The 66,238-nt window shown below is 43.2% G+C and overlaps 1 long non-coding RNA gene across 1 annotated transcript; it reads right to left on the bottom strand.

Annotated features, from left to right (window-relative positions):
* Positions 1–10,703: 10,703 nt before the first annotated feature.
* On the bottom strand, positions 10,704–27,417 carry LOC139706796 (uncharacterized). The gene is made up of 2 exons (XR_011708441.1): positions 27,313–27,417; positions 10,704–10,994 (listed from the first exon to the last, which is right to left on the bottom strand). It is a non-coding gene; the product is annotated as an uncharacterized lncRNA (long non-coding RNA).
* Positions 27,418–66,238: the final 38,821 nt, after the last annotated feature.

Genomic DNA, 66,238 nt, shown 5'->3' with positions numbered 1-66,238 from the left:
GTTGCTTAGTGCCTCGCTAAATTGCTGAGGCTAGCTTTGAACTCATGATCCTCCTGTCTCAGCCTCCTGAGCCGCTGGGATGATAGGCTCCCGCCACTGTGCCTGGCTCACACAGTAATAATTGATTGCTTCAGGGATTGGTCAGACAATCTCAACTGGACCACTGAACACTTATCTTTATAAGTGTTATATGGAAAGGATGTCTTTTGCCAGGCATGGTGGTACACAACCATAATCCCAGCAATTTGGGAGACTGAGACAAGAGGATCATAAGTTTGAGGCTGGCCCCAGCTATTTTAGTGAGGTTCTTAGCAACTTAATGAGACCTTGTCTCAACATAAAACATAAAAAGTGCTGGGGAGGTGGCTCAGTGGTTAAGTGCCTCCGGGTTCAGTCCCTAGTATCAAAAATAAGTAAATAAATTAAATAAAAGCAAAGTACAGAGGGAAAGAAAGCAAAGGACAGGAGCAAGGGTAGGGTAGGGAAAGTGCATGAACATTGTTTGAAACTCTGGGCCTAGATATGCTAAAAGCCAGCATAATAGCAACACCTCACAATTGTCTGAATTAATATCTCCACTTTTTCCTTGTGCTGGTTTTAGTTGGTTCTCTGTTATCTAAAACTGACTATACAGGTGAAAGGAAAGGTAGACAGCCAATTAATTTATTTAATTTTTTGTTGTTGCTAGGGATTGAACTCAGGGCCTTTTTCTTGCCCAGCTATACTCCCAACCCCTGATTTACATTATTTCTTTCGTTTTTTTTTCCTGGTATTGGGAAAAATCCTCTACCATTGAGCTATATCTCCAGCCCTGCTAATTTACTTGTTTTTTGTTTTTTATAGTGCTGGGGATTGAACACTGGGCGCTCTCTACCACTGAGCTACAAACCCAGCCCTTTATATATATATATATATATATTTTTTTTTTTTTTTTTTGAGACAGGTTCTCACTAAATTGCCCAGGCTGGCCTCCTACCTTGCTGTCCTCCTTCCTCAGCCTCCCAAGTCACTGAGATTACATGTGACCCCAAGACTGATCCTAATTTACTTTTTTAAAACAAAAGAACAGAAATGTATTTGTTGGGTAATAGACTTAGCTTTTCCATAATGGGAAACCTACCTGGAATATGCTACCTTCAAGGACTCCAGATTGAAGAAGGTCAATTCATTTCTTTCTCTTTCTCTCTTCCTCTTTTTCTATTTATCAGTCTATTTAAGATCAATGTATCAACTACCTGGAGACAGTTTAGGGAAGTTTATCTAGAAGGTGGGGAAGCTATGATATATTCCCAGCTAGAGAACTACCTAGCTGGAGCGGTTTAGACAGGTGTGGGCATGGGTGAGATATGAAGATTTGAACAGTCAAGATGAATTACAGGTAAATTAATTTTACCCAGATTAAAGGTTAACTAATTAAAGAGCTTACCTGAAATTAGGAGATTGTGTTCCTCCTAGAAATGGAAGGCCCGAGTCTCGCTTTTGTAAGAAGGGACTGTCACCTTTGGTGACCCAAACTCCAGGCTCCCAGGCTGAGGCCCGGCTCAGGGAAAAATTCAGGGTCAAAAGGGCAGAAGAGTGAGGAGAAAGAAAAAGTTAGCCTGCAGGATGGGAACCCATGCTGAGCTTCTTTGTCCTAACCAGCAAGTAGGATTTGAAGATACAAGGGGAGGGAGGGAGGTGTTCAGTGGTGGGGCAATGGGACCTCCCAAGTCAAGCTATTCCAGAGGCCAAGAACAAAAAGGCTCCCAAACCAGGTAAATACTCAAATCATACACTTTATTAAATCATGGTGTTAAGTAGTAGCTAGCAATGAGCAGCAAAATGCATGGTAAGGTCACAAGTGTTCTTTAAATTAATTTAGGGTCCTTCATTTTCTTAAAATATGTATTTTTTAGTTGTAGTTGGTCACAATACCTTTATTTTATTTATTTAACTTTTTAAAAAAAACCCCACTTTTATTTATTTATTTATATGTGGTGCTGAGGATCAAAACCAGGGCCTCACACGTTCTAGGCGTGCACTCTACCACTGAGCCATAATCCCAGCCCTTTAGGGGATAGTTCTTTTTGTTTGTTTGTTTGTTTTAGGTGGACGCAATATCATTATTTGTTTTTATGTGGTGCTGAGGATCAAACCCAGTGCCTCGCGCATGCCAGGCCAGCGCGCTACCACTTGAGCCACATCCCCAGCCTAGAGGATAGTTCTTTAAACTATCTTAAGAGTGGATGAGAAGGGCTGGGGATGTGGCTCAAGCGGTAGTGCGCTCGTCTGGCATGAGTGCGGCTCGGGTCCGATCCTCAGCACCACATACAAACAAAGATGTTGTGTCGCCGAAAACTAAAAAATAAATATTAAAAAAAAAAAGAGTGGATGAGAAATCAAATGGTGGCAGTTAATCTGCAGAAAATAAACAAAACAAAAGCAAGGGAGTCAGTTGGAAATCACATCAAGGGAAAAGGATTAATGGGACTAACTCTTGACAGGGCCCACTGAGGTTGATGTGAAGTTAGAAACTATGGGTATTGAGAAATCAGTCTCTACCTCAGAGCAAAGCCTGTCCAAGGAAGGGGGCCCTGACCCTTGTCCTTGGAAAGACCCACAGAGCACTCCTAGGCACATACCCAACCTGCTGAGTTGTTTGTCTGCAAATAATAGGAGAGATCTGCATTGCCAGGTGTCCCTGACTCAGTTAGGCTAGGTGAGGACCCATAGCAACCCCCTAGTACCCACCAATCAGCATGAGACAACTGCTCAGCTGGCTAACTAGTGAGTAATGGGAAAATACCTGGGGTGCCAGATGACCCCCTAGTAGTTTATGGTGGTTGATAACATGTTGGGAAACCATGTAGTTCAGCAATACTCCCCTCGTGGCTTAAACCAATCAGTTCAAACGAATCCCCTTGTACTAACCAATCACCCCTACCCAACTTGTTCCTGCCAGGGAATGTGCTAATCATGTTTTATGATTTTCCCGTGGTGTGTGATGATTTGCTAAGAGATGCTATGATGTATGTGAAGTCCCTGCCTTCCCCAAAGAGTGTATAAAACTGCTGCAAACCCTGGGCTCGGGGCCTCTCAGAGTCACCAGTTGCTATGTGTGCGGAGGACTGAGCTAGCCTGTTTGCTGCTTACATAGATCTTGGTCTCTGGTGGTCTTTTGGGAGTCCCGAATTCGAGCAGAACAGTATAGGCATCTCTATCTGTCTGGGAAGGAAGATTCCATTAGTAGCACAGGGAACTAAGATCACTTCTGACCAGTTCTAGACCCCCATGTCCACATTAACATGGGATTGACTTGTGGATGAAGCCTCCTAAATAGGATGGCCAAGACAGTTCTGGAGAGGACCAGCTAAGGTCAAAAACTCCACCGACCAATGTGAAGGAGGAGTTGAACACCTGATTGGTGAAGGTTGCTGAAGGAGGACCCCAGTTTTCAAGTCAACCATAAAACAGTAAAGTATTTGGAGACAGCATTGTCTCCTTTGTTATTCTTTGCCCAGAGACAGCCCACTCTCTCTTGAAAGAGCTCTCTGTTTAAGCTTTGCTTTCTTTTTATTTTACTTTTACCTCTAATAAAGTTCTCATGCATGACTTTTAGTAAGTCTGACTCTAAAGTTTCTTTCATTGGAACACAAGAACGGAGGTTTGGAGTGTCAGTTCCCTGTGACAGCTTTTCTGTGACTATGTGAAACAAAGAGGAAATAGCCAGTCATGAGGTCTGAAATCCCAAAGGCTTGGGAGACTGAGGCAGGAGGATCACAAGTTCAAGGCCAGCCTGGACAACTAATTGAGACCTGTCTCAAAATGAAAAATAAAAATTGCAGAGAAGGTTGGGGATGTAGCTCACTGGTAAAGCACTCCTGGATTCAATCCCTGGGAAATTTACATACAAGAGATTCTGTTGTTTAACATACTTAGGTTAGAATGAACAGAATGAGGCATCTCAGTATCTGAATCCTGGGGGGTCACAGTTGCTCATATATCTCTATCTGGCTCTGGGCTGCATTGGTATTTCCTGATGATGTTGCAATTACAAGGACCATTGTTAAGTTTTTTTGTTTTTTTTTTTTTAATATTTATTGTCTTTTTTAGTTTTTGGTGGACACAACATTTTTATTTGTATGTGGTGCGAGGATCGAACCCAGCATTGCGCGCATGCCAGGTGAGCACACTACCACTTGAGCCACATCCCTAGCCCCCATTGTTGAGTTTTGAGCAAAGGTAGCCACACATGGACATTTCCCTGGATCAAAGACACATTGACTCCTCCAAAATGCACAAACCAGTACACTTGGCCACCACAGCTGCTCACTAGTTAGCCAGCTGAGCAGTTGTCAGTTTTATTTGTATATTTTGAATAGACAATGGAGCCTGAATGGTTGTCACTACTGAAGTCACAGTGGTACATGCCAGTAAGCCAGGTGACTCTGGAGGCTGAGGCAGGAGGATCCCAAGTTTGAAGCCAACCTCAGCAACTTAGTAAGACCCTGTCTCAAAATAAAAAATAAAAAAGGGCTATGTGGGGTTGTACCTCAAGGGGAAAGTGCCCTGTGTTCAATTTCCAGGACAAAGAAGAAGGAGGAGGAGGAGGAAGAGAGGGAGGAGAAAGACCAGCTCAAACCAGGATTCTCTCCATTCCTTGCAAACCTGTAACTTTCCTAAAAGCTACTAATTTGGGGGTTGGGAGAAATATAATAACACACACAAAAAAGAAAATTGGGAGTGGGGGTACTGGGGATTGAGTTCAGGGGCACTCAACGACTGAGCCACTCCCCAGTTCTATTTTGTATTGTATTTAGAGACAGGGTCTCACTGAGTTATTTAACACCTTGCTTTTGCTGAGGCTGGCGATTCTCCTGCCTCAGCCTCCCAAGCCGCTGGGATTACAGGTGTGTGCCATGGCACCCAGCTGAAAAAAAAAGCTAAGTTGGGCATGGTGGCAATACACTTGTGATCCCAACAACTTGGTAGGCTGAGGCAGGAGGATTGCATTTCAAAGCCAGCTTAAGCAATTCAGGGAGGCCCTAAGCAATTTAGAGCGGCCCTTTATCAAAATAAAAACCCAAAAGGGCTAGGTGTGGTGGAACATTCCTATAATCCCAGTGGCTCCAGAGACCGACCAAGGCAGGAGGATCGCAAGTTCAAAGCCAGCCTCAGCAACTTAGCAAGGCCCTAAGCAACTCACTGAGACAGTGTCTCTATAAATTATTTTTTAGAAAGGATTGGAGATATGGCTCAATGGCTAAAGGATCCCTGGGTTCAATCCCTGTTCCAAAAATATAAATAAAATAAAAATGTAAAAGCTGGCTATTTTCATTACTCCTTGTTTCTCTGAAACTCAACTAGTGAAATGAATAAGATTTAAGCAAAAATAGGAGGAGGTGCAAGAGGGGCTGGTAATATATTCAGGAGCTGGTGGGGAAGGGGAGCTGCCCTGGAGGAGGGGTAGATCTGCTGGCAGGCTTCTCTGACTGCGGCATGGGAGGCTGTGGAAGAGGTAAGACCCAAGGGCTCCATCCCAGTGGAGGTGTGGGAGCTGAGTGGGGATGGAGAGTGTGTGTGGGTGCTCTGACTTGGAAGTCAAAGTAGACCCTGGGGGAACACTTTTATTTTGAACCTCTCAGCTTCCTCCTTGGAGAGGTACAGGAATTGATTGCTGTGGGAAGCAGTGCTGCTCCTCCCCCGCCCCCAGGCTCCCCTAGTTCCTCTGCTACCTCTTCTGTCACTGAACACTCATTGTCTGTTCTCTCTGGGTCTCCCCCACCAGACCGTGAGTGTCCCGGGAACAGGCACTGCATCTGATTCACCTCCTTCTGCCTCACAATGCAGCCCAGCGTGGGGCTTGACACTTGGAAGTTTCTCAAAGAGTTGCTTGTTGAATGAACGAACAAGTGAATGCTTTCTCCAAACTGCCCTGAACTCTCCATGGGATTTACAAAGCAGGAAAGGCCTGCCTACAGCTCTTGGCTCTTTACACCCCTTACTAAGACATTTGTCTGCCTCCAGAATTCAAGGAGGCTGTGAGCTCCTAAGGTTTGGTTTATATGTTATATACATTTTCCTGGTGGCAGGAGTATATAACTCTTTTTGCAGTGCTGGGGATTGAATCCACGGGTGCTTTATCACTGAGTTACATCCTCAACCTCATCCCTCCCCACTTATTTTTAATTTTGAGACTTGGTCTCCCTAAGTTTCCCAGGCTGGCCTCATACTTGGGATTCTTCTGCCTCAGCCTCCTGAGTTTCTGGGATTACAGGCCTGCACCACCATGCTTGGCAGGAGTCTATTTATCTGTCCCCATCCCCCCAACAGAATGAGAATCATCAATTAAGAGAAGAGCTTCAGAACAGAAATTATATAAATTTTCTCGGTATTGATTTCCTTGAACCAAACTGGCTTTCTTCCCACTACTGCTGTTTTCTTCCTGTTTGTAAATCTGTCAGGTGTGCTGTTTTGTAACTTCAGAACATTCAGCTCACCTGTGTAAATGGTAACAAGACACTATGACCTTTGAATTCACCCCAAACCTCCCTTCAGTGTCACAGTCAAGGTGCCCTTACTGATTTCTTCCAGGATGCTGGCTCCTCCACCATTTTGCAGGTGGGAAGAGAGTGTGGAGTGGGTGTGGGGCTCCTTGGAAGCAGCGGAGGCAGAACCAGCAAGAGAGCACTGAGATATCCTGCTACCTAATCCAATTCTCCTTCTTGCACATTCAGCAGTCTCTCCCCCTCCCTCTGCATAACAATGGAAGGAAAGAGAAAGTGGGAAATAATAAGGTCCTGTAATTGAGTTAAAAGGGGGTAATTACCAGGACCAGGGAGAAGAGGGAAAGCAGCTGTGAGAAAGGAGCATTTAAGAAAGCACCCGGATAAAGAGTTGGAAGATCAGTAACAAATATTTTTTTGCTTGTAGCAGGGAAGCAAAAAAATTGAAGAGCTCAGTGCTGAATTGCACGGGCACTGGGGAACCTGAGATTGGCAGCAAGGATCATTCTGGGTCTGGGTCAGGGTCAGGAAGAGAGGAGAGAAAATCCCAAACCATCACGGGATTGTGCAGCAAAAACTGTGGCCTGATATTGAGTATTGGTGCTGCAAGGGAGAGATGAGTCAGTCCCTGAGCATCCAGGTTTAGGATAAAAGAGCCACGGGGAAGGCACTCAGCAAACACCTTTCTCGTGAGAAGGTTTGCTAGAGGCTCCAGTGTGAGATCCCAGCCTGACCCAGGAGTCCCTGGCCCTGACGGAAGTCTGCTTTAAATGCCTCTTTCCTCAGACAGGAGTGCCCACCTTTGGTTTGCATTCATAGATCTTCTAAAGTCAAGTTTGCCACATAGTAAAAGCCACAGGACTAAGTGCCAGATTATGACTATGAACACCGCAACTTGCTTCAGGAGGCAGGGAGTGGAGCTGGGGAACTCAAAAATATTTTTAATTATGGATATAGCTGTAAACACAGAATATGTCTTGGTGCCTCATGGGAAACTATAAGGAATAGTAGCTATCTGGTCAACCTGGGTCTGTTCCTTAAAGGAAGGTAGCCTCCAGCACCCCATCCTGGTATTCTTGGCTGTTGAAAGGATGGCAGTGATACCGCCAGTGACAAGTTCTGCTTCCTCACATGTTGAATTTTGAACGTTAGAGAAGCGCACAGAGGCAAGCATATAAAGCAGGGTTTATTTAAAAAGGGGTAACATAGACTTCTCCCAGGAGGGAGAAGGGGCCATAGCTGGCATCTTGGTATCCCAAGAAGTGTTCTGCCCTTTTTATATGTCCTAAGCTTTTTTTTTTGTTTTGTTCTCCTGCCCTCTTCTCCTTATCTTCCTCCTTCCTGCATAGGTGACTAGGCCCAGGAATGCTGGGTGGGATGGCCAAAAGGTGGGAAACAGGTGGGCTGAAGGGGGAAGGGCAGGATGGTGCAGCCCGGGACACCTTAATTGACAACCTTATAGCTCCCTGTAGGGAGGGGCAATTCCTGAGACAGGTTACCTTAGCAACTGGTTGGAGCAGGGGCAGGTTCTTGATAAGGGTGGAGGAAGATCTCCAAAGGTATTAACATTTCAGTCCCTCAGGGAACAGTCTCCAAATTCCCTGGACTCACTCAAAATTGGCCTGACTTGATCTGACCTGACTCGATTTACCTATCTATACTGACTGCCTGTCTAACTCTGGCTTCAGCAGGATCATGTTATATCACTTGCCCTAAATGTCTTGGAAACATGAAAAATGACCCAAAGAAGGTGATGGCCACTACAGAAACTTAGTTCATGGTGGCTGAACAACAATTTTTATAGTAAAAGCTCCTGCTAGGTGATCCCCCCTCAACCCCAAGTACCAGGTATTGAACCCAGAGACTGGTATATGCTAGGCAAGCACTCTACCACTGAACCACATTCCCAAACACTATTTTGCTTTTGAGACAGGATCTCTTGAAGTTGTGCAGGTTGGCCTTGAATTTGTAATCCTTCTACCTCCATCTCCCAAGTCTCTGGGATTATAAGCATGTAACCACCAGCCTGGTAAATAAATATACATGTTTGGTAGTGGTGGTGGTAGGGGCAGTGGAAATAGGAATAGAGAAACCCTGCTGTACACAGTGCCATGTAGATTCAGAGATTGAAGGCCACTCAGAGAAAAGATCCACAGACAGCTGGCCCAGCAGGACAGGTTGGACAGCATTCCGGGTAACACTCTGTTGGTACTAAGAACCAGCAGGCGGCCTGGGCTGAGGTGAGAGCAGTGGCCCAGTTACCCTGGAGTCTCCTTCATCTGAGGTTCTGGGTGTCAGCTGTGGTACCTTGACTCAGCTCACATCATTCACAGTCTTGGAGGCAGCAGGAAACAGGCTGCCCTTGTAGGTCTGAGTTGTAGCAGTTCACCTGCATCTGCTACACATCCTATGTGTCAGATGGCTGCACCAGCTTCCAGAAGTTGGTGTTCAGGATTTTGCTGTGTGGTATGAAGCCAATCTGGCCATGTGGGGAAGATGCCATGAGCATAGCCCAACATAGGAAAGAGGATAACCCTTGTAGAACTGCTGCATCTCCCTGAGGAGGTCTAAGGTACACAGAATGCCATGCTCCTCGAGGGCTGTCTTCATGAGCTAGTAAAAGCCATCCGTGAAGAGGCTCACTGTGGCACCTATGATGTCTGAGGAGTGGGATGGTAACATGGAAAACATCCTGGTTCTGTTTCATAAACTCAAAACCATTGCCCAGTATAGTGTCAGCTTTGAGGCACAATAGCCAATGGCTAGGCCTAGCAAGTTTCTCTGGAACTTGGATCACATCCTAGTTACTCTCATGCTGGACCACGGACTCCACATGGGGTGCTTTACCATCTCATGCAGGATGCCTCCACCCTCAAAGGATCAGCACCTTTTAGGGATTGGGGTGGCCACAGACAGGCAGGTTAGTATCATTTTCTGGTGGAGAACCAGTCCCTCTCCATGCAGTGGATGACCATCATTCAACACCAGCAGGTCACAGTACATCTTGACTGTGGCAGACAAGAATACCCTAGGATCTCAAGCACTGATGATGGAGCAACAGCTCTGCTTGCATTGACAAGGCCTGGCCTGGCCTCAGTACCCCTGGGTGAACTAGCCCTCATGTATGGCAGCTGGGCAGGTAATCGCTGAGCTAAGAGACTTGGGGGGCCGGCAGCGGCCAGTGCATCTCACATAACTGCTGCACAAGGGAAACTGCCGGTACTGTCCATTACATGGTTTTGTGTTTGCTTTCTCTAAATTGTAGTATAACATATAGAACATAAAATTTGCCATTTTAGCCACTTTTAAAGGCACAATTTAGGGACTGGAGAAATAGCTTAGTGGCAGAGTGCTAACCTAGCAAACAGGCCCTGTGTTGATATCCAGCCCCCCAAACACAGAAAGATACAATTCAAAACCATTATTCATATCCACATTGTTTTACAACCACAGCCACTATCTGTTTCCAGAACTCTCCTCTGATTCTAAACAGAAACTCTTTTTCTTTGAGCTAAATTGGCCAGGTTGGTCATCTTTTTGATGTCCTCCTGCCTCTCTCTCTCTTACTTTCTCTCTCTTTCTCTTTCTCACCCTCTCTCCCAAGGATTGAACCAGGGGTGCTTAACCACTGAGCCACATCCCCAGCCCTTTTTAATGTTTTATTTTGAGACTGGATCTCACTAAGTTGCTTAGGGTCTTGCTAAATTGCTGAGGCTGGCTTTGAACTTGCGATCCTCCTGCCTCTGCCTCCCAGTTGGCTGGGATTATAGGTGCATGCCACAATGCCTGGCCCAGTTAGTACTTTTCTTGTTTAAATAACTTCTTTTGCCTAGAAGATAGGCTTTGTGCTGGCAGGTTGGAGCCATGTCCTCATGCCTACTCCAGAGGTCATTTGCCTGAGCTTCATCATAGGGTTGGGGTGAGGGGTGTGTGTGTGTGTGTGTGTGTGTGTGTGTGTAAGCAGCACTGCTACTTTTCTTCTATGCGTGCATACTTACTTTACCAAAGTAGAGATTAGATCACACAAACTCAAAATTTAATGCTTAAAACTTTATCTCCTCTCCTCTGGGTGCAGAGAAAGTAATCCCAACGACTTAGGAGGCTGAGGCAGGAGGATCATAATTTCAAGACCAGTCTCAGCAACTTGGCAAAGCCCAAAGCAACTTAGCAAGACCCTGTCTCAAAATAAAAAAAAAAAAAATTAAAAAGTGCTAAGAATGTAGCTCAATAGTAAAACAACCCTGGGTTTTAATCCTCAGTACCAAGAGAAAAAAAAAGAAAGAAAGAAAAAAGAAAAAAACTTTCCTGGCTCATCATTCTGTGAGTCATCAATTTGGATTGGGCTCAACTGGGCATTTCTTTTCTTTTGCTGTTATCAACTGGAGTCATTCATGAGTAGTCTTCTGGTGACTCAGCTGAGGCTGGTAGGATCATACAGCCTCATTCATATGCTTGACAGTTGACGCTGGCTGCAGGCTTGGTGGTTATCTCCAGCATGATAGCAGACAGCTAGGTATCAAAAGCAGCAAGAGAAAGGGGTCAAGACTCACTGCGTAAATATTTTTCAAGCTGCCACTGCATCATCTTTTCTAATGTCCCATTATCCAAAGTAAGTCCCATGGCTGAGCCCAGAGCCAGTGTGGGAAAAGACGTCACAAAGTCCAGAAACAGGTGTGCCACATTGAAGCCTTTGCTGCATCCGTAGACCTATTTCGTGTTTTATTTTCTGCTTAATCGTGTATTTATTTTACAAATTGATAGAGTCACATTTATAATTAGATTTTGATAATTACATTCATAATTACATTTTCAATGACTATGCAATAATCAAAGAACAATGGGAAAAAATCATTATTACTCTATTTTTTTGCATTATTTTAATTTTTGCTATTACAATTAATTTATTAAAGTCATTTTTTCTGAGTATCTACTATGTGTAAGGAGTTATTCGAGGACACTAGGAACATCTTCCACATAGATCCTGGGAAATCCATACAAACACATGATTATGAAATATGTGCTACAGATCAAGAAGGAAAGGGGGGTTAGATGTGGGGAGTGGTGGGCTAGGCTTACTATTTTAAGGCTGTGTATTTTGTTTTTGTTTCTGTGGCACTGGCGTTGAACAGTCCTTTTTATTTTTATTTTTTCAAACAGTGTCTTATGAAGTTGCTCAGCCTGGCCTTGAGGTTGTGCTCCTCCTGCCTCAGCCTCCCATGTAGTTGGGATTATAGGTAAGAGCCCCTCTACCCAGTCAAGACAGTATTTTTTTTTTTAATTATGATTTCTTTTTAAAAAAAATTGTTAGTTGTTGATGGACCTTTATTTTTATGTGGTGCTGAGGATTTAATCTAGTGCCTCATACATTGCTAGGCAAGTACTCTACCACTGTGCTACAACCCCTGCCCAAGGCAGCAATTTTTTGGTTGGGGGGTGGGTACCGGGGATTGAACTCAGGGGCACTCAACCCCTGAGCCACATCCCCAGCCCTATTTTGTATTTTCTTTAGAGACAGGGTCTCACTGAGTTACTCAGCGCCTCGCTAAATTGCTGAGGCTAGCTTTGAACTCCCAGCCCTCCTGCCTCAGCCTCTGGAGCTGGGTTTACAGGCATGCGCCACTGAGCCCGGCTCCAAGACAGCATTTTATATAGCCACTTAACCACGTCTGTCTTTCTCACATTTTAGCTTTTGAGCTATGATTTCCATTTCATTGTTCTCCCATGTGTCTGGAATCAGGGAGGGGCAGATGGTCAGAGGGAAGCATTAATGAAAACGAAGGCCATTTTCACTAAATTGGTTTAAGAGCCGATGCCAAATGTGTATGAGAGAGAGAAGGAGCAAGGGGAATGAAGGGCTCCCCAGGGAGGAGCATCCCAGCCCTCCATTGTCTTTCCCACTGGCTGCCACCATCGCTTATGATTTTTAGAATTTGCACTACTTACTCCACTGCCTCCCTGAGCTCTCCACTTGGATATGTCCCTTTGGGGTCTCAAGTCTAACGCATCCATGTCTGAACTTCCTGTTTTCCCTCTAAGACTCTGTTCTTCCAGTCCTTCCACCAAAATCCCTGGAAGTCATGCTCTATCTTTTGTTTTGATTGAACTCTGGGGCACTTTACCACTGAAATCACATCCCCAGCCCTTTTTATTTTATTTTATTTCATTTTGAGACAGGGTCTCCCTAAGTTGCTCTGGGTCTTGCTAAATTGCTAAGGCTGGCCTTCAACCTGTGATCCTCCTGCCTCAGCCTCCTGGGCTCCTGGGATTCCAGGTATGCACCACCTCACCTGGCTAAGAAGTCATGCTTTTTCTTTCTCACACATTCCATGTGCAAGCTCCTCACACATTCCACTTGCAAGCTCTCAGGAAGTCCTGTTGATTACATCAACAGAACATCTGGAATCCCAGAACTTCCCTTGGCTTCCCTGCTGCACTCCAGCCTGTGTGACCTGCCTTTGGCTCTCCTGGATAAAGCTTGTCACCTAGCAGCTGCTCAACTTCCATTCTGATTTCTCCATCATCTCCTCTCGGCAGCCAGAGACATCCTGCTAACTTCTAAGTCAGATCATTTGATTCCTCTGATTTGAAGTCAAAGGCCTTCAGGGACTACAGGCTCCACATGATCTCACTCCAGCCCAGATCCCTCTGTGGCCTCTCTCAGTCCTTACTTCCCTCTTCTTCAACTCTTCCCAAGCTTTTTTGCTGTTTTCTGCAGACACCAGACACTTTCCTGCCTCAGGGCCTTTGCAATGTCTGTTCCCTCTTCCTGGAATACCCTTCCCTCAGATACCCACATGATTTGATTCCTCAGTCTCTGGTCTTGCTCCAGTATTATTTCCCCAAGGGGCCTGCTAAAAATGTCCTGTTTAAAATGCAATCTGTAGTACTCGTGATCTTTCATATCCACTCTATTTTTCCCCAAACCATGTGCTACCTTCCAGGAGGGTGAATAATTTAGTTTTCTCTTATGTTTCTGTTTATATCCGTTTCCTCTTTTACCCCCCAGTACCAGCCCAGTGGCAGCTCTGCTGGGGCAGGATTGTTTCCTTGTTTACTGACATACAGAGTGGGTGTCCAGTCAATGGGCACTAAAGATGACTATACTTTGTAGACCTTTTAGAAAAAGCAAAGCTAAAAGACTTTTATTGCAAAGAACTTCTTCTGTTCTGTTATTTAAGCTATGCTCTACTAAAGGAAAGGAATTATGTCTTTTATTGGCTCATTCAAAAGCGGGAGGAAGTTGTGCTAGATTTTTTTTGTTTTATTGTATATAATTATGTTTAACATTTACTTGATGATAGCTCAGGATGAAACAAAATTTGTACCATATACATAACCCACAGGGGCCAGAGGGGAAGTTGTTTGTTATAGGTTCACATTGAGGTTAAGCTATTGAAAATTAGCATTGAAAATTTTTACAACAGTTTGACAGAATCCTTTTATATCTGCCGAATCTAATAATAAAAATTGGAATATAATTTTTTTTTAAAGGAGTAAGCAAGGAAGAGAGAATGTATCAAAAAGATAAAATACAAGTCTGGCCATAGTGGTACATACCTGTAACCCCAGCAACTCAGGGGCTGAGGCAAGATGATCTCAAGTACCAGGCCAGATCCAGCAATTTAGCAAAGTCCTAAACAACTTATCAAAACCCTGTCTCAGGGCTGGGGTTGTGGCTCAGTGGTAGAGTGTTTGTCTAGCATGTGTGAGGCCTTGGGTTCGATTCTCAGCACTGCATATAAATAAATAAAGTTCTATTGACAATTAAAAAAAAAAAAAACAACCCTGTCTCAAAATAAAAAATAAAAAGGGCTGGGGATGTGATTAAGCACCCCTGAATTCAATCCCAGGAAAAGGGGGTTGAAGCTCAATAGTAGAGCACTTGCCTAGCAATACACGACTCAAGTTCAATCCCCACTACTGAAAACAACCAACCAAACAAAAATAACCTACTGTGTGGGGTGGTGTACATCTGTTTTACTTGCAAGAGGAAGACAGGGGAATTGCAAATGTGAAGCTAGCCGGTGCGATTTAGTGCGACCCTGTCTCAAAATAAAACATAAAAAGGGCTGAGAACGTAGCTCAGCAGTAGAGCACCCCTGGTTTAATTCCCAGAGGGGATTAAAAGAGAAAAAATAAATAAAAAGGAAAAATCTGGGTATGATCATGCTTTAAAATATTCATGTTTTCTTGTGTGAATAAAAAATGAGAATAAGACATTAGGAATCATTAAAGTTCAATTAAAGAGGGAACCAAATATCTCTAGTCAGTAAGCTTAGATGGGTATGTCTGTCAGCAGCTGTAGTTTGGCCCTTAGGGATGGATAAAAGGTCCCTTGGCAGGGGCCCATCTGGGCACATGTTCTAACCCTGTGCTATGTGCTCTGCTTGTCTGGGCACACCCTTGGGCACTCACCAGGAAGTGTGGCCAATTTCAGTTTTAACAGGAAGGACCCCAATCTTGGGCTCATGTCCGTTTCTGCTTTCTAGGTGAGTCAGTAGGGCAGGATCCATACTGGGTCAATGACCCATTATGTTGTATCGGTCTGCCCTATGAAAGTGTTTCACTTGTGGATTGAACACATGCTCTCATGCATTCATTTATCCATCTATTCATTTGGCTTTGCATTTAATGTGTTACCCACTTACTGAGCCCAAGATGCCTATTGTACTAATTTCCTGTTAATGCTGCAACAAATTACCACAATCTGGGTGGTGGCTGAAAACAAGAGAAATGATTTCTCTCACAGTTCTGGAGGCTAGAAGTCGGAGATGGAGGTGTGGGCAGGGCTGTGCTTCCTCTGCAGGCTCCAGGGAATAACCTCCATGTTTCTTCCTGGTTTCTGGTGATTGCTAACACTCCTGGTGTTCTTTGATTTGCAGCTGCATCAAACGAATCTCTTGAGTTGGCTTCAATTTCCCTCTATATCTGTCTGTTACAGGTAGAACTGTGTCCCCACAAAAGTCTTATGTTGAAGTCCTAACCACCAGTACCTCAGAATATGACCTCATTATTTTTTTTGAATATGATCCTATTGAGGTAGTATTTTTTTTTTTTTTTGTATGAGGGATTGAACCCATGGGTGCTTAACCACTGAGGCACATCCCCATCCCTTTTAAAAATATTTTATTAGATACAGGGTCTTGCTGAGTTGCTAAGTGCCTTGCTAAATTGCTGAGGTTGTATTTGAACTTGCTATCCTCCTGCCTCAGCCTCCCTATGCTGGGATTACAGGGGTGTGCCACCACACCTGGGTGAGGTAGGGTCTTTATGGAGATAATTAAGTTAAAATAAGATCATTAGGGTAAACCCTAATTCTATCTGACTGGTGTCCTTGTAAAGGGGGAAATTTGGAGACACACCCATGCTCATATTCACACACTCTGTGAGAATGAAGGCAGAGATCAGGGTGATGCCTCTACAAACCAAGGACTATAAAATAATGCAAACCACCAGAAGCCAGGGGCGAGGCGTGGGACAGATTCTTTCTCACAGCACTCAGAAGGAACCCATTCCACAATATGCTCTATTTTGGACTTCTAGCCTCCAAAACTGTGAGATGATAAATTTCTCTAATTTAATTTATAGTACAGTCATTCTTTGGTGTTTGTGGGAGATTGGTTTCAGGAAATCTCATGGTTACCAAAATTCAAGAATGAGGCATAGGGATAAAGCTTAGTGGTAGAGTACTTGCCTACCATGAGGCCCTGGATTCAATCCCCAGCACTGCCAAAAAAATAAAAAACAAAAATAAAATGATGTTTGAGTTCCTTATATAAAATGTACTTGCATATAACCTATGCACACTCTTCCATAAACTTTTTTCTCTTTCCAGTACTGGGGATCAAACCCAGGACCTTGCTCATGCTAGGAAAGCACTCTACCACTGAGCTATATCACCAGTCCTTTTAAATTTTGTGACAGGGTCTTGCTTAATTGTCCAGACTGGCCTTAAACTTTCAATTCTCCTGCCTCGGCTTCCTGAGTATTGGGATTACAGAATTATGGGTGTGCACAGCCTCATCTGGTTCTGGAGATGATTTAAAGCACATGGGAGCTGGGAATGGTGTTTTATATATTCTGTGGTGCTAGGGATTGAACCAAGAGCCTTATGCATTCTAAACAAACGCACTACCACTGAGCCATACCCCCAGCCCTTAAAAAATCTGTTCAAGCTGGGCAAGGTGGCACATGACTATAATCCCAGCTACTCAGGAGGCTGAGGCAGGAGATTGGCAAAGTCAGGCAATTTAGTGAGACCCCCCATCTCAAAATAAAAATACCAGAAAGGAGTGGAAATGTAGCTCAGAGGTAAAAGATTGCCCAGCGTGCGTGAGGTTCTGGGTTCAATCTTCAGCACTGCGAAAAGAAAACAATGGTTGAATTTGTGAATGCAGAACCTATGGATACGGCATGCCAACTCTACTTTGTTACAGCAGCCCTAGCAAGTTAATTAATACACCATCTGTCTGTATCTTCACCTGGCCCTAGATGGGCATGGTAGTGCACACCTGTTAATCCCAACAATTTGGGAGGCTAAGGCAGGAGGATCCCAAATTCAAGATCAGACTCAGCAATTTTAGCAAGACCTGTCCCAAAATAAAAATTAAAAGGGCTGGGGCTGGGGCTGGGGTTGTGGCTCAGCGGTAGGGTGCTCACCTAGCATGTGTGAGGCACTGGCTTCAATCCTCAGCACGACATAAAAATAAATAAATAAAATAAAGGTATTGTGTCCAACTACAACTATATATCTATCTATCTATCTATCTATCTATCTATCTATCTATCTATCTATCTATATGTTTTTAAAGGGGGATGTAGGTTAGTGGTAGAGTGCCCTTGGGTTCATATAAAGCTTACTATATATATAGTTTTATATAGCTATATAAAGCTTATTCAGTATGATCTCATATTAACTTGAGTACACCTACAAAATCCTATTTTCAAGTAAGATTATATATATAATTTTTTATTTTTTGGTACCAGGGATTGAACCCAGGGGGCACTTTACCACTGAGCTACATCCCAGCCTTTTTTATTTTTTATTTTGAGACAGGATCTTGTTAAGTTGCTTAGGACCTAAGCTAAGTTGCTGAGGCTAGTTTTGAACTCAGGATCTTCTGGCTTCAGCCTTCCAAACTATTGGAATTATAGGCCTGCGCCACTGTGCCCAGTTTATCCTCAGCCCTTTGTTTTTTTTTTTTTTTTTTGCTACATGATCTCTCTAAATTACTGTGATTGATTTCGAACTTGCAATCCTCCTGCCTCAGCCTCCCAAATTGCTGGGATTACAGGCATGAACTACTGTTACCAACTTGATTATTCATTTTCTAAAAAATGTTTTTGGGATAACCCAGATCTTTAGAAAGGTAAAATTTTCATCCTACTTATTATTATACAAGATTTAAATTAGCCTCCCTATCCCCATCCCCAAATTACCTTTTTTTTTTTTTTTTTATACTAGGAACTGAACTCAAGAGTATTTGACCACTGAGCCACATCCCCAGCCCTATTTTATATTTTATTTATAGAAAGGATCTCATCACGTTGCTTAGTGCCTGGCTTTTGCTGAAGCTGGCTTTGAACTCATGATCCTCTTGTCTCAGCTTCCCGAGTCCCTGGGATTACAGGCGGGTGCCACTGTGCCTGGCCCCATATCACATTTTTTTTTTAAATATATATTTCACCTTTATTGCCAGTAAGAAAAAAAATCACATTATCCAGTTATGTAATAAAAAATCACATTATCCAGTTATGTAATAGCAGTATAGCAAATAACAGTAAATCAGCTCACTGGAATATATTGCAATCATTTGAAAGGTTAATTGTGAAGAACATAAGAAACAATGAGATGTGATTATAATGTATCCCAAATCACATTTTTATTGTCATAAAATAATAATTCAGTTCTAAAAAACTAGTTTGCCAGGCACAGGAGTGCATGCCTGTGGCCTGTGGCTTGGGAGGATGAGGCAGGAGGATCACAAGTTTGAGGCCAGCCTCAGTAAGACCCTAAGCAATTTAGTGAAATCCTGTTTCAAAATAAAAGATAAAAAGGGCTGGGGGCGCTGGGGATGTGGCTCAAGCGGTAGTGCGCTCGCCTGGCATGCGTGCGGCCCGGGTTTGATCCTCAGCACCACATACCAACAAAGATGTTGTATCTGCCAATAACTAAAAAATAAAAAAAATTTTTAAAAAAAGGGATGGGGATGTGGCTCATAGTGAAGTGACTCTGAGTTCAAACCCTGGTACCAAATAAATAAATAAAAATAAAAAGCTATAATTCTATTCCACTTCTTAAAACCTCCTTATTTGGTGGATGTAGTGGTGCATGTCTGTAATCCCAATGGCTCAGGAGGCTGAGGCAGGGATCATGAGTTCAAAGTCAGCCTCAGAAAAAGCAAGGTGCTAAGCAACTCAGTGGTACCCTGTCTCCAAATAAAATACAAAATAGGGCTGGAGATGTGGCTCAGTGGTCGAGTGCCCCTGAGTTCAATCCCAGTACCCCAAACAAACAAACAAACCCATTACTATCAACAATTAAATTTTTTAAAAAGAATTTTTTATATTTTTCTGTGACTGGGGATTGAACCCAAGGGTGCTTTACCACCGATTATTTTTTATCTTGAGACAGTGTCTTGCTAAATTACTGAGGCTGTCCTCAAACTTGTAATCTTCCTGCCTCAGCTTCCTGAGTCACTGGAATTACAGGCATGTATCACCAAGCTTGGCTATATTCAGTTATTTTAAAAATAAAGCAAAAACTGGGCGCTGTAGCACCCATCTGTAATCCCAGCAACTTGGAAGGCTGAGGAAAGAGGATCACAAGTTCAAAGCCAGCCTCAGCAATTTAGCAAGACCTTAGGCACTTAGCAAGATCCTGTCTCAAAATAAAAATAAATAAATAAATAAAAAGGGCAGGGGATGTGGTTCAGTGGGTAAGCACTCCTGGGGTTCAATCCATGGAACCAAAACAAAACTCCCCCCAACCAAAACTTTGCTCAGTTTCTTTTCACAAGACCATTTTATATTTCTGTAGCTAGAGTTCTTATCTACTCCACAAGGATTCGTGATAATTAATTAGAGACCTAAGAGGGTGCCCAGGGAAAGGTCACAAGCTGCAGACCTGTAGCCATGTTTGTTGGTGTTATGTAAATCGGGATCATGACAGTGTGCTGACCAGCCCTTTTTGGTCCACTGACTTTGAACAAGTAAACTCTTGTTTTACCAAACCAAAGGCAAAATGTGCTGACTAAGCCTTCTTTACCAGGAAAAATGTATTGCATTTCTCTCTCCGTGGCACCGAAGGTTAGAATAACAATGTGTGACCTTACCGCTTTGGGCACTGAGACTGCTGTATGTTGGCTTTGGAAAACAGATGTCCCTGCATCCAAGTGACAGATTTTAATTGGCAAATTTAGTTATCTCTGTGCTGGGCAATTAGGGGGATTTTATGTTTTAAAAGCAAAATCCAGTTGGAGAACTGAAGCCAGCCCAATTAGAATTAGGATCATAAAACTAAGCAATGTTTTATATTGAAGGTTGCCTTGGAGACCCATCTGGTCCATAATTCCCTGCTAAGGTGGAACTCCCCTTACAAGGTACTCTGCAAACACTTTAGAGCTCTCTACCAAAACTCCTCTAGAGAGGAACCCACGATTAATTGTTTTTTCTTCTAGTACTAGAGATCAAACAGGGCCTCATGCATCCTAGACAAGTGTTCAACCACTGAACTACATTTCCACTTCCTCGGTATTATTATTATTATTATGATTATTATTATTATTATTTTTAATTGAAAAGCAATATTTAGCTAGGTATGTTGGCTCATGCCTGTAATCCCAGATACTGGGGCGGCTGAGGCAGAAAGATCACAAGTTCCAAGCTAAACCAGGCAACTTATCAAGATCTTGTCTCAAAATAAAATTTAAAAGGGCTGGGGATGTCTCTCAGTGGTAGAGGGCTCCTGGGTTCAATCCTCAGTACCACAAAAACAAATAAAAGAAAACAGGATCGCAAAGTAAGCATTAATGCCAAACCTTGAAACTTTCACTTCTCCACTATATGTCAAGGACTGTATGGGATGGTGAGAGTGGCTACTTTTTATATTACACAAACATTTACCTGAAAAGTCTCACCCTATACTTTATTTAAAAATTTTTTAAATTGATGATGATGATGATGATGATGAGTGTTTGTATGTGTGTGTGCATGCGACTGTGTGTGGTACTGGGGACTGAGTCACTGAGCTACATTCTCAGCCTTTTTTTTTCTTCTTGAGACAGAATCTCCCTAAATTTTGAGGCTGGTCTTGAATTTCCAATCCTTCTTCCTCAGCCTCCCCAGTATCGGGGATTACAGGCATGCACCACAGCCTGGTTCAATCCATACTTTTCAAATTTATTTTTTTGTGGTGCCATGATCAAAACCCAGGGTCCAGGCACTCTACCAACTGAGATACCTCCTTAACCCTTTCACCCCATACTTTATATGTATATATTAATATTGTTTTGTTTTTTTATTACAGTGCTGGGGAAGGGGCCCAAGGCCTTGTACATGCTAGGCAAGTACTCTACCACTGAATCCCTGAGTCCCAACCTCATTTTGAGCAGGGCACCATGGGGCATGCCTGGAATCCCAGAGACTGGGGAGGCTGAAACAGGAGGATCCCAAGTTCCAAAAGTGAAAACTTATTCCAAAAGTAAAATAAAAAGGGCTGGGGATGTAGCGCAGTAGGTCAATAGTAGAGCGTCCGTGAGTTCAATCTTTTAAATTTATTTTTAAAAATAGGTTTTAAGTTGTGCAAGATTTTTCCCCCTCCATGGGTTCAATCTTGGGTACCTCCTGCCCCATCCGCCGCCGCCCCCCCCCCCCACAAAGAGGAAGTATTTATTTTGGTTCATAGTTACAGAGATTTCGGCTCATAGTCACTTGGCAGCGTTTGGGCCTGTGGGAAGGAAGGCCTTTTCCATGGTGGTGAAGAATGTGTAGTGGAGAAAAACATCACCTCTTGGTGGTGGAGAGGCAGAGAGAGAAGAGGCCAGGGTCTCCCTACTTCCTTTAAGGGAATCCCCCCAGTGATCTCTTTCCAACTAGGCCCAACCTCCTGAAGTTTTCAAGGCCTTTCAATAGTGCCATGGTTGGAGACCAGGTCCTTAACACAGAAGTTTTCAAGGGCTATGTAAGATCCCAAAGGTAGCATTTGCCCAAGTTAGTCTCCAACTTTTGGGCTCCTTTGGTCCTCCGGACCTGCTGACTCAGCCTCCCCAGTGTAGACACCCAGGCATATGCCACCATGCCCCATTTAATCTATTTATTAAAACCCCAAATTTTTATTTCTGTGGTGCTGGAGATTGAACCTAGGACCTCATGCTAGGCAGGCATTCTACCACTGAGCTCTATGGGAGTCTTCATCTATTTTTTAATTTTTATTTTATTTATTTATTTTTGATACTGGAAATTGAAGCTGGAGGTGCTTTATCACTGAACCACATCCCCTGTTCTTTTTTTTTTTTTTTTTTTTTTAATTTTGAGACAGGGTCTCACTGAATTGCCCAAGCTGACCTGGAACTTGCTATCCTCCCACTGCAGCTTTCCAAGTTCCTGGGATTACAGGCGTGTGCCATTGTGCTTGACCCAATTTATTTATTTTTTTCAATTAAACAACATAGTGCAAAATAAAATCAAGTAGAATACAAGACTGTTATAATGGAGAGAAAAACCTCCTTCATCCCCTCCCACCTCCTCCAGCTCCTCAGTTCTGCTTTCCAATGGCATCCATTGTCACGACTTCCTGTGCATCTCTCCGGAGATGGCACATGCCTTTACAAGCATATAAATCCATCGTTTAATCTTTTTTTAATTAAACTTAAGTTTTAGCATTCCATATGCAATATTGTTCCTTTAATAATGTATTAAAAGTAGCATTTCATACCATTACCCAGAGCTGCCGTGTTCCTTTTATAAGTGCATAATCTTTTGTAGTATAGATAGGATATAATTTATTAAATCAATCTCCTACATGTGAATATTTTGGTGTTTTCCACATTTTGCTATTATGAACAAGTCTGCAATGAATAACTAACTCTAATTTTTTTCTTTTGTGTATGCAAGTACCCACCTCACAGCACAATGCTGAACCACAGCACATTTTCATTTGTTATCCTGATATCCACTGCCCATGACTCTCCATCCAAGTTGTACCAGTGACACTCCTTCCACCAGTGAAAGAGTGTTCTTTCTGTGTGTGTGTGTGTGTGTGTGTGTGTGTGTGTGTGGTGCTGGGGATGGCACCTAGGGGCTATGCTAGACAAATGCTCCACCACTGAGCTATGTCCTCAGCCCACTGTTTTTTAGAAAACCTTTGGGTTTGGGTTAAAAAAAGAAAAAAATAAATAAAAATTTAAAAGAAAGAAATCCCTTTTGGTTTGAGGATATAGTTCCATTTTGGAGCCTGACCTGCTGAAGGCTCTGTGTTCAATCTCCAGTACCCTCCCCAAATTAAAAAAAAAAAAAAAGCCTTTGCCAATTTGGGAAGACAAAAGCAGTTATCTGTATCTGTTTTCATTTACACTTTCCTTAGTAGGAATAAAGTTGAACGTTCTTTCATATATGAATACCATTCATGTTTTTTTTTCTGTATACTATCTGTTCATATCCTTTATCTATTTTTAAAATATTTTTTTTTTAGAGTGCCTGGTGTGGTGGTGCATGCCTATAATCCCAGCAGCTGGGGCGGCTGAGACAGGAGGATCTCGAATTCAAAGTCAGCCTCAGCAAAGGCGAGGCACTAAACAACATAATGAGACCCTATCTCTCTCTTTTTTTTTTTTTAAAGAGAGAGAGAGAGAGAGAATTTTTTAATATTTATTTTTTAGTTTTCAGCGAACACAACATCTTTGTTTGTATGTGATGTTAAGGATCGAACCCGGGCTGCAGGCATGCCAGGCGAGTGTGCTACCGCTTGAGCCACATCCCCAGCCTGAGACCCTGTCTCTAAATAAAATACAAAAATAGGGCTGGGATGTGGTTCAGTGGCCTAGTGCCCCTGAGTTCAATACCTGGTAAAAAAAAATAATAATAATAATAAAATAAAAATAAATAAATAGATAAATAAATAAATTTTAAAAGATGGATACAATACCTTTATTTTGTTTTTATTTTCATGTGGTGCTAAGGATCGAACCCAGTGCCTCATACTTGCAAGGCAAGCGCTCAACCATTGAACCACAACCCAGCCCCCTTTATCTATTTTTCTATTTTTTGCTTTTCCTGTCAGTATCTAGACTTTTAATGTATTTGTTTTATTTTGCTCAATTTAATTTTTAAAAATTCTCTAGTTTGTTAGTTTTATTATTATTTTGTTTATCATATCTTTCTCCATGCAGAATATAGTTTTTCCCTCCATACTGAGAATTGAATCCAGGGCCTTGCACATTAAAAATCTTTGAATAGTTGCATTTATTAGTATTTTCTTTTAGAGCTGCTTGTTGTTGTTGTTGTTGTTCTTCTTCTTTTATTTTAGTACTGGGGGTTGAACTCAGGGGCACTCAACCACTGAGCCACATCCCCAGCCCAATTTTGTATTTTATTTAGAGACAGAGTCTCACTGAGTTGCTTAGTACCTCATTATTGCTATTTAGCATGAGAACCTGTCTCAAAATAAATTTTTTTTTATTTTTAAGGCACTAGGGATAGGACCTAGAGTCTCACACATGCTAGGCAAGCACTCTGCTACTGAGTCACATCTCCAGGCTTTGTTAAATTTTATTTTCAGACAGGTTCTCAGGCTAAATTGCCCAAACTGGCCTTGAACTTGAGCTCCTCCTGCCTTAGCCTCCAGAGTAGCTGGAATTGCAGGCATGGGCCACCAATGCATGGCACACAATTTTCTCCTTCCTTCCTTCCTTCCTTCCCTCCCTCCCTCCCTCCCTCCCTCCCTCCCTCCCTCCTTCCTTCCTTCCTTCCTTCCTTCCTTCCTTCCTTCCTTTTTATGCAGTCCTGGGGATTGAACTCAGGGCCTCACACATGCCAGACAAGTGCTCTACTACCGAGCTGCATTCCCTAATCTTAATTTATTTTAGAGACAGTGTCTCACTTTGTTGCCCAGACTAGCCTGGAATATCTGGGTCTTCAAGCAATCCTCCTGCTTCAGCTTCCCAAGTAGCTGGGACTATAGGCACACGCCATCAACATTCTGGGCTGGCATTCTTATTTTCTTGGTTACACTTATCAGTTTTAGAAATTATCCAGGTGACATGTGTCACCCACTAGAGTGTAAGCACTAAAAATTCAGGAGTCTCCTCTGCTTTATTCTCTTCCATCTCTAAAGCCTTATATAGTACCTGCACATTAAGTACTTAATAAATATCTTCTAAAGGAATGAGGGGGCAGATCTTGGAGAATATTTTTCATGATCACATCAGTTCTAGTTCCAGGTTCTCCTCTTTTCACTGATCTGCTTTCCACGACCAAACTTCTTGGTCCCATGAGAGGGCTTTGAGAGGAATTATTCAGCTAGTTAAGACTCCTGCTAACTGCCCTGTTGCCCACTTTTCCTCCTGGCCACAGAGAGACCACAGGACTTTATCCACGCGGTTGCAGAATCTAGATACATTGTGTGTGCAGTATTTTCGGAACTTGTCCAGTTTAGTAACCCTATCAAAAAAGGAAATGAGGTTACCTTGGCAGGAAATGAGGTCAGTTTGGCAACTGATAGTGAAACATTGAACAATGTGGAAATTAATACGAGTGTGAGTTAATGTAAGGCATGTTGTAAGGCATGCTGTAAGGCAGTACAGTAAGATCACATGGACAGAGAGCTGTGCAGGGAGGGCAATTTGGGTTTGAAGAGGGAAGATCCCTATAAACTTGTGTTTGGATGCTTTCTGGGTATAGTGGGCAGGTGTGTCCTATACACTACCAAGTTTTCTCAACCTGGGGTACAGATTTCTCAGTGCATCTGCAGGAGAATGACTTTGGTCAAAATCAATAAGCACCATTTACTGGGCTTCCCATTCCTGGTGCTGAGCATTGCTATCTCTAATCCTCCTAGTAATCCTGTTAGGCAGATTCCAGTATCCCCTTCACAGGAATGAAATTGAAGTTTAAATGACTATAGGACCTCGTTGGGCACAAGAGCTCATGCCTGTAATCCCCCTGGCCCCAAAGGCTGAGGCAGGAGAATTGAGAGTTCAAAGCCAGCCTCAGCAATTTAGTGAGGCCCTAAGAAACTGAGCAAGACCCTGTCTCTAAATAAAATATAAAAAAGGACTGGGGGCTGGGGTTGTAGCTCAGTGGTAGAGTGCTCACCTAGCAAGTTCGAGGCCCTGGGGGTGGGGGCGGGGGGGAACAACTCTGTTCTTCATTTTTTTTTTTTTTTTTTTTAAAAAGGGCTGGGATGTGGGATGTGGGATGTGGCTCAGTGGTTAAGTGACCCTGTGTTCAACCCCTGGCACAAAAAAAAAAAAAAAAAAAAGACTACAGGACCTGACTAGCTGAGTATGGTGGCACATATCTTGTAATCTGAGCTATTTGCAAGGATGAGGCAAGAGGATTACAAATTGGAGGCCAGCCTGGACAATTTAGCAAGATCCTGTCTCAAAATAAAAATTTAAAAGGTATGGGGGTGTAGTTCAATGGTAGAGGGCTCCTAGGTTCAATCCCAGGTACCACTACCACCATTACTAGAATATCCCCCAAACCAAACGAAACCAAAGGACCTAACCAAGGTCACACAGTCATGCCTGGTCAGTCAGGAAGACAGTCTGGTTCCCATTTCTACCTCAGTTTGGGCCCCTTTTCTCCCTTCCTTCCTTTTTTTTTTTTTCCCAACACTGGTGAGTGAACTCAGTAGTACTGTATCACTGAGCTACACCCCACCCTGTCCTTTTTATATTTTATTTTGAGATAGGGTCTCATTAAGTTGCCAAGGCTGGCAACTTGTCTCAGCCTCATGCCTGTAATCCCAGTTACAGGCATGAGCCAATACACCAGTCTCCCTTTTTCCTTTTTTTATGCTAAGTGAAGGAAAACCAAGGCAAATCCAGGGCTCTCTGGATTCTTCCCCAAGCAAGCATTGGTTTAAATCTATTTAACGCAGTATCCAATGCTTAAGCAATTCTGAAATGTCATCTTTAAGTCTTTGGAATTATTTTTGTTAACAGACCACATGACAGAAATAGAAGGTAAAACTCAATGTGGAAGGACAGGAAAATTGAGATGGTTGTCAAAGAGGATTAACCTACCCCAAGTTCCAGGTGTCATGGACCATCAAAAGCTAATAGGCATCCAAACTAGTCAACAGAATATACTATAAATGAAAATAATGATGCTGTTACTGTAGATGAGGGATACAGTTAAGCTAATCAACTTCCTGTTTCATGCACATCTTTCCCAAATTTGTGGCAGCAATGATGTAATTATAATCAGAAAGAACAGAAAAAGTCAGGATTTTAACTCCAATGGAGGACACTCAGTATTCTCATCGCAGGCCAGTATCTTCCTTTCCATTTCTTCTGGATATGCCCATCTATCTGCTTCCCTCTGCCCCTTCCCTGTCCCCTCCACACCCCCGTCCTGCATAGGATGTCTCAACTGGTACTAAGGGAAAGAGCAGAGCTCTTGGGTGGAGGAGTTGGGAGATGTGATCTAAAAACTGCCAACAGCTATTTTTCCACTCACTTGTAGGAACTTGTCTGACAGAGTGTGGAGTTGACAGAGAGAGAAGCAGGAGCCTGTCCCCCTTCCAGTTGCCCTCTGGGGTTTCTCTGTGGTTTGCCTGAGCCAGTTGAGTCGGGTTTCTTTCATTGGCAACCCGGAGCCTTACCTTGCACTTTGCCCACTCCAAACACCCCAGCCATCAGCTTTCTTCTGCTGTTTGTGGTCCCAGGCCTTGATCGAGGGATAAGGCTCTTACGTGTGTTGGTCTGCCCGTGTGTCCCCACCCCATCTCTCCTGGGAAGTTGTCCTCCTCCACTTCCTCCTCTCTCAGAGATATACTCCCGAAACTATGTTTTAATACTCAGTTGAAATAAGTCAGCGTCGTATTTAAACAATAATCTTTAAAAAATTTACCTCTAGGGCTGGGGTTGTGGCTCAGGGGTAGAGTGCTCGCCTAGCATGTGCAAGGCCCTGGGTTGGATCCTCAGCACCACTTAAAAAAATAAAATAAAATAGGGCTGAGGATGTGGCTCAAGTGGTAACGTGATCGCCTGGCATGCGTGGGGCGCTGGGTTTGATCCTCAGCATCACATAAAATAAAATAAAGATGTTGTGTCCACCGAAAACTGAAAAATAAATATTTTTTAAAAATTCTCTCTCTTAAAAAAAAGAAGAAAGAAACGTATTGTGTCCAACTACAACTAAAAAATAAATATCAAAACAAAAAATTTACCCCTAAAACTGGCCTGGGAAAGGGGTGTGTGTGTGGGGGGGGGGGGGTGCGCATGCGCATTGTTGTTCTTTTGTGATGCTGGGGTTAGAAGTCAGGGCCTCACCCAGGGTTAATCATGTACTGTATCACTGAGCAACAACTCCAGTCCTATGTGAAGGGTTTTTGTTTTGTTTTTTTCTTTTTCTTTTTAATGCAGTACTTGGGGTTGAACCCAGGGGCCTCTATCACTTAGTTACATCCCCAGCCCTCTTTGTATTTTATTTTGAGACAGGTCTCACCAAGTTGCCAAGGCTGGCTTCAACCTTTCCATCCTCCCACTTTAATCTCTTGAGTAGCTGGGATTACAGGTGTGTGCCATCACCTCTCGAAAGTTTCTTTATTTTCTTTTTCATTTCTTTCTTTCTTTATTTATTTAGTGGTACCAGGGATTGAACCCAGGGTCTTGTGCAATCAAGGCAAGCACTCTACCAACTGAGCTATATTCCCAGCCTCTCTCACTCTCTTTTTTCCTTCCTTTCTTCCTTTTCTTTCTTTTTTCCTTTTCTTCCTTCCCTTCCTCCCTCACTCCTTTCTTCCTTTCTTTCTTCCATTCTTTCCACTAGGAATGGAACCCAGAGGTGCTTAACCACTGAACCACATCCCCAGCCCATTTTATCTTTTATTTTGAGACAAGGTATCCCTAAGTAGCTGAGGCTGGCTTTGAATTTGGCAGTCCTCTCGCCTCATCTTCCTGATCTGCTGGGATTCTAGGTGTATGCCTCCTTGCTTGGCTGTTTTCTTATATAAAGTTTTTGAATTTGCCTTCATTTGTTAAATGAAATGAGTATATGCAAGCATATAGTTCAGTTCCCAGTACACATTGCATGCTCAGTAAATGTTTGTTGAGTGAATGATTAAATGAAGGAACAGAATTCCAATGTCCTTTGTTGATCAACTACAAGGAAAACAGGTCCCCTTTGATCTTTAGGGCTCTAACTCATTCTTAGCCTACAGAGACCAAAGGCCTTGCCCCTCTTCTCAGTTTGTGCAAATATCAAAGCCACGGGAGGAAGTATGTGATTGGCCAAGCTTTGTGGGGCCCCAGGAGGGTGGTGAGAGGAAGTTTCTGTTGGAAGGATCCTCCACGGACATCTGCAGTTTCCTTAGTGAGAGAACAGATTCTTGTATTAACTAATGTACTTAACTAATGCTCAGGATTTACTAACAAATTGAATATAAAGGCTAATTTCTCATAAAATTATCACAATGCATTCAAAGTCAAATATCTTCATGGTGTAAATTATTTTGGACCGTTCCTACCTTTTCTCTACTCCCTTGGAGGGAAGAATCAGACCAAGAGAGTGGCAGGCCCCCTGCCTAAACCACGGATACCTTGGCGTTTTTTTTTGTTTTTTTTTCATTTTTTTAAATTGTTGCATGCATTATAATTGTATGTAATGGTGGGATTCATTGTTACATATTTGTAGAAGCACACTAAAGATCAGTATGTATATATGTGTGTATGTGTATGTGTGTATACACACACACACACACACACACACATATATATAGTGGTACTGGGGATTGAACCAATGGGCACTTTACCACTCAGCTACATCCCCAGCCCTTTTCTTTTCTTTCTTTCTTTTTTGGTACCAAGGATTAACCCGAGGGTATTTAACCACTGAACCACATCTCTAACCCTTTTTATTTTTTTATTTTGAGATAGAGTCTCACTAAATTGCTTAAGACCTTGCTAAATTGCTGAGGCTGGCTTTGAACTTGCAATCCTCCAGCTTCAGACTCCCAAGCTTGTTGGGATTACAGGAATGCATTGCCATGTCTTGCCTGGCTTTTTTTTTTTTTTTTTGAGACAGGGCCTCACCAAGTTGTTGAAGGGCTCAATAAATTGCTGAGGCTGGCCTCCAACTTGTGATTCTCCTGCCTCAGCCTCCTGTGTAGCTGGAATTACAGGCATGTGCCAATGCACCTGGCCTAAAGATCAATCTTGCGGCAATCACTTTTTATTTATAAATCAACAAAAGAACTTGTAAAATGAACTTCTAAAATGTTTTAGGGTCTGGATTGGGGGCAGAGGTCCATCTTACTTATGGGAAGTTATTTCAAAGGCTTTTGCAATCTTGGCAGTTTCCTCTTTGGTTTGTAATCTGTTTCTTCATCTCCTCTTGACTCTTGTATACTAAATGTTTATTTCCTCTGATTATAAGTTTATCCATGAATTCTTATCCCCTATTGTGCAGGATCACAGCTGGATGAAGTCCAGATGTTGCTTCAACTGGTAGCTCCTTCCCCTCTCATCCACAAGTAGAATTCTACGCACCCTGAGATGGCATTGTCTTTGCAGGTGCATCAGGGAACTGGGAGAATGCTGTACTTTTCAGGATGAGGATCCACACATAGTTTGCCTGCTCCTACTGGTCATTGTTCAAGTTTAAAGGAACAGAGCTTGACACTCCTGTCTACCCCAGAAGTGTGCATTTGACCTTGGTATCTAAGGCAACACTTGGTATCTAAGGCAACACTTGGCTCCAGTGTAAGGTATCCCTCACCCCAGCTCACACTGCTGGAAACCTGGGTGGAGGGAGCAGAGTTCAAAGGCCTGTAGGTACAGGCTGTCCCGATTCCTGAGAGAAGCAGTGCCAAGGAGAGGTATCCTCAAGGGTACTTTTTTGACTAATGGTTACTGGGTTTTGAGCAGTCCCCCTCACCTGGCACAGTACTGGGGATCCAACCCAAGGTATCCTACATGTTAGGCAAGAGCTTTACCATTAAGCTATATTCCCAGTCCTTGAGCAGTTCTTTTCTTTTCTTGGCACCAGGAATTGAACCCAAGGGTGCTTAACCACTGAATCACATCCCAGCCCTTTTTATTTTTTAGGAACCAGGAATTGAACCCAAGAGTTGTTCACTGAGCCACATCCTCAGCCCATTTTTTGTATTTTATTTATAGACAGAGTCTCACTAAATCACTTAGGGTCTCACTAAGTTTCTGAGGCTGGCTTTGAACTCAGGATCCTTCTGCCTCAGCCTCCCAAGCCACTGGGATTACAGGCATGCACCACTGTGCCTGGACCAGCCCTTTTTACTTTTTATTTTGAGACAGGGCTCACTAGATGGTTTACAGTCTTGTTAAATTGCTGAGGCTGGATTTGAACCTGCAATCCTCCTGCCTCAGCCTCCGGAGTCACTGGGATTACAGGTGCACCACCACGCCAGGCTTGAGTAGTTCTTTTCGGCAGTCAGTGTCAGCTGAGACCAGGGCTCCTCAATTCTTGCTGCAGTGTGCCTTGAGCTGGTCCATTTTGGTGATTTTGGATGAGAGTCCAGAGTTTCAAGACTAGGGATCAGGACAGTCCTTCTATAGCAATGTGGCATTGACTGAGAGGCAGAGCATAAACGAAGATAATGACTTCAAGTGGGGCACAGTGGCTTACACCTATAAATCCAGTGATTCTGGAGGCCCAGGTAGGAGGATTGCAAGTTCACAGCCAGCCTCAGCAACTTAGTGAGGTCCTGTCTCAAAAATACGTAAGTAAATAAATAAATAAATAAACAAAATGAAGCCAGGATATAGCAAATAAGTAAAGTGCCCCTGGGTTAAAACCCTAGTACAAAAAAAAAAAAATTCAAATGTTATCTTCCTAGTTTATCCCTAGCCTCACACATGCTAGGTGAGTGCTTTATTATGGAGTCAAATCCCCAGCCCCATTAATCTTTTTTTTTTTTTTTAATATGAGTGTATATGTCTTAGTAGCATAGAAGATCTTAATTTTTATGTAATAGAAGCTATCAATTTTTTCCTTTGTGGATTCTATGTTTCATTTCATGCTTGGCAAAAATCTTCCACTATAAACTGAATTGATTATAATATTATCATATTTTCTCCTAATACTCTTATTTTTTGAATGTGGATTCTTTAACCTGTCTGGAATTTATATTTGTATATGGTGTGTTGTAGAATGTAACTTAGTTTTTTCCCTATTTGATTGCCCAATACGTGCACGGACTACTCATTCCAATTCACTGATTTGAAAATGCCAGTTCATTATAAACTTAGCATATTTTCATATATACAGAGTTAATTTTTGGATTTTCTATTCATTTCCACTCATCAATTTTTCTATTCCTGCAATAAAAAACCACATTGTGCCAATTTCTGTTGTGGTTTACTGTGATTTGTTATCTGATGAGGCAACTCTCCTCCTCATCAATCATTTTTCCAAGTGTTCTCTGCTTTGCTCATGCATTTTCCTTCTTCTTATTTTGTTTTTATTTATTTATTTTTAAATAACTTTATTTTGTTTATTTATTTTTATGTGGTGCTGAGGATCGAACCCAGGGCTCTGCACATGCTAGGCAAGCGCTCTACCGCTGAGCCACAACCTCAGCCCCCCTTCTTATTTTATTTTTTTGTACTAGAGATTTAATCCAGGGGTGCTTTACCATTGAGCCACATCCCCAGCCTTTTTTTGTTTTTTATTTTGAGAGAGGGTCTTGCTAAGTAGGTTGGGGCCTTGTTAAATTGCTGAGGCTGACCTTGAACTTGCCATCCTCCTGCCTCAGCCTTGAGAGCTGCTGGGATTATAAGCGTTCACCACCACGACAGGCTCCACTGGCTGGTTGTTTATGGGGTACAAGTGCGTGTCCCCTTTGCCTCAGTGAGGGACAGTTCTGCAGTGCCCTCCTGGCTACAGATTCCTGAGGGCCTGCTGAGGCCTCCCCTGCCCTTCATTGCTGCAGACTTCTCTCCACACCTAATTCTGCTTTCCTCCCTCCTGGCAGATGTTGGAGAGCACTTCTGAGTAAATCACCCACATGTAAAATTTTCTCCAAATCTATCTCCTTTAGTGCCCGGCCCACAACAATGGGGGAGAAATTATTGGGAAGTGAGAGCAGGTGGGAAATTTTGCATATGTTGCTGTCTTACAGTGAACATGGATAATTTATAAGAACCTCAGTGCTAGAGCACTAGCCTAGCAATGTGAGGCCCTGGGTTTGATCCCTAGTTTTGCCAAAAAAAAAATCTATTGGTCTCTTGCGTGGCTTTAAATCTATATTTAAATATTACCAACAAATTTAAAAAGAACAACAATGTTGAAGTAATTTTTGAAAAAGAAACTCGTGCCCTGCCCACCTTCCCCACCTGGTAGTCTCACTACCACATTTAAAGTCGTTTTGTTTCGACATCCTTCCCTTTGGTGGGAATCACCCAGAGTTACATTTTTGCCTGGCTGGCTACTTTGGAAAGAATGAAATGGTAACACAATGGTTTCTCATAAAGGTGGATTTTTTTTTACTGATATATAAAAAGTTAACCAAAGAGCAAAGCATGGCTGAACCACTATTGTCATTCGGAAAGCTCTGAGTTCTTGTCCCAGCCTTGGGTCCAGGGCAGGTGACTTTAATTGTTGTCATGGTTTGGGTATTAAATGTTCCCCCAAAGTTCATGATTTGAAGGCTTGGTCCCCGATGTAGCAATGTTCAGAGATGGGGCCCTTGGGAGGTAATTGGATCCTGAAGGCTCTGACCTCATAAATGGATTAATCCATTTATGGATTCATAGCTTAATGGATTTGGGGGGAGGGGCTTTGTTATAAAAGTGAGCTCTCTCTCTCTCTCTCTCTCTCTCTCTCTCTCTGCCATGAGGTGAGCAGCTTTCCTCTGCCATACTCTTCTGCCATGATGTTGTGCCCAGCCATAGGCCTGAGAGCAATGAACCAAGAGAGGATGAACTAAAACCATGAACCAAAATTAAAACCTTTGTAAAATTAAAACCTCTTTGTAAGTTGATTATCTCAGGTATCTTGTCATAGCAACAGAGAGCTGACACAATGATCTCCCTTGAACAAGGAAATTCCTGGAGGAAGTTTGCTTAACATTACACAGCCCCTTAGCCAAAGTACCAGGGTTTTGAGCTTCAGATTCCCACTGTGGTGTTCTTTCCACCAAAGAAAGTCACCCGATGGATGTATTCTTGGATAGGATCTTCCTCTAGGCAGTCATGACAAGCTTCTATTCTCTATGGGCAGAGGAATTCTCATCCTTGGAGGGGAAGAAGGTAGAGAAATCTGCCCAAAGGACCCACTCAATGGTCAGTCACTCTGAGGAAGTAGCTTCAGTTTGCATTGCTCAGGAGTTTCTAGCCCCCACCCCACTAAAGTACCTCCAGGTATGCACTCCAACCTCCAGAAGCTATGGGAGAACCCTATCCCACCGTTTATTCTCATGCATCCTTAAAGCTCCCCACTCAGGAGTTAGGATCTCAGGTTGGCCCCTGAGCCATTCATCTCATATGAAGTGGTTGGAAACTGTTTTCAAAAATAAGGAACTTCAAAACTGAGGAGTTGGGCTGTGGTTGTGGCTCAGTGGTAGAGCACTTGCCCAGCACATGTGAGGCACTGGGTTTGATCCTCAGCAGCACATTAAAAAAATAATAATAAACAAATAAAATACAAAATTTTTTAAAATATATTTTTTTAGTTGTAGTTGTCAATAACTTTATTTTATTTATTTATTTTTATGTGGTGCTGAGGATGGAACCCAGTGCCTGGCACATGCTAGGTGAGCACTCTGCTGCTGAGCACAACCCCAGCCCCAAAATAAGAGATATTAAACAAAACAAAACAAAAAACCTGAAGAGTCTGTGTTGGTTGTTTCTGGAGAATTGTGTTTCCTTTTTTCCCCAACAAATCTCACGCAACTCTAAATTCAGAAAATACCAAATGTGAGTGAGGATGTGGAGAAATTCGGGACTTCGTTGTTGTTGTTTTGGTGCTGGGGATTGAAGCCAGGGCTTCAGGCATGTTAGGCATGTGTTCTACCTCTGAGCTACAACCTCAGCCCTTAGAAACTGGAACTTCTGTGTACAGTTGGTAGGAGTATAAAATGGTATAACCACTATGGAGAACAACTTAGTGGTTTTTCAAAAAATTAAAAATAGCACAAACATATCCAGCAATCCCACTTCTTATTATATACAAAGGAATTGAAACCAGGGGCTTGTAAAAACATTTGCATGTCCATGTGATAGCAGCATTTATGACCCAAGAGATAGAAGCAACCAGAGTGTCCATCGACAGATGATTAGACAAACAAAATGTATGTACATACAATGGAACATGATTCAACCTTAAAAAGGGAAGGAAATCCTACCACATGCATAACAGGGATGAGTGTTAAAGGCCATTTTGCTAAATGATATAAGTCAGACACAAAAAAGACAAATGTTATTTGAGTTCACTTATATGATGTGTCTAAAGAAATCAAATTCACAGAAACAGGAAGTGGAATGGTAGTTGACACAGGCTATGGGAGGGAGAAATGGGGAGGTGTTTCATGGATACAGAGTTTTAGCTTTGCAAGAGATTGGTTGTACAACAATGTGAATACACTTAACACCCTTGAACTGATATTTAAAAATGGTTAATATGAACCTGTCACAGGGGTGCACACCTGTAATCCCAGCTATTTAGGAGGTCAAGGCAGGAAGATGGTAAGTTTGAGGCCAGCCTTAGCAGCTTAGAAAGACCCTCAGTAATTTGAGGCCAGTCTGGTAAACACAAGACCCCATCTCAAAGAGAGAGAGAGAGAGAGAAAAGGTAAGATAAATTGATTTATTTTATGAGTTTTTTTTTTTTTTTCAGTAGGGGGATTGAATACACCACATTTTACCACTGAGCTAGATCCCCAGCCCTTTTTTTTTGAGACAGAGTCTTGCTAAATTGCTCAGGCTGACCTTGAACATGCAATTCTCCAGCTTCAGCCTCATGAGTTTCTGGGATTACAATCATATGCCATTATGCCCGGCTATAACTTAAATAAAATACAAAAGACTCAATGAACAGTCTAAAAACAAATTAGATATATCTGAAGAAGAAACTAATAAATTAGAATATGGAGCTCCAAATATGATTTATAATGCAGTATAGAGACACAAAAAGATGTTAGGAAACATGAATGATGCAATGAGAAGGCCTGACATATAGCCAATTGGGGAAATGATTAGAGAAGTTAGGTGTGGTGGCGCATGACTGGAATCCCAACTACTTGGGAGGCTGAGGCTAGAGGATTGCAAATTAGAGGCCACCCTCAGCAATTTAGTGGGGCCCTGTCTCAAAATGCAAAAAAAAAAAAAAAAAAAAGTCGGGGGGCTGGGGATATGGCTCAGTGGTAGAATACCCAGAGCTGGGGGAAAAAAAATCAACCAAGCTATGAAAAGACATGGAGGAAACCCAAATACATATTACTAAGCGAGAAAAGCCCATTTGAAGTGGGCTTTTTTCCCTTCCAACTATATGACATTCTGGAAATATGCAAAGATTCCTTCAGAACTATGAAGACAGTAAAAACAATCACTGGTTACCAGGGGTTAGGGTTCAGGGAGGATGAATAATGGTGATACTATATGATACTATATGATAGTGTGATATTATAACAATGGATACATGTTTATACATTTGTCCAAACCCTTACATCAAGAGTGACCCCTGCCAGGGGCGGTGGTACAGGCCTATAATCCCAGTGGCTCTGGAGGCTGAGACTGGAGGATCACAAATTCAGCCAGTTTCAGCAATGGCGAGGCGCTAAGCAACACAGTGAGAACCTGTGTCTAAATAAAACACCAAAAAAAAAAAAAAAAAAAGTGACCTCAATGATAATGATGTGCATATAGCTTTATTGATCATAATAAATATGGTATTGAGATAGGGATATTGATAACAGGTAAACTGTGTGTTGCAGGAAATGAACAGGAACTTGGCACCTTCTGCTTGCTTTCCTAAAACTGCACTAAAAAATTAAGCATTTAAAAGGAAAAAAACAAGTTTCCAGAGAGTAAAAAACAAACAAGCAACAGAAGAACAATAAGTACACTAACAGCAAACACAAACACCTTAATTAAAACAAAACAACATTTTTTTTTTTTTTTTCAATTAAGGGCTGGGGACGTAGCTCAGTGGTAGAGTGCTTACCTAGCATGTGTGAGGCCCTGGGTTCAGTTCCTAGCACCATAAGAAACAAATCAAAAGCAAAACCCACAAAACACAAGGAATCAGCTCTTGCTGAGCTCGGCTGGGCCCTGTTCCCCTTTCCCTTCCCTCTACCCGCAGGGTGTCTTCATAAATGTGGACAAATGCTTTTCTTCTTCTTTTTAAAAAAAAAAAATGTTTTTTTTAGTTGTAGATGCACACAACGCCTTTATTTTTATTTATTTATTTTTATGTGGTGCTGAGGATTAAACCCAGTGCCTCACCTTCGCTAGGCAAGTGCTCTACCACTGAGCCCCAACCCAGCCCCAAATGCTTTTATTCCTTATCTAGAAGAAGAGAGAGGCTGAGGTGAGGGAAGGGAGGGGAAAAGAAGTTTATTGAAGAAATAAATGGTATTTGGGTTTAATACTAATTTAATCTAAGGAGGCGGGAGTGGGAGTGGGGGTGGGTCTAGAAAGACCAGATCTCATTTCCATCTTGCGGGACAAGATTATACCCACATCAGTGTCTAAAACGCAGAAAACTGCTGGAGATACTTTCAATGATGACAATCCTCTGTACAGGAGCTTAGAAGCTCGAAAGTATCCTTACAGTTCATTATCTCATTTAATCCTTTTTTTTTTTAAGATAATTTTTAAAAATAGTTATTTATTTATTTATTTTTTAGTTTTCGGCAGACACAACATCTTTGTTTGTATGTGGTGCTGAGGATCGAACCTGGGCTGCACGCATGCCAGGCGAGCGCACTACCGCTTGAGCCACATCCCCAGCCCCAAAATATACCTTTATTTTATTTGTTTATTTTTGTATGTCGTACTGAGGATTGAACCTAGGGCTTCGCACATGCCAGGCGAGCGCTCTACCACTGAGCCACAACCCCAGCCCCCTCATTTAATCCTTGAGAGAGGTCACTCTCCTATTTCTGTCTGGCAAAGGCAACAACATTTTTTAGATATCTTAGTTCATCTTATACTTCTGAATATATTGTTGATCAAAATATTCTGCAGGCTCTCTCTGGTTTCCATTTCTTTTTGCTTATGAGCAGAGAAAGGTAGGCAGAGATCGTGAACAATTTTATCTTCTGTCTGGATCTTCGTCAGGAAATCCAGACTGCGAAGTGAATATTGCCACTGGAATGTCTAGGTAAGTTCCCCAAACTTACATCTCAAGTCAATCTGTTGAGTTAGTTCTCTTGAGTTGCTTATCTTGCCATCTTTCCTGTCTCAGAAAATGACAAATTCATTTTTCTCTATAGGAGTGGGCCAAGATGATTGGAAGAATCCTTCTCTTCTCGTATACCTTAAGTCCAATCCTTCAGGGGATGCTTGTGGTGTAGTCTTTCAAAATACACCCAGAAATCCAATAATTCCTCACCACTCCCTCATCTCTCATTTAGATTACTGCAATAACTTCCTTAAAGACCACGAGGTAGGAGCTTCCAAGGCAGGGGTTATCATTGGGTCTTCATGGCTCCTGGTTAAACTGGAGGGTCTTTACCATTGTTTGGGAGAGAGTGGGAAGATTTGTCATTTAGGCAGGAGGCGATGAGGACCCTGAGACAAGAGGGAGGAAAGTGAAGGCGAATATAAAAAAAATGCAGGAGAGAGAAATCAGTGGAATTGTGATTCCAGGTGGGACACAGCAGAGTCATATCAAGTCACTGAGTCCCCTGCTCCTGCCACATTAATGGCCCATCCTTGGTTCCTACGGAGCTGGGCCAGCTATCTGCTTCTCTCTGATGACAGGTCCAACCCAGGGTCCTGTGAGGTGGTCTTCAAGAAGCTGGGACAGGTGAATAACTGCCCCTGAGGACCAGGTGAATACAGCAGTTTCCTTCTGCGCTTTGGGGCTGCATCCCATGGGGGAAGAAAATGGTGGATGGGCCAAGCTCCTGGAACTGGGGCTGGACAGGAAAGGTAGGAAAGGCATGTGGCTTGGAATTCCTTCCTCTCTTCTTGGGTCACCTCCGTCCCTCCTCCTCCCCATAGGAGATCCAGAAGTGCTCCCTGTAGCCTGGGTCTTCTGCCTGCTTTGGGAGCCCTTCCCTCTCTCTCTTTGGCCATTCTTTTAGTAGGCACCTAAGGCCTGGTCCTTCCTCTTGGTCATCCTGTGGCTCTTCTCCAGACTGGCTAATGGAGTATGGTTCAGGGAAAGTGCTTGGCTGAGTCTCCTGCATGTTGAGTTCAATTTCCTCCTTTGGGTGTGTTTTAGCTTCTAGCCGGGATCTTTGCCATAGTAATTACAACAACCACTGCACGCAGCCTCTTAAAGCTACACAGGCAAAGAAATAACTAGAAAGGAGTTCCTAAGGAAGCCAAGCTGTTATCAGAACCTCCCCCCTACCAGGCTCAAAGCTCTGAACTTGCCTGCCCATAACTGCTAGGCACAGAGAGATTGAACTAGCTTGAATTCTTGCTATAACCACATTGACATCAGATATCCTGAGAGAAGGGGAAGTTTTCCTCCCAGCCTTTCCCAGCTAGCCACTATCACTGCCACTCACGAGGCAGCCTGAGAGAGAAATCTGGGGGTTCACCTATACTTTTCCTTATCCCTCACCCTTCATCCTTTCTATCAGCAAGGCCTCTTGCCTCTACAAATTTATCTGGAATTCATCTTCTCTCCACCACTTAGTGACAATGGTGTCCATCTTGGGCAGCTGTTGACTGTCTATCTGCTTCTGCGCTTGCATTGCTACTGACCATTCTTCTGCAGCAGGGAGAGATGCCTTTTAAGAAGCCAGATCCCCTTATTCCCCTGGCCATACCTTCTAAAGGCTCCTGCGTTGAACTTTGTATACATTCTTACCACAGCCCTTGAGGCTCAGAGTGACGTGACTCTAGCCTTGCTCTCTAGCCCCATGACTTCCTCTCTCCTCCTAAGCTATGAGCTTCCTTCTCTTCCCCTCCTGTCTCCTCCTTCAGGCTGCCAAGCTTATTCCTGCCTTAGAACCATGAGATAGATGTGCTGTTCACAATGCAAATGCTCTGTGAAGATTTGCTCATGGCTGCCTTCTTAGTAATTAGGCTTCTGATGGGTTACTGCTGCTTCAGAAAGAACCCCCGCCCCCCCCAAAAAAAAAAAAACTCAGTGGCTTCAAAATTGCAGGTATTTATTTTGCTCATATATCATTATTTGGGCCAGGGCTCGATGGGAAGGCTTATTTTGCTTCATGCAATATCAGCTAGGCCAAATCAAAAGAAATGAGGATTTTGTTTTGATTTAGCTCCTGGGCAGGTAGGTTCATGCTGGCAGGTATCTCTGAGCTACGCCAGGGTTGAAGGCCGGGACCTCAGTTCTTCTCCAGGCAAGTACTTGGAAAAATGTTTCAAAAACATCAGGTAGAAGCTATACTGGGTTCTATGACCTGTTTTGGAAGTCACATGGCATCTCTTCAGTTACTTCCTTGGTTGAGAAGGTCAAAAGACCTGCCCAAATCCAAGAGGAGGAAATACAGACTCTGCCACCTGAAGGGGTAGTGGCAGGGTTGACACAGCATGTGGAAATGGAAATATGGCTTTTCTAGATAATCCTTATCTTCCAGTTAGCTGCATATGTGGCCCTCACTGTTCTACATAAATTAACTCCTCCTCCTCACCCCAGTCATTCTTTACCATTTCAACCTCTGGTCTCACTGAGTTGCTTAGTGCCTCACTTTTGCTGAGGCTGTCTTTGAACTGGTGATCCTCCTGCCTCAGCCTCCTAAGCTGCTGGGGTTACTCGCGCGCACCACTGTGCCCAGCTACCTCACTCACTTTTAAGGAGTGATTGCACTGTGTCCACCAGAGAGCCAGGAATGATCTCCCTTTATTAAGGTTGACTAGTTACCTTAATCCCATCCACAATCATAATTTCCCCGTTACTACATAACCAAATATCTTGCAGGTTCCAGGGGTCAGGACATGGACATCTTTGGTGGCCATTGTTTTGCCTACAGGGGAGGGAAGTGACTTGTCTGCTCACACAGAAAGTCAGGAGCAGAGCTGCAGGTAGTACAGTCCCTGGGCTCCCATTTTTTTTAAAATTTATTTTTTTAGTTTTAGGTGGACACAATATCTTTATTTTACATTTATGTGGTGCTGAGGATCGAACCCAGTGCCTCATGCATGCTAGGTGAGCGCTCTGCCACTGAGCCACAACCCCAGCCCCTGGGTTCCCAGTTTTAATGCTGTGCTGTTCTTCCTCTATTAATGTACCAAGCAGGGCGGTTGAGATAGTTTATTATGAGTTATATAAGACGTTCCTTCAGGCTCCCTCTTCCCCTCATTTCACAAGATATCATGAAATTCTGTTTCGATTTGGCTTCCCTCAGTAGGCTGTATGTAGGGTTTAGTTCTAGAGTCTGGGACCAGCTGTCAAGGGGCTCAAATCTCAGCTAGGCCATTTACTTGTCACATTATTTGGGTAAGCGATTAAAGCTCTTTGTGCCTCTGTTTCCACAGCTGTAGTGTGGGGGAAATGATTGTATTCTACCCCAAAATGATGTTATGAGGATAAAAAGAGTCATAATTAAAATACTTACTTAGCAACTGTTTTGTGTTAGCAGGAATTATTATCACTTCCAGGTTTTCCTAAAGGATCACCTCCCGGATTGGATTTCTGGACCCTTCCAGGTTTGGTTCTTAATATAAAAATGCATAACATTCTGGCCTCCACATCTGCCTGTAGAGCTCAGACAGGTACCAGCCTTCTGGAGGGGGATCAGCAATAGGTAAAGGGGATGAAATTGAGGATTTTAATTTGCAAAAATAAATAAATACTTATTTATTTATTTACAGTACTGGATATTAAACCCAGGGCCTTGAGCATGCTAGGTGAGTACTCTACCACTGATTTACACTTCCAACCTTTTTTTTTTTTTTTTTAAAAACTATGAGATAGTCTCACTAAGTTTCTCAGGCTGACCTTGAATTTGTGATCCTCCTGCCTCAGCTTCTCCAGCTGGGATTACAGGTGTGTACCATCATGCATGGCTGCACTAATGAATTTTAAATCTGAGGCCTGATGAGCCCATGCTGGTGCAGCCCATCTGTGGGGCCTTGTTCAGGCAACCTGAGGGACTTCCTGAAGGACATCTATTATGGATTTCTCCAAGTGAGCCCTTGCAGACCTGCCTTCAGGTAATAATGATTAACCTCACACCTCATCTTCAAGGCCATTGAGTGAAGCAGTCATGTAAGGAACCATCCTGCCATAAAGAACACAAAACTTTAACAGAAGAAAAATGGTCCATTATGATGACCACCAACACTGATATAAAGATCTAATGGCAGATTTTCTTAGATTAAATCCCAGAATAATTTTTTTTTAAATGTTTATTTTTTAGTTTTCTGCGGACACAACATCTTTGTTTTGTATGTGGTGCTGAGGATCGAACCCGGGCCGCACGCACGCCAGGCGAGCCACTACCGCTTGAGCCACATCCCTAGCCCTTCCAGAATAAATTTGACCTGTCTCTATTTTGAATATCTGTGCCCACTCTTAACAGCATTTATGAGATACTATTGACATATTTTAGATCAATTTATTTTTAGTTCTTAAAAAAGACTTTGGGGCTAGGGATGTAGCTCTGTGGTAGAAGGTGTGTTTAGCATGTGCAAGGCCCTGGGTTCCATCCTCAAGTACAAAAACAACACTTGAATTCTTAGGACAGTTTTAGATTTATATGAAAAGTGAAGAGATAGTTCAGAATTCCCATATATACCCCTCCCAATTTTTCCTATTAGTAATCTTATGTTAGGACAGTACATTTATTCTAATTTTTGTCATTTACTCTAGTTAACAAACCAACATCAACACATAGTCATTGACTAACTTAGTTTATTCAGATTTCCTTTATATCCTCTTTCTGATCCAGGATCCCATTCAGCATATCACATGACGGTAAGTCATCATGTGTCCTTAGGCTGCTGCTGGCTGTGACAATTTCTCAGATGTTCCTTGGTTTTGATGACCTTGACAGTTTTAAGGAGTACCACTCAGGTATTTGCAGAATGCTTTTCTTCTTCTTTATTTTTATTTTTTTTTTGATACTAGGGATTAAACCAGGGTGCTTTCTCACTGAGCTACATCCCAGGACTTAATTTTTTTTTAATTTTGAGACAGGGTCTCACTAAATTGCTGCGGCTGACCTTTAACTTGCTATCCTCCTGCCTCAGCCTCCCTATGCTGGGATTACAGGTGTGTGCCACCACACCCTGCTGTAGAATGCTCTTCTATTGGTACCTGTCCAGTTTTATCTCAGGGTTAGCCTGGGGTTATAGGTTTTGGGTAGGAAGGCCGCAGGGGTGAAGTCTCATAGTCATTAGATCCTATCAAGGTCTGTACTATCACCATGATTTACTAATGCCAGTGTTGACCTTGACTACCTGGCTTTGGCAGGTTGCTTTACTGTAAAGTTACTCTTCCCCCTCACCCTCTCCCACACTGTGCTCTGTGGGAGGGAGCCTCTGTGTCCAACCACCCTTAAGGAGTGACTGGGAGCCATAGTTCACCTCCTCGAGGGCTGCATTTCTTTCCCAGGGCTGCAGTAATAAGGAGCCTCAGCTGGTGGACAAACTTGTTCTTTCACATTTCCAGATGCTAGAAGTCGGACGTCAAAGTGTCAGTGGGCCACATTCTCTCTGAAGGTGTATGTCTGACTTTGAAACAAAAACAACCGCCAAATTATTTACCAACTGTGCCATTTTACACTCCCACTGGCAGTGGATAAGAGTCTCAGGTGCTCCATATTTTTACAAATGTTCTGTGTTGTCAGTCTTTAATTTTAGCCATATTAATGGCTCTAAAGTGGTATTTGATTGTGGTCATATTGCTTTTTTTTTTTTTTTTCAGTATGAGGGGTTGAACCCAGGGACGGGCTACCATCGAGCTCCATTCCCAGACCTTTTGATTTTTTATCAACTTTTTCACTAAAGTTGCTGAGACTGACCTTGAACTTGCAGTTCTCCTGCCTGTGCCTTCAGAGTTGCTGGGATTACAGGTATGCACCACTGTGCCCTAGCTCTTTTCTTTCTTTCTATGTGTGTGGGAAGGAATCCAGGGCCTTGAGCATGCTAGGAAAATGCTCCATCACTGAGCTGCACCCCCAACTCACTCCTGATGCAATTGTTATTACTTAATGCATCTTGGGGTTTTCCTGTACCAGTACAGATAGACCTGCTTCACCAACCTGAGTGACTGCAAAGCCTTTCACTAGATGAAGGCACAATAATTTACTTAATGATTCCTCTGTTGATGCACATTTAGGTTATTTTTGGCTTTGACATTGCTGCCACACAATGAGTGTTTATACAAGTATATCTGTAGGATAAGCACCTAGAAGTAGAATCAGTGGGTCAAAGAATGTGTGCACTTAAAAATGTTTATATTGACTGGTGTTCATATCCCAGCTCAAATGAACTCTCCCAAAGAAACTGAGGCCCCAGAAGCCATGTCCTCCCTAGTCCTCTTTATGTTACCCATCGCAGCATTTCACAGGACTTGCCACTTTTTTACATTTGGATTCACTAGCTAATACAGGTCTCTGGATGTCTCCCATTAGTACAATCTCTCTAAAATCATATTATATTCTATAGTATGGATGCATTATAACTTGATGAGTCATTTCCCTATTGAAGAAACTTCACTGAGGTTGCTCCAGTAGGGAGCTATGCAGATCTCACCTTGCAAAGAGCATTTTGGTGAGCAAACCAACTCACACTACTGTATAAACCGTTATTGAAACGATTAATAGTAGCTAACGTTTACTGAATGTGCGGTGTGTACCTGGCACTTCTCTAAGACCTTTGCAAAGTCTTTTCTGAAAACCCCTGTGAGTTAGATATTTCTATTAGCTTAATTTTTCAGACATGGAAGCTGAGACAGCCAGATAAATGGCATTTCCAGGATGCGAGAGAGCTGGCAGGAGATGGGGCTGGAGTTGAAATCCAGTCAAGCTGGCTGGGTCAGCAGTCCTACACTATGTGAAATGTCTGGCCTGGAGCTTTTGGAACAAAGGCTGACCACATTTAAATATGAGCCACTGTCCAATGACTGTCTCAAAGAGCTGTGCCATTCTCTGTTCTCACCAGAATGAAAGTGAGGTTTTTTTTTTTTTTTTCTTTTTTTCCCTAAGTGTAAGTAGCTTATGTAGGGGATATGGAAATGAAATATAGCCAACATACAGTTCTCCCTGGAGCAGGCAGCTGCTGACTTAAGGGACACTCGGAGGCAGGGAGGAATGGAGAGATTAAGGAGAGTGATAGGTGTGGAGAGAGGGAACATTGGCTAGATGCAGGAGTATTGTGCATTGTGCCATCTTGTCTCCAAAACTCACTCGTTTGCGGTGTTCCTTATTCTTCTCCTTTTCCAGTGGGGATGTGCTGGAGCAGATCAGAGAGGATTTCTACATCCTATATAGAGCAAGAATCTCAGCTTCCTCCTATGGCCAATCCTTGCCCTGCTTTGTTTTTCTTCTATAGGCCGTACACTCCTCTGACATGGGTTTACTTCTCCATTTTTTGCGGTACTGGGCATGGAACCTATGGATGCTTCTACCCTTGAGCTACACCCTAGCCCTTTTATTTATATATTTATTGAAATTTTGAGACAGGGTCTCGCTAAGGGCCTTGTTAAATTGCTGAGGTTGGCTTTGAACTTGCTGTCCTCTTGCCTCAGCCTCTGGAGTGGCTGTGAATGTGCCACCATGCCTGACTTCTTTTATTTTTAAGACTGGGTCTCACTGAATTGCTCAAATTGGCCTGGAACTTGTGATTCTCCTGCCTCAGCCTCTAAAGTCTCTAGGATTACAGGTGTGTGCCACTGCACCTGGCTTCATTGATTACTTCTAAATTGTTATTGCTTGTCTCCCCTAACACCCTGCTTCGCGGAGGAGAATATAAACCTCACAAGCGCTGAGACTTTGTCTGTTTTGTTCACCGATCTATCCCCAGTGCCTAGGATATTTCCTGGCATTCGTAGGCGCCCTGTATTCGGTGAATATAGTACCTATTCGTTGCTCAGGTGCTGCGGGTGCAGCGGCAGGCAGGACAAAGATCCCGTCCGCTGGCTCCACATTAGTCCTGCCCAAGAGTGAGAGCCTGAAGAGGCTCTCACGCCCCTGAACTCCAGGTAGCTTTGAATGGTTGTTAAATCCGAAACCTGCAGCGCGGGTCCTTCGGGACGCCGCAGCCGCGGCCCGCCCTGCCCCGCAGCGCCCTCTGGCGGGCTCGGTGGGGGACGCCGCATTGGGTGGGCGCAGGCCCTCTCCTTCCTCGCGCTGGAAACCCCGGGAGCTCCCAGGCCACTTCCTCCGGACTTGAAGCCACTTCTGCTTTTGCCCGGAGCGGGAAGAGGAAGGAGGGCTGGGGGGAGGGCGGATCGTAGGGCGAGGCTGGACGGAACAAGAGAGGCAAGTTGGGGTTCTGGTGCCATCTCCCTCTGCGTCATGCACAAGGTCTGCTTTTTCAAGTTCAAAGACACCTCATTTTTGGAGGGCCGTGGTTTCCCCCAGGCACAGCAACGGTTTCATCTTCCGCCTTTTCTCCCCGCGGGCTGCGAAGCGAAGGCGAAGACTGTTCTGTGTCCTCCCTGCGATCCGACGGCCCCCAGGCCTGGTACTAAGGCTTTGGGGCCAACGCGAATGGTTGCTCTAAGTTTGGGGTCGAGGTCCTCCGTGGTCCGGGTGCACTGGGTGTGTTTAGATTGAGTCGGCGTGCACCGGGTGTGGCTCGACACCCTACTCCAGGGATCCGCACCGAGCTGGAAAACCCGGCCGCCGGAGCAGAAGTCAAAGCGCCACCTGGCGGCCGTGCGTTGCAGCCCAATCACCCCACAGCCCTCCTGGTGATGGAATCTCTTCCAGACTCCAACTCCTTGCGTTAGAGCCCTGCCTGGTCCATTTCGTTTCGTGGTTAGGGTCCTGGATCACTGACACGTGTTTGATAACACAGAGTGGGATGGGTTTTGAAAAGCTGAGGAGTGAGCAGCTTGTTCATGATTTCTGTTGGTGTTGACCATCAAGTCTCCCGGTCTTGAGAGGGCTCAAAGTGGTAAATCCTCCTCTCCATTCATCCCTCCACCTGTCTGTGTGTCTATCTGTCTATCTATCTATCAGCAGCAGCATATGTCAGTCATCTATTTTAAATTCAGTTTTGGTAATGCCAAGGAGTATGTTTACAAAAAGAATACATAGTCATTGTAAAAAAAATTAAAAATATATAAAATTCCTGTGTTTCCTGTTGAACGTTCTCCCTGTCTCTGGAAGATAGATCAGCCCTCACTGTAAGTGAAAGTTTGCAAGTTCTCCTTCCTTGATTCTAGCAGGATGGTTGGCCAAGGTCTAAGCCTGTCGCTTTACAGGAGTTGACAGGACTGGCCCATCTACCTTCAGCAAACCTTCAAAGCCAACCTCAGCAATTTAAGGAGGCCCTAAGCAAGTTGACAGGACTGGCCCTGATGGAGGTGAGGGGGTGGGGGGACCCTCTGAAGTCCTCACTCTTCTCTTTTTATATAACTTTATAAAATGTTTTTGTCCTTATCCAGTTCTTGCCCATTCAAAGACAATTTCATTTTATTCTTGTAGGCTTAACTTTAGTAGTAGCCACTATTACCATGGGTGAGCCCCTTACTCAGTTGATTTGAATTGCTTACAAGGGGCCACATCCATGAGGGGCCAGGCCAGGAATGGTTGCACATATCTTTAACCCCAGAGGCTGAAGCAGGAGGATCTCAAGTTCAATGCCAATCTGGGCAATTTATCACAACCCTGTCTCAAAATAAAAAATAAAAAGGGTTTGGAACATAGCTCAGTGGTAAAGCATCCTTGGATCTAATCCCCAGTACTGAAACAACAGGCCAGGATCTCAGGTCTGCAGTGGTAGAAGCCAAGATTTGTGGTCTATTTTTCCTGTGTAGGGGCATCCTGTCTCAGAAGTCCAGGTTCCAGTAATATGAAAATGCTGTCTTCATTGTCTACATCATATAGTACAAAATTTTAGGCAGGGGATGCAACTCTACCCTAGTAGTAGAGCACTTACTTAGGGTGTGTGAGGTCCTGGGTTCAAAAAACAAACAATTGAGAAAAAATTTTATTTATAATTCCAAATAAATACCTGAACAAGTCTGCCAATATAATGCTCTGAAATACATGCATCTTTGTGTTTTTTTTTGGAACTGGGAATTGAACCCAAGGGCATTCAACCACTGAGCTACATCCCTAGCCTTTAAAAATATATATTTATTTTTTAGTTGTAGTTGGACACGATACTGCTGAGAGCCACGGCTGAGTCTGTATGGCCCCTGGCATTTTGCCAACAGTATTGATTGACAGGCGAGGCATTACTATCCGCCTCTGCCGCAACTTTTGAGTTCTCGCACTATTTTGGAGTTCTCGTGGGGATTTCCGGGGATTCCCCGAGAGTTCCCATTGGTTGGGGAAGTGAAGGAGGAGGGATTTCCGGGAGAGATGTTTCCGGCTGGGGGTTCCTGGACAAGCCTCGTGGCGTTCAGGACGATTCCCCGGGAGCTGTGTGAAGTGTTTTCCTACAGTTTAAAAATAAAGTTTGTTCCTGCTTCAGTGGCTAGTGATTTGTGCCCAGCCAGACTGCGGCATTTGGTGGCCCGTGCGGGGAACGTCTGAAGCTTCGGGGTAAGTGAAATTACTTGCCCCTAAGGGAAGGCGAGAGAATGGGTGACCATTTTAAAAAACAATGTGTTCTTGTTTTGATTTGTTTTGTGTTTGTTTCAAGCTGCCTATCCCTAGAATTTTCTCAGGCAGATTGGGAAAAATGGTTGGCTCAAGGTTTGAAGTTGTTCACCCCTGAGGAAGAGAGAGAAATAGACCACAAATGCACATATCAAGAAAATAGGAAAATTGATACAACGATTTTTTGTTCCGTTTTTGTTTCATTCTGTTTCGGTTTTGTTTTGTGTTATCTTATTGGGTTGCGTTATCTTTATAACAGATTAGAAATTAGTAAAAAACAAACTGAAAGAGTGTTAAGTAAATTGTTAGAGGTTCAGACCATGGAGAAAGACATTTTAGATCAAGCAAAAGAGAAGGTCTCTCAAGCTAGTCAGACAGAGGAAGAAAATTTAAAGGAAGAAAGCTTAGAGGAGAAACAGCTATTAGGGAAAAAGCTACAACAGGAGGCTGCTACTAACACCGTTCTATCACCAGAGGGCGTAATTCAACCAATAGCACCCCCTATGGAGATAGCTGAGTGGCCCTCAAACCCCGTAGTTGATAGATGGGATCCTGATACAGGACCTCAAAGATTAGCATGCCCTGTACTTGAGCAGGCAGGAGGGCAGCGAATTCACCGTGCTTTAGATTTCAAAACAGTGAAGCAGTTAAAGGAGGCTGTAACAACCTATGGTCCTCAAGCACCGTTCACTGTAAGCATGGTCGAATCCATTACCAACTTGGACATGACGCCAGCAGATTGGGCTAATATGTGTAAATCTGTGCTAAATGGAGGACAATATTTGTTATGGAAGGTTGCCAATGAGGAATTTTGCAGGGAGACAGCTAGGCGAAATGCAGCAGCCGGTTACCCTCAAAGAAATCTAGATATGTTGTTAGGAAAAGGACCTTATGAGGGTCAACGGCAACAAATTGAATATGATCCTGGCGTATACGCACAAATTGCTGTAGATGCGGTTAGGGCATGGAAAACTTTACAGGGGCATGGAGGTTTACAAGGTCAATTATCTAAGGTAATACAAGGAACTAATGAACCTTACGCTGAATTTGTAGATAGGCTTATTCAAGCAGCTTCTAGAATTTTTGGGGATACAGAACAGGCAATGCCATTTATAAAACAACTGGCTTATGACCAAGCAAATCGTTGTTTCAGAGAGGTCATTAGACCATGGAGACATGAAGATTTAAACACATATATTAAATTATGTAGAGACATTAATGAACAAGGGCAAGTCTTAGCAGCAGTACAACAGGCTTTAGATGCCAGGCCAAAAACATGCTATAATTGTGATCAAACAGGACATTTTAAAAGGAGTTGCCCCATAGGAGGAGGGTTTAACAAAGCTAGATATCAAACGAATAGAATACCGGGTATTTGCCCACGATGCCGTAGAGGGAAACATTGGGCTAATGAATGCCGTTCTCAAACCACCATAGAGGGTATTCCGTTATCAAAAAACAGACAAGGACCAAGTGTTTACCCACGATATCGTGGAGAAAGGCATTGAGCTCCATTGCCAAAAAACGGACAGGGGGGCCCAATGCTCCGGGGCCCACGACCACAAATATACGGAGCACTGGAGGAACCCAGCAATACCATCAGGGTAGTGCCCAGGACACATTATCCATCAGATCTCTCATCAGACGAACCAGAGGGAGCGCAGGGTTGGACATCTGCGCCTCCGCCAGAGCAGTACTAACTCCAGAGATGGGAGTTCAAATCATTCCCACAGGAGTAAAAGGACCTCTTCCCCAAGGAACAGTAGGCTTATTGTTAGGACGCAGTTCTTCTACGCTAAAAGGACTTATGATAAGTCCCGGGGTAATTGATCCTGATTATGAAGGTGAAATAAAAATTATAGCTAGTTCTCCAAAGGGTATATCAGTAATTTCACCAGGAGATAGAATAGCACAGTTATTAATAATACCCAGCCTACATGATAAATTTTCCAGTAGTAGTATAGAAAGAGGTTCCAGGGGATTAGGCTCCACAGGTGTAGATTGGGCTATGCTGTCTTTAAATTTAGATTCTCGCCCCATGCTAAAACTAAATATTCAAGGACATGAATTTAATGGGCTACTGGATACAGGTGCAGACCTTAGCATCATATCTCGTCAAGAATGGCCACAACATTGGCCGTTACAACAAGCCACTCAAACGCTTCGAGGCCTAGGAGTGGCAACTAATCCCCATAGAAGTGCAATGGTATTAGATTAGAAGGATCCTGAAGGATGTGAAGGAACTATACAGCCATATGTATTGGATCATCTTCCTATAAATTTATGGGGACGAGATGTCCTAGATCAATTAGGACTAACATTAACAAATAACATCAATTCAAATGCGCCCACTATTAGGGCTAGACAAGGTTTCAGGAAAGAAAAAAGATTAGGAGAACAAGGCATAGCAGCACCCATTCAAATAGATCAGGGAGTAAATAGACATGGACTGGGTTTTCAGAAGGGGTCACTGAGACAATAAAAATTACTTGGAAATCAGAAAGACCAGTATGGGTTCCTCAGTGGCCCCTGACTAAAGAAAAGATACAAGCAGCCCATGACCTGGTCAAACAACAATTAGCGGAGGGACATATACAACCTTCCATATCTCCTTACAATACTCCCATTTTTGTCATTAAAAAGAAATCTGGTAAATGGAGATTATTGCAAGATTTAAGAGCCATTAATAATGAGATGGTTATTATGGGACCTGCTCAATCGGGGATTCCTCAATTGTCTGCTTTGCCAAAAACCTGGTACATTTTAGCTATAGATATTAAAGATTGTTTTTTTTCAATTCCAATTCATCCTGAGGATAGTCCCCATTTTGCATTTACTATCCCTGCACTGAATCATGAAGGTCCTGATCAGAGATATGAATGGAAAGTACTCCCTCAAGGGATGGCTAACAGCCCAACTATGTGTCAAATTTATGTTAACAAAGCAATCCAGCCACTTAGAAATCAAAATCCTGGACTACAAATATTTCACTATATGGATGATGTATTGTTAGCACACAAAGATAAAAACACATTGCTAGAATGTTATGCCACACTTACAAATTTATTAAAAAATTATAATCTAGAGATAGCAATAGATAAAGTACAATTAAATTTTCCAATTAATTATTTAGGAGTTCTATTATCCTCAACCATGGTCCGTCCACCAAAAATTCAAATACGAGTAGATCAACTCAAATCACTTAACGACTTTCAAAAGTTATTAGGAGACATAAATTGGATAAGGCCTTATCTAGGCATACCAACAGGAGAGTTGGGACCTTTATTTGATATCCTAAAAGGTCCATCAGATCCAAATTCACCCCGCATGTTAACGCCTGAAGCAAGAAAGGCATTAAAAATTATTGAAACATATATGGAAAATATGCATTTGGATAGAATTGATATAACTTTGCCTTTATTATTTATTGTAATACCAACAAAAAATATTCCTACAGGAGTATTTTGGCAAGAAGGTCCATTATTGTGGATACATTTATCTTATTCTCCTAACACTATTCTTACTAGGTATCCTGAGGCTGTAGGACAGTTAATACTCAAAGGAATAAAAGCAGCAAAGGGAGTGTTTGGAATTTCTCCCAATAAAATTATTACTCCATATACTATGGATCAAATTGATGAGTTAGCTAATGAGTTAAATACTTGGGCAATAATCATGTGTAAATCTAATGTTTCATTTGATAATCACTTACCATCTAATCCTTTGTTGTCTTTTTGGTCTTCGCATCCTGTAGTTTTTCCAAAAATGACAAGAAAAACCCCTATCATGAATGCTCCAAATGTATTCACTGATGGGTCAAATAATGGTACAGCAGCAGTAGTTACCCCTGATCAAACTTTTACATTTTTAGTACCCAAACAATCAGCTCAAAAGGTAGAGCTTAATGCAGTTTTACAAGCTTTTGTGATGTTTAAAGATTCTGTATTTAATTTATTCTCTGATAGTCAGTATGTAGTTAATGCTATAGTATCCCTTGAAGATGCTGGCAGGATTTCCCCTTCCTCTACTGTTTTCTCTTTGTTTTCTGCTATACAAAGTCTAATCTGGGACAGAAAAGATCCATTCTTTATAGGACATATCAGAGCACATACAGGATTGCCTGGAGCCCTTAGTTTGGGCAACGATTTAGCAGATAAAACTACACATGACATACATATTTTCTCTACACTAGAAGAAGCTACACATTTTCATAAAAGGTTCCATGTCAATGCTAATACTTTACAAAAGCGTTTTAAAATAACTAAGGAACAAGCTAGACAAATAATAAAAGAATGTCAAAATTGTGTGACCTTTTTACCACAAGTTAATCTTGGAGTCAATCCTAGAGGACTGATACCTAACCATATTTGGCAGATGGACGTCACACACTTGCCACAATTTGGAAAATTAAAATATTTGCATGTTACAGTTGATACTTCTTCCGGATTTTTGATGGGCTCCCTTCATTCCGGAGAAAAAACTAAAGATGTTATAGCTCATTGCTTACAAAATTTTGCCACTGTGGGCGTTCCAAAACAGTTAAAAACAGATAATGGTCCTGGTTATACTTCTACCTCTTTTAAACAATTTTGCTCATCATTTGGCATTACTCATATAACAGGAATTCCATACAATCCACAGGGACAAGGCATAGTTGAAAGAGCTCATCAAACTATTAAAATGTACTTACTAAAGCAAAAAGGGGGAATTGGAAAGGGGTATATGTCACCCAAAGATAAACTTAAAATAACCCTTTTTACTCTAAACTTTTTAAATTTGGATTCCTCAGGGCTTAGTGCTGCGGAAAGGCATATGTGTCCAAAAAATGTACATAAGCCTAAGGTACTTTGGAAGGATATTCTAACAGGACAATGGAAAGGTCCTGACCCAGTGATTGTCTGGAGTTGGGGTTCTGTTTGTGTTTTTCCACAGGGAGAACAGCAGCCGATTTGGATTCCAGAGAGATTAACTAAAACAATTTCTACAGGTCAAAAGGAAGATGATTTGACTCAAATCCATAACAGCTGATATCCAGAACTCCAGTTTGGCTATTCTTACATCTACGACAGTGATTAACCAGGATGCTTTTTTCAATATTTATTTTATTATTTGCCTTTTCCCACATCATAAAGTTCTATTTTATTTTTGAGCTCATACAGACCTAGGTTAATGTTTTTCTGATCAGTTTTATTTTTTGACTGTGGAGTTTTTAAGCATTTGCAATGGAGATTTCACCTAGGTAAAGCTTCAAGGCCTTTACTATTGTCTTAAGTGTTGTATGTTATGTGTGCACACTTCTGTTTTGTGTTGTATGTCTGTATGTGCGTATGTCCATATATCATATATGAGGAGCGCTCATGAATAAATGGATCCGAATTTTTTTATTCACATGATTTTAATGGTTTAATTTAGATTGGGTAAACAGCTGTTGAAAATTGTTTTAATATGTGAACAAATAAGGAGGTTAACAGATCTGTTTGTTTACTTTCACCTTTCCTTCTCATTATATTTAATAATTCTGTTCAGGATAATGTAAATTGTTCAAAAAATTGTTTTCTTAGTGCCTGTTGGAATGTTACATAATTTTTTTCTTAGCATCATTGCCAGAATTCCTATCTTCATCCCAGTGCCGGTGAAGACAAAGATAAAACCAAACTACAGCTTCTTCGATAGTTATCACAACAAACTGTAAAAACTGATGCATCAATGAATAATAGCTCCACAAGTAATGCTCAATTAAGGAGTCGATTTACTTTGGGAGGAAATGGACATATTGACAGATTCCTCTGCTTTGAATTGCTTGCAGACCTTGCCTGGACTATGTATCACTTGTATGCATTGTGAACTATCTGTTGGTACAGCGAATTGTGGTAGTGCTGGAGTATTTTTGCTGATGGTGTCACCGGTGGTACAATTTTTAAAGGAGCCCTCAATTGGCTTAGTGTCATGGCATTTTGCATCCTCCTCCCTTCTACTAGTGATGGTCTAAAATTTGGGGGCCAACAGAGGTGAGGCGAAGAACCTCACCCCCCCACTGGTGCAAAGGCCTATCCACAAGTATGGCTGTATGCTGGACCGGTAGTCAGTGACGGGTATGATCCAATTGCAGTGGTACAAACCTAAGACAGGAGGCTGACGCCTAGAGGTCAGTTCATCTGATGACGGGTAAGGACCATATGTTGAATTGGACTGCCTAACAGGCACGGTCCCTAAGCCACATTGCTTGTTGTTTAATTAAACGAAAAGGGGGAGATGCTGAGAGCCACGGCTGAGTCTGTATGGCCCCTGGCATTTTGCCAACAGTATTGATTGACAGGCGAGGCATTACTATCCGCCTCTGCCGCAATTTTTGAGTTCTCGCACTATTTTGGAGTTCTCGTGGGGATTTCCGGGGATTCCCCGAGAGTTCCCATTGGTTGGGGAAGTGAAGGAGGAGGGATTTCCGGGAGAGATATTTCCGGCTGGGGGTTCCTGGACAAGCCTCGTGGCGTTCAGGACGATTCCCCGGGAGCTGTGTGAAGTGTTTTCCTACAGTTTAAAAATAAAGTTTGTTCCTGCTTCAGTGGCTAGTGATTTGTGCCCAGCCAGACTGCGGCATGATACCTTTATTTTACTTACTTATTTTTATGTGGTGCTGAGGATGGAACCCAGGGCCTCGCTCATGCTAGGTGAACCCTCTACTGCTGAGCCACAACCCCAGCCTATCCCTAACCCTTTTAATATTTTATTTAGAGACAGAGTCTCACTGAGTTGCTTAAGGCCTCGTTAAGTTGCTGAGGCTGGCTTTGAACTTGCGATCCTCCTGCATCAGCCTCTGGAGCCACTGGGATTTCAGGCATGTGCCACCATGCCTGGCTACATATATCCTCTTTGAAAGAGCTGATAGACCATGTCTTGTGATTCATTCGGGCAGCCCATGGGTACAGAACAAGTGCAAGTCTGGGTGCAGAAGCCAAGCCTCCTTCTTGGAGATTCCTGCTCACGTGAGGCCTGAGCCATTGACTAGTATGGCAGCTACATGGTTTTTGGAGATCATGAATCCTTGACTTATTGGGGGTGAGAACATAGATTTGTCAGTTGTTGGCTTGACTCATCAGGATGTTATCAGCACCAAATTCTATTGGCATTTAAACACCAAGGGTCTAAGTGGGGATTTTTCTCATTTTGTCAAGGACTCATGAAACAGGTGAGGACCACCAGGACATCCTGATGGGCATCTGTGAGACCTGGCTGGTTCCTGTCACTGGTGTGTGTGTGTGTGGGTGGGTGGGTGGCTGCCGTAAGTATTCAAAGCTTCCATAACCAAGACAGGGACTCTGTCCAGGGAATGAATACCTGACAGACTTCACAGCATCAAACCCAACGTTTCACCTGCCCCATTTGTAAACTCTGGGACCTTTGGGATGGGGCTCTGTCATTGCACCCTCCACATTGTTCTGTGGATCTCTTTGTCCTACTCAGTGACTGGCTGGCTAAATACAGGAACCTCTTGAGATCTGGCTACTGGCTGCTCATTTTACAGTAGGGGCTCCCCAAATGAATTAAATTCATTTTCTTTCTTTTGTATCTCCAATTAAATAAGTACTGCATTATGGAAGTACTCCTTGCTGCTTCAAAAAGAGTGAAAAGTGGGTGCAATGTGGCACATGCCTGTAATCCCAATGGCTCAGGAGCCTGAGGCAGGAGGATCACAAGTTCAAGACCAGCCTCAGCAACTTGGCGAGGTCTTCTTCCTAAACAAAAAGGGCTGGTTGATATGGCTCCGTGCTAAAGCACCCCTGGGTTAAATCCCTAGTAACTCTCCACCCCTCCAAAAAGAACAAAAATGATTAATTTCATGCTGAGAGAGGAAATTTATTTGCTAATTTCCCCATAGGCTATTTTATAACTACTTGGTTTCTTTTAGGTTTTGTATCTTCATCTGGGCCATCTACACTCCCAAGAGAAAAGGTACCGAGGCCTTTCACTGTGCTACTTTCTACATCGTCAGCCTGCATATTGGAGTCACCTGAGGAGGTGAAAACACTGCAGCTCAGGGCTCCATTGCTAACCAACTGAATTAGAATCTCCAAAGATGGGGTCCGAGGTTTTCTTTAATAGATTTTCCTGATGATTCTAATGTGCAGCAGTAGCTGAGAACCTATGGTTTAGAAGCATCTTTTGTGTTCTAGCAAACAAGGGAGAGACAGTGGTGAATTAGGGGGAAGTTGTGGATGAAAAGGGAAGACTGGGGTCCCGGACCTGGTCCACAACTTCCCATAGACTTAGCCCTTAGTTTTGTCTTCTGTAAGATGGGGACTTCCCCATATGGTTATCGATGAGGTTTTCAGAATGCCTGGCACAGAGTGCTTGTAATGGTTACTTTTGTGTGACATTTTGGCTAGGCTGCGGTGTTATGATTTAGATATGAGGTGTCCCCCCAAAAGCTCCTGTGTAAGATAATGCAAGAATTTTCAGAGGTGAAATGATTAGATGATGAGAGGTCGAACCTAATCAGTGGATTAATCTGCAGATAAAGATTAACTGGATGGTAACACAGGGAGGGTGTGGCTGTAGGAAGCAGATCACTGGGGGACATGCCTTTGAGGTGTATATTTTGTCCCTGGTAAGTGGAGATCTCTGTCTGCTTCCGGGTTGCATGGGTCTTAAATTACTACCACACCCTTCCACCATGATATTCTGCTTCACCCCAGAGCTATGGAATCAGCCAACCATGCTCAGAACCTCTGAAATGGTAAGTTAAAGACTGAACTCTGAAACCATGAGTCAAAATAATTTTTTTCCCTCTATTGTTGATCTTGTCAGATATTGTGGTCATAGCGACAAAAAAAGCTGATTAAAACATATGGTATGCAGGTGATTGGACAAGAATCAGTCTTGATGTTGTGTTGTGAAAGTTTTTTTTTTAATTGTGATCAACATGAAAATCAGTAGACTATCCTCTATAATATGGGTGGGGCTTATCCAGTCCGATAAATACAGTAATAGAAAAGCTTGTTGTTCCCCAAAGAGGAAGGAGTTCTGCCTTTATTTATTTATTTAAAAAACATTTTTATAGTAGATGAACAAAATACCTTTATTTTATTTTTATGCGGTGCTGAGGATGGAACCCAGTGCTTTCCACATGCTAGGTAAGCCCTCTGCCACCTGAGCTCCAACCCCAGCCCAGGGGTTCTGGCTTTAACTCAGCACTGAAACCTGGACTCCCACTGGCATTTCCATAATCAGCCATGCAGATTTTGGACTTAGTAGTCCCCATAATTATGTGAGTGGCGTCCTTAAAATAAATCTCTCTCTAGAGATTTATTGGTTCTCTTTCTCTGGAGAACTCCAATCAATAAATGATAGGGGGAAAATTCCCAACGACTCATACCAAAGAACAACAAAACACTGGTTGCTGTTGTTACCATCTAACTGGTTTGGGGCAATGAATAAGGTTGGTGCTTTATGGGCCAGGGCAGTGGACGGTAGCCCAAGAAAGCAAAGGCAATGGATTCCAGCTGCAAAATTCCAGAGTGTGAAGTCTGGGCATGAAGATAGGAGTGTGACGCAGAAATCCTTTTCCTTTCTTCAGCTGTCACAGGGAGATGCCCATCTGGTGTGGGTCCTGAAGGGGCAGGCACTGGAACTACAACTGGGAGGCCTGGTTCTGGCTGTTGGCTGTGTCACCAACTCATTGTGTGGCTCTGGACAGGTCCCAGACTTCTCAGGTTCTTTTGGCTTCCTGAGCGTTTCGGGCTGGATGTTTGAGCTGCTTTCCTCCTTGGAGCAGCTGAGTCCAGAATTTTCTCTAGTGCACTGTTCTGCTGCTTACTTGCTGGAGTTTGGTTTCTGTTTCCCAAGTGGGTCCAGACTGGGCCACACCCAGGCTCCCAGAGGCAGAAGCTCTGGAACAAGGAGAGGCCATGCTCCTGCAGATCTCTGATGATTCCCTTTCCAGCTCTCTTCGGGAACACCACATACCTGTGCTTTCCATGATAGCTTACCCTGGGGAGCACAGAGACCACATACTGAGAACTTGCTGATGCTCTCCAAACTCAGGTAAGAGACAGCATGAGCTTTGGTCCTCTTTAAATGATTTTTTCCCCCAGTACTGGGAATTGAACCCAGGCCCTCACACATGCAGGCAAGTGCTTCTCCATTGAGATACATCCTCAGCCCTTTTTATTTTTTATTTTGAGACAGGGTCTCCCCAGGTTGATCAGGCTGGGCTCGAGCTTGTGATCCTCCTGCCTCAGCCTCTTGAGTAGATGTAATTACAGGCCTGGCTTCGATCCTATTTCTGACTCCAAGTCCCCATCTTGCCTGAGGCAGGGAGCCTTGGGACATCAAGGATATTACTTGGATATTACTGCCATGTTGCTTGCTGTCCCAGGTTGGACAGTCCCTTTGGGCCTGGCTTCTCTGCTGTTTTGGCGTCAGGTGGATACATCTAGAATCCTCAGGGCTCAGGTCACAAGTGTAGCCTATGGTCACCCCCTGTGTGCATCTGCTACCTCCCCAAGGCATCCTCAAGAAAGATTAGTGAAATAGCCTTTTCTGTGTCTGTGCATGCTCAAGGTCCCCAGCTCTATCCCTGGCAAAGTGGCTTCAGTGTCTTCTGCAGGACGCAAGACCTGGACTCACTGCAAAACTGCCCTGCCTCCAAGTCTTCCAGGAGTTACTGGGGATGCTTCATGAGTGCTCACAAGCACGCCTGTCACTGCCCTGCCCCCTTGTGGATTTGAGCCACCTGTGAAGTAACTTAAAGGTGGCAACTCTTTATTGCCATTGCTGCTCAGGCCTGTGATGGCTGTGAGTCTATTTGCCTGTCCAGAGCATCTGCTGCAGACCTCAACAATCCAGAGGGGCCATCTAGGTGTGTGTCCTCAGCATCCAGGCTATTGCGTGGTCCCTGCAAAGGTGGAAGGACACCCCTTCTGTTGCTCAGAGTTGCACCTGGTGACCTGGGGAGGGATGCAGTGCTGCCTGTGGTCCTGGGGCTCATAGGATCCTCTGTGGAGGACTCTTGTGTCTTAGCCTGTGGCTTTTTTCTCCATAACATACACCCCACATATTACCCAAGAATCTGCTGATTGTGGTGATGGAAACTCAAACTGCTTATGAAGGAAAGGCGGGGGGTGGGGGTGGTACAAAAGAAAGAAAGGAAGAAATAAGGAGGGAAGGACATATATTGTTTGTTACTAAAAACTTACGGGAAGTCTTCAGGTATGGATGGGTCCAGGAGCTTGAACAATTCCATCAGAACTCAATCTCTCCTCTGTCCTTTGTGGTGGCTTTTCTCCCAGGCATACTTTAGCTAGCTGGGTAATCTCAAAAGTTCCAGTCGATGTCTTCCCTATCAATGTTATAAAGAGAACTTCTCTTTATTTTTAGTTCCTGAAACAATTCTGGAATTGGGTCTCTTTGGTTTATTTCACTTGCTTACTACTGAAACGATCCCTATTAGATATATTAGAGGAACAGAATATATATGGGTGGGGGGAGGAGAGAGTCACAAAAGAGGATTTATTAGATTGGCTTACATTACCAGAAGCTGGATAGTCCCACATGGCTGTCTGCACACGGGAGAGCTGGGGAAGCCAGTAGCTGCTCAGCCTAAGCTAGCAGCCTCAGAACCAGCAGGACCAACTGTGTTGCCCCAATTGGAGGCTGAAGGACTGGAAGCTCCCTGGAGAGTCCCTGGTATGAGTCCATGTTGACAGAATGAAGAAGCTGGAGTCTGATGTCCATGTTGACAGCAGCAGCTAAAGACACTGCTCAGGAAGAAGCAAGGCTGCCCCCCGCCCCCCGACAGGCTTCCTTCTACGTTCCTTCCACCCAGGGCCCCAGCCTATGGAACAGTCCACCTGCCTTCAGGGTGGGCCTCTCCCAGAGTAGGTCTTTCTCTAGATTTTCTCTCCTATCTACTCTGGAAACATGCTCACAGACACACCCAGAAGTGTGCTTTTCTCATTTCTTAGGCATTTCTCAGTCCAATCACGTGGATAAGATTAACCATCACAGGGGTCAAAAATATAGATAAACATCCCTTCCCGCGGGAGGAGGTGGGCATGGCTCCTTTTGAACTACTGGACCGAGAACAGGCGAGGGATAGTTCCCCCACAGAATAACAAGGAAGAAGAGACAACACCTGCCAGGTAGGTACACGACTTCAGTTGTGTGCTACACCCAGGCCCATCTGAACCCCATGCAATGGGAACATCTGAGGCCCAAGCCGGGGGCCCAGCTACAGCTAGATGCCCAGCATAGAAGATGTATGTTACAATGTAAATTCTAATGCAATGTAAATTCTAATGCTCAATGAGAGGCACAGATGGCAAGGGCTGCAAGAGCTCAGAAGAGGGTGTTTGGGCTAGCATTGAATCATAGAGCAATGCTTCCCAAATTTTATTTATTTTTTATTAATGAATTAATTTGGGGGATCGAACCCAGGGACACTTTACCACTGAGCTACATCCCCAGTTCTTTTTATCCCCAGTTCTCTTTCTTTTCTTTTTGTGGTACTGGGGATTGAACTCAGGGAGCACTCAATCACTGAGCCCCATCCCCAACCCTATTTTGTATTTTATTTAGAGACAGGGTCTCACTGAGTAGCTTAGGACCTCACTGTTGCTGAAGCTGGCTTTGAACTCTTGATCCTCTTGCCTCAGCCTCTTGAGCCAGTGGGATTACAGGCATGCACCACTGTGCCCGGCTCTTTTTATTTATTTTGAGACAGGGTCTTACTAAGATGCTGAGGCTGGGCTGGAAGTTGTAATCCTCTGCCTCAGCCTCCCAAATTGGGATTACAGGTACGTGCAACTATGCCCCCATGTCCAGCTTGCTTCCCAAACTTTAATGTGCATGTGCATCACCTGGATTTTGTTACAATGTAAATTCTAATGCAAGGTCTTAGAGCAGTTACTCTTAACCAGGGATAATTTTGCTCCCTACCTCCCTCACCAGGGACATTTGGCAATGTCTGCAGTCATATTTGGATACTACCACAGGGTAGGGGTGGGGAGAGGGGCTTCTGGCATCTAGCGAGTAGAGACTAGTAACGCTGCTACAGCATACCGAATAGTCCTTCACAACAAAGAATGATCTGGTCTGCAACGTCAATAGTGCTGTGTCATCTGGAAAGTAATTTGCCTAAGCAAAAGTACTCAAGAAGGAAGGAGTGTTGAGTTCATGGGGAAGATCATAGGCAGCCTGGCAGGAGGGGAGGGAGCATGTGCCTGGAGTTATAAAACTACAGATACACCTTGGTTGAAAAGAAGTCCAAAGGTTACCTACAGCCTACTGAAAAGTATGCTCCAGATGAGCATTGAAGCATCACCTGTTAACTTGTTAGAAGTGCAGAATCTAGGGCCCCATCCCAGACCATCTGGAAAAAAAAAAAGACTGTATTTTAACAAGATCCAGGTGATTTGCATGCATGTTAAAGTTGGGTAAATATTGGCCCAGGACAGCTCCCCAGGAGGAATTGACCAACCAGGTTGTATTTCTTTTTCTACTTTTTTTTGTACCAGGGATTGGAACCCAGGGCCGCTCAATCACTGAGCCACATCCCTAACACTTTTAATGTTCTATTTTGAGACAGGGTCTCACTAAGTTGCTTAGGGCCTAAGTTGCTGAGGCTGACTTTGAACTTGAGATCTCCTGCTTCAGGCTTCACAGTGCTGGGATTATAGGCATGAGCTACTGCATCCCACTAACCAGGTTGTATTTGTTGAACTTTTACACTGTGTTCAGATTTGCATGGGTGTGGAGTTGACTCATCCGGAGGCATGATTTGGTTATAAAAAGGCAAAAGGGACATAAGTGTCTAAATTTCAAATGGGAGATGTCCACTGCTGGACCTGGACTTTTCTAAAGGGGCAGACCTCAGCTGTCAGACTTTGTGGCAAGTGACCCTGCCCTATTCCTTGATCAGATCATCATGAATCTGGAGTGACTTGTGATCCCAGGGTAGCAGCCAATCCAGGTGCTAGCTAGGTCAGCAACCTTTGAGGTGGCTTGTCTTGACAGGAGAAGTAGCCTCCCAAAGAGTCCCTTTCTTGGAGATGAGAACTAAGAATTTCTAAGAGATGGGCTGAGGGTATATATAGCTCAGTGGTTTGGCATGTGCTTAGCACACTTAAGGTTCAATGCCTGGTACCATTAAAAAATAAGGTTCGAGCCAGGTGTGGTGTATACCTATAGTCCCAGCTACTTGGAGGGTAAGGGCTGAGACAAGAAAGATCACTTGAGCCCAAGAATTCAAGGCTATCCTGAGAACACAGGGAGACCTGTTCTCAAAAAGGAAACAAGAAAAATATCCAAGAAAGGTTGTCAGTTTATAGAGGGAGTCCGGCTGAGGGTACTCTGTGGCCACATGTACACCAAATCCAGGAGGGAACAAGAGGTGGCTTCAACAGAGGCCACAGGAAAAAGATTCAGCAGAGATCCTAGGAGAGAAGCAGCGAGGCTGGGGAGGGATCAGGCAGCTGAGGGGAGAGAGGGCCAGACTGAAGCAGAGCTCTGAGCCCAATGAGTCCAGTGTCAAGGCCACATATTTGAACCTCTTTTTTCTTTTTCCACAGAAGCTTCCTAGTCTAAACCACAGTCATTTGAAAATTCATGTTTAATTGATCTATTTCCATCTATAGACTGATTTAAAGACAAGTAAGCCTCAGGTGTGGTGGTACACACCTGTAATTCTAGCAATTTGGGAGGCTGATACAGGAGGATCAAAATTCAAGACCAGTCTCAGCAACTTAGTGAGACCTTGTCTCAAAATAAAAAATAAGAAGGGCTGAGGATGGAGAATGTCGCTCTGTGGTATAATGTCCTGAGTTCAATCCCCAGTACCCAAAAAAAGGTGTTAGTTGTTTCCCTAACAGCCATTTCCCCTCTCCTCCTACCCCTCCTTCCCCCCCCCCTGCACTGGGGATCAAACCCAGAGCTTCATGCATGCTGAACTATACCCTCAGCCCTCCATCTTTCCTGATTTTATTCTAGGATATAAGTAGCTCAAGTAATTGCACAGAACTTTCCTTCACTCTTAGGCAGACCCAGGTAAAGTTGGAGGCAATCATGGTAGTGTCTGTCTGTCTGTCTCTCTCTCTCTTTGCCAGCAAATTGGCTTAGAACAAGAATGTTACTCAATCCAGACCTGGAGATGGGTGGGAGATTGCTAAGGAATCCTGGGAAAGTGGTTCAGATTCCCGAGAAGATCCTGGAAGAGATGGATCCTTTGTCAGATTTATTTATGTACTGGTACTGGGAATTGAACCTAGGGGTATTTTACCACTGAGCTACATCCCTAGCCTTTCCTTTTCTTTGCAGGGGCAGGGTGTACCAGGGATTGAACTCAGGGGCACTCCACCACTGAGCCGCTTCCCTAGCCCTATATTGTATTTTATTTAGAGACAGGGTCTCACTGAGTTGCTTAGCACCTCACTGTTGCCGAGGCTGGCTTTGAACTCATGATCCTCCTGCCTCAGCTTCCTGAGCTGCTGGGGTTACAGATGTGCACCACTGTGCCCATCCCCAATCCTTCCTTTTTATTTTTTAAAATTTGAGACAGGGTCTTGCTAAGTTGCTGAGGCTAGCCTCAAACTTGTGATTATCCTACCTCAGCCTCCTGAATCGCTGAGATTACAGGCATGCACCACCACATGTTTAAAACATGTTAGATGTTTTAAAATTGAATGCAATGCTTGCTATAGTTTCCAGAACTATACATGGTAAGTGGCAAGGCTGGTGTTCAAGTCTTTGACTGGCTACACCTATAGCCTGGAGGTACTAATCTGACAATTCTCTCTTTTGTGAGAGGAAGAAAACGAAAACAAAAACACTACAAAACTCCCTCATTGTTTAAATTCATTCTTTTAAATTCCAAAAGTATTATAACTGATGTTAAGATATGGCAGGTTATTAATCACTAGGTTAATATAATTCTAGATCAGAAGTGATTTTAGAGGTTATCTATCCAATGCAATTCTACTCTATACAGTGGAAAAAGCATGAATATGGAATCAATTTCTGCCCCAGTGTTTAGAATCTGCAGACCCTGCACAAGTTATTTCATCTTGTTCAGTCTCATTTAAAATGTAGTTTGTGGGAATTAAGTGAAATAATGTATAATGGCTGGAACAGACTAGGAACCCAATAAAAACTAGCTATTATGGTCACTATGCAGATGAAAAAAAAAAGAATGGTCTTTGCCTTCAATAATATTACAATTAGGGAGTACAGAAAAGACAGCCATGAAATCCAAGGTGAAACACTACAGATAAAACAGAGTCAAATTGTAAGAGGGAACATGTGCTAGAAGACTTCAGAGACAGGAAAAAAAAAAACTTATTAAGCAAAATGGGAATTGGAATTATGGCTGTTTTTTATAATGTTCTGAATTTTTCAAATTCCCTGCAAAAATATTATCTACATAAGTAAATCAAAGTTATAAAATATAATGTGCATTCTTTAATAAATATTGTAAAGGGAAGAAACAATAAAATATTGAAATACCCATTGCAATGTTTTTGCTTTATAAGAGTGGAGAGCTTGGAAGCATCCTAAATGGGGGAGTTAACCAATTAGGCCACATTCACAAGGCACATTTTCCCCCTAGTGTGGCATCCATTTCACAAGTAGCATAAAACATCAGTGAAAAGAATATTAAAAAACAAATCCACATCCGGTCCCTCTGTCTTAATAGCTCTGCAGACAAGGGGGACAGCCCTCCACCACTGGGGAGTAGCATTGGTCTCTGCAACACTGTGGCCAAATCAAAGAGCAGAGCCTCCCATTCACCATATCTTGTGTATCTTCTGTATCTTGTGTGGGTGACAGGGCTTGCATAAACAGCCAGACACCCCTACAACCCCAGAGCAAAGAAAACAACACAAAAGGCCCCAACATTCAGGTCAATTTTCACACTTATTTTCTTTGAGTTCATTAATTTTTTGATTGCACAAGCAATATTGTAGTAATTGTGGCAACTTACAAATAGGATGGAAAACCAACGATCTTCCAAGTCTGACCACTAACAAAGCCATGATTATTATTTTTCCATGTTGTTACACAGTTCCTAACCACTCAACAACTGCAGGCTTTTCAATACAGATCCGTTTTCACACACGAAAGATACAGAAGATGCACAGGATACAGTGCGTTGAAGGCTCCACTCCTTGATTTGACCAGAACTGTAGAGATTATGCTCCTCCCCAGTGGGTGGGGGTGCTGTCCCCTTTGTCTGCCAGAGCTATTAAGATAGAGAGATTGGGTGTGGCTATTTTTTTTTTTTTTTTTAAGTCTCTTCACTGATGTCCTGTGCTATTTGTGAAAGGGATGCCACACTAGGGGGAAGAGAGGTCCACCATGTCTCCTCGAGCAGTTGTGACCGGCCCTGGCTCAGGGGCTGTCTATACAGGTAAAATGGAACCTCTTTCCTCTCCCTGTCGTCGGGAATCCTGTGACGCTTTCCACCGTAATTGCCACTTTTGTGAGACCCGCGTCCTAAAATCGAGGGGCCTGTGAGCTTAGTTCTACGGCAGAGATGGGGGAGAGGGAGGGAGGGAGGGAGGGGCCGGCTGCAGTGCTCTTTTGGGCACGGTGCCCCTCACCGATCACATCACAGCAGGCCCCGTGACAGTCAAGCCACCCAGTTCCTCTTCCCTCTGGGACCATCTGTAGTAGGGCGGAGAGGGGTGGGTCC

Source organism: Marmota flaviventris, chromosome 8 (genome assembly GCF_047511675.1).
Source record: "Marmota flaviventris isolate mMarFla1 chromosome 8, mMarFla1.hap1, whole genome shotgun sequence".
Taxonomy (NCBI): Eukaryota; Metazoa; Chordata; class Mammalia; order Rodentia; family Sciuridae; genus Marmota; species Marmota flaviventris.
Note: the sequence above shows the minus strand (reverse complement) of the source record. Positions and strands in the feature narration are given on the sequence as shown.